Source organism: Anser anser (assembly GCF_964211835.1).
Source record: "Anser anser genome assembly, contig: HAP1_SCAFFOLD_182, whole genome shotgun sequence".
In the NCBI taxonomy this organism is placed as follows: Eukaryota; Metazoa; Chordata; class Aves; order Anseriformes; family Anatidae; genus Anser; species Anser anser.
The window spans coordinates 98,749-168,599 of NW_028153625.1; the positions used below are offsets into that span (position 1 = coordinate 98,749).

The window sequence follows — 69,851 nt, forward strand, 5'->3', positions numbered from 1 at the left end:
GTGGACCAAACATGCTGCCAGGAGTGGTGGTGGTGGGGTCAGCCCACCCGGCCTTACTTTCAATTATCAGGGATGATAAAATGGTGTGAAAAGCAGCAGCTCTGCGATACGGCTACGCTACCCCCACTCCCTTCTCTTGTGCTGTACCAAAGTTCCCCCAAGCTTTGGTTGGTGCTTTTTGTTGGTGACAGTAGGACTCCAGGGCGAGTAGTCGGGACTCTCCTGCAGTAACTGGGTCAATTAAGGGTTGGTTTAAGTGCCTCCTGGTTTTTAAAATTGCTCCCCTGAGCTGCTGGCTCTGCTGCCTGCTACAGCAAATGTTCGGGTGCCATCAGCGTCGCACTTGGGCGTGGGCACTGACCCTGCGGAGGAGAGCTGAGACTCGCGTGTATTGTGTACCCTGCCGCCAGTGATCGTTTTCCCCTAGCAGATCTATTTTGAATCATTTCCCTAAATTTTAGAGGAACTTTAGGCTCTTTGTGCTATGATTTGTGAAGCTGTAGGGGCCCTCAGGCATTTGCTGCTGGCAGAGGAAAACCGCTTGTCGAATTTGTTGTAAATACTTTCTGTTTGGACAACAACGCCTGTGTGTGTGTGTGTGTGTGTGTGTGTGCACGCGTGCGTGCTTTGACGACCCCCTGCGACGCCCCAGCTCCGCGAGGGAAGCTTTGAAGCGGCTCTGGGAAAACCTCTGCGGAAGAAACCGCTGCTAGTGACTTGCGGAAAAGGGACTCCACAATCAGTGAGATTGTAAAGTAGGTATGTTTATTCAGCGCTGGGCAGCACGGGAGGTCGTGGGCATGAAGATTGATGACTCTTCCTCGTCACCGCTAGTTGACCTCTTGTCTTTGCACAGACTCAGTTGCTCCTTGGCTCTTGTCCATCTGCAGGACCAGTTTCTCCCAGTTTCTTAAGACAGGCTCACTCTCTTATTAGGAGACTGACCTTGGTAAGGGGCCCAAGGCTTCTTGCTTTAGTTAATTGGCACAATGCACCATAGTTAGCAAAGACACTAAGTAGCATCCTAGTTTAACGCTGTCAGCGCTCTATCTCTACTTGATAAGATTCTCCTAACTCCCTCTCTCACTGGAGCCCACGCAGCCCTCCGTCCTGCCGAAGGACTTCACGGGGACTTCTGCCGGCTCCGGGTGCCCGCACACAGACAGAAATGGCTTTGAGAGAAAACAATCAGGAGGAGGAGAGCTCAGAGACTGCGGCCGGCTTCGGCCACCTTCCCCTCGCTTTCCCTCTCCGTGTTCAAACCGAGCACTGTTCTGCCGTCAACCTTCGCTGCCTCTGCCCGCGGCGCCGGGCTTTCGCGGGTGCCATTGCTCCTCTACATATTTTATCCTTCCTTTTGTAAGGAATGGTCCAGCAATTCGTGTCACTAAGGGATTTGAAGGGTTACCATCGAGGCCCGGGTCTAGGTGATAAGAGAACAAAGGGGTTTTTAGGGAAAAGTGCTGACTACTGCAGGGGATGTTGCTAGAGTTTCTGAAATCCGGCGCAGAGGCTCCCAAACGAGGAGGAAGGGGGAGCTGAAGGACAATTGAAGGACAAAAGCCTGAGAGGAAGACAACCAGCATTCAGCCCGAGCAAGCCCCGAGAGACCACCAGAGACTGGTACGCAGGCGCCCCTGGGAGGGGTTTCGGATTCCGGAAACCAATTCTAATAACCCTGCCTCTTCTCGAAGTAGTAATGAATATGTATTAGCCTGGGAGCATCAAAACCAGCCGCCTTACGTAACAGGCGTGCGTCCTGGGGGAGCAGAGACTCCCGGCGCACCCAGCGCTGCTTGCTTGCCTCTATTCGTTTAATAAATTGTAAACTTTGATTGTAATCCTATTTGGATTTATAACAGCCATTTATAACACTTTTTATATTTGTATTTTATTTAAGGCTGTCTTGCCCCCCTCCCCCCCCAGCCTCGCTGCTCGCCAATAAAGCTGGCGCAGGGGCTAAGGGATTTGAAGGGCCTGCTTGTACACCTAAGGGATTTGAGGGCCTGCTTGTACACCTTTGGGGACTGCCTCTTTTGGGGGGGGGGGGGGGGGGGGGGGTGTTAGGAGCTGCTTGTATACTTTTTTAGGCATTCCTCTGAGAGGGGGTTGGGAGCTTCGTGTATACTGGGGGGGGAGGGCCTCCCTCGAGGTGGAAGCGGGGGGGGTTGGAGCGTTTCTACACTGTAGGGGCCTGCCTGTACACTTTTGGGGCCTGCCTTGGAGGGGTTGGGAACTGCTTGTACACCTTTGGGGCCTGCGTCTGCGCGGGGCGGGGGGGGTTAGGGGGTTGGAGCTGGTTTTAACCTTTCGGGCTTGCATCTGGAGGGGCTTGGGGCCTGCCTTTGGGGGGGTGGTTGTGAGCTGCTTGTATACTGTAGGGGCCTGCTTGTACACCTTTGGGGCCTGCGTCTGGGGGGGGGTGGGAGCTGCTTGTACACTGTTAGGGCCTGCCTTGGGGGAGGGGTTGGGGCATGTGCCTTGGGGGCATGGGGTTGGGAGCTGCTTCTACGCTGTAGGGGTCTGGGTCTTGGGGGGTTGGGGCTGTTTGTACACCTTTGGGGCGTGCCTCTGGGGAGGATGGGGAGTTGCTTGTACACCTTTGGGGCCTGTGTCTGGGGGGGGGTTGGGGCCTGTGCCGGGGGGGTTGGGAGCTGCTTGTACGCTCTAGGGTCCTCTGGCAGGCTTTGGGGCCTCCCTTTGAGGGGGGCAGTTGGGAGCTGGTTGTACACCTTTGGGGCCTGAGTCTGGGGTGTGGGGGCTGGGGCTGAGGCCTGGGGCCTGGGGCATGCATCTGGGTGGTGGTGGGGGGGGGTCCAGTTCATGGGGGGGGTGGGTTGGGAGCTGCTTGTGGACAGTTGGGGTCTGCATCCGGGTGTGGCTGGGGCCTGCTTGTAGACTTCTGCAGCCTGTGTCTGGTGTTTGGGGGCTTTTCTGTAGTGTTTGGGGATTGCATTTTGGCTTTGGGATGTGTCTAGAGCTTCTGGGGCCTAGCTGTAGTGCTTGGGGCCTGCGTCTGGGGCTTTTCTGTAGCATTTTGGTAGCGTGTTTGTGATTTGGGGTCTGTATCCAGGGTTTTGCCTTTTTTGTAGTTTTCAGCTTTGTGTCTGTTTCTTTGTTGGTTGCCTGGGGTTTGGGGTTTGGATCATTAGTCAGTGTCATTAGCGTCGGGGGGTTGATATGAAGGGTTAGGGTTGTGGTTAGAGTTGTTACGGTTAAAGAGAATAAGGATTTTAGGGTAAGGGGATCAAGGTTGTGGGAATAAAAATGTTTTTGCACAGAGTTACATCGTTTAGAGGGAAGGAGGGTGGTATTGATATATGCTTGCAGTGATAAGAAAGCTTAACAGACAACCTTGTAAAATGCAGACAACCAGAATCCTTAGAGCAATTGGGTGGAAATCACGGTGTAAGAAACATTACCACCTCAAAGAGGAAAACAGTCAAGAAAAAAATAAAATTGACTAGTGACAGGCCAGCAGCTGTGTATTTTCTGTGAAGCACTGGATAGATTGTGAACATGGATTACCCAGTCAATGGGGAAACTGGGGATGGTCCTGGTCACCGAGAGGAAAAAAAAATTATATAAACTGTGTTATGGAACTAGTAGGTGGCTTGTGGGACGCCTGCCATTGCAATCGTGAATAAAAATGCTACCTCACTGAGATACTTGCCTGAGCCTATGGTATTGGTTACAGAGTGTTTCTAATAAGGTGTTAGGGTTTTAAGGTTTCAGGGCTAAGGCACTAGGGTTGGGTTTCAGGGTTAGGGTTTCCAGGGTTTAGGGTTAGGATTTTAAGGTTGTTAGGGTTGGAGTTATAAGGGTTAGGGTTTGGGGGTTAGTGTGTTAAGGTTTTAAAGTATTTTGTGGTTTTAGTGTTGATAGGGTTTTTAGGGTTAGGGTCTTAGGGTTTTAGTTATGGTCAGGTATTTAGGGTTAGGGTTTTAAGGTCTTATTTTTTTTTTTTTAAGGTTAGGGTCTCCAGCGTTAGGGCTTTGAGAATCTTTACGTTTTGGGTTAGGGTTTAGAGGGTCTTAATTTTTAGGGTTAGGGCTTTTAGGCGTAGGTCTAGTGTGGTAAATTTTATCGGGTTAGGACTGTAAGGGTTTTTAGGGTTAGGGTTTCTAGGGTTTTTTGGGGTAGGGGTTAGGGTTAGATCCGTGGGAGCCGTAGTGTTAGGGGTCAGGGTTCTTAGGGGTAAGGCCCAATATTAGGGTGGAAGGCCAAACTAAGGGGGGAGCCCCCCCCAAAATTGAAGGGTCGAAGCCCCAATTTAGGGGAAGAAACGTCAAAATTGTGGGGTCCCCCAAAATTGGGCGGAAGAGCTCTTAATATTGGGGGAAACCCAAAAAAGGAGGGTGGGGGACTCTAAAATTGGTTGTGTCCCCCCCAAAATTGGTTGTGTCCCCCCCAAAATTGGTTGTGTCCCCCCCAATTAGGGGAGGAACCCCCAAAATTGGGTGGGCGAACCCCCATATTGGGGGGGCAGAACACTTAAATGGAAGTGTGAAATTCCAGAATTGAATGTGGACCCCCCAGAACAGTCTTCAGGGGTTTAGTGTGGTAAATTTTATCGGGTTAGGGCTGTAAGGGTTTTTAGGGTTAGGGTTTCTAGGGTTTGTTGGGGTAGGGGTTAGGGTTAGATCTGTGGTTGCCATAGCATTAGGGGTCAAGGTTCTTAGGGGTTAGGCCTAATATTAGGGCGGAAGGCCAAAATAAGAGGGTGGGAGCCCCCCCCAAAATTGAAGGGTTGAAGCCCCAAGTTAGGGGAAGGAACGTCAAAATTGTGGGGTCCCCCAAAATTGGGCAGAAGAACTTTTAATATTAGGGGGGAACCCAAAAAAGGAGGGTGGGGGACTCTAAAATCGGTTGTGTCCCCCCCAAATTAGGGGAGGAACCCCCAAAATTGGGTGGGCGAACCCCCAAATTGGGGGGAAGAAGACTTAAATGGAAGTGTGAAATTCCAGAATTGGATGTGGACCCCCCAGAACAGTCTTCAGGGGTTTAGTGTGGTAAATTTTATCGGGTTAGGGCTGTAAGGGTTTTTAGGGTTAGGGTTTCTAGGGTTTGTTGGGGTAGGGGTTAGGGTTAGATCCGTGGTTGCCATAGGGTTAGGGGTCAAGGTTCTTAGGGGTTAGGCCTAATATTAGGGCGGAAGGCCAAAATAAGAGGGGAGGAGCCCACCCAAAATTGAAGGGTTGAAGCCCCAAGTTAGGGGAAGGAACGTCAAAATTGTGGGGTCCCCCAAAATTGAGCGGAAGAGCTCTTAATATTGGGGGAAACCCAAAAAAGGAGGGTGGGGGACTCTAAAATTGGTTGTGTCCCCCCCAAAATTGGTTGTGTCCCCCCCAAAATTGGTTGTGTCCCCCCCAATTAGGGGAGGAACCCCCAAAATTGGGTGGGCGAACCCCCATATTGGGGGGGCAGAACACTTAAATGGAAGTGTGAAATTCCAGAATTGAATGTGGACCCCCCAGAACAGTCTTCAGGGGTTTAGTGTGGTAAATTTTATCGGGTTAGGGCTGTAAGGGTTTTTAGGGTTAGGGTTTCTAGGGTTTGTTGGGGTAGGGGTTAGGGTTAGATCCGTGGTTGCCATAGGCTTAGGGGTCAAGGTTCTTAGGGGTTAGGCCTAATATTAGGGTGGAAGGCCAAAATAAGAGGGGGGGAGCCCCCCCCAAAATCGAAGGGTTGAAGCCCAAAGTTAGGGGAAGGAACGGCCAAATTGTGGGGTCCCCCAAAATTGGGCGGAAGAACTCTTTAAAATTAGGGGGGAACCCAAAAAAGGAGGGTGGGGGACTCTACAATTGGGGGGGACCCCCAAAATTGGTCGGGTCCCCCCAAATTAGGGGAGGAACCCCCAAAATTGGGTGGGTGAACCCCCAAATTGGGGGGAAGAAGACTTAAATGGAAGTGTGAAATTCCAGAATTGAATGTGGACCCCCCCCAGACCTGGGGAGGAATCCCCAAACTTGGGGGGGACCCCCAAAATTGGGGTTAAAGCCCCAGATCCCGGGGAGCTAAGCCCCAAATTAAGGGAAGGAACCTCAAACATGTGGTGAGAACCCCAACATTGGGGGAAAGAACCTTAATATTAGGGTGGCAGGCCAAGACAGGATGGTGGGGGCCTCCAAAATTGTGGGGGGCTTGGAATTGGGGGGAATCCCCAAAATGGAGGGGGAACCCCAAAAGTGGGGGGGGGGGCGAAGCACCAAATTAGGGGAAGGAACCCCAAAATTGCGGGGAAGAACTCTGAAATGGAGAGCTGAAAACCCGAAATTGAGGGGAAACCCCCCAAAACGGCGGGAAAACCCTCCATAAACACGAAACCGGTAATGTAACAGAGCAAAAAATGGCGTCCTACGGCAAGGTGCGAGGCTCAATTTTCTGGGGAGTGCTGGGAAATGTAGTTCTTGGCCACCGGGTTTCCGGGAGTCCATATTGTTTTCCCAGAGCATGCCGGGAGATGTAGTTCTCGGACACTGGGCTTCCGGGAGGCCATGTTGGTTTCCCATCTTTGCTAGACTCCGGGTGCTCTGGCTTCACAGAGAAACCCCCAAACTGAAAAATGTACCTGCTAATATATTGGGCTCTAAATGTAGCCCTGGGTTAATTGAATAACAATCCCTGGGTAAGATTGAAGTGCAGGAGGGGTTGGCTACGGTTTTAAGAGCCGGTTTGCAGAAAAGGGATTTCCCGTTAAGAAATGGCATATACTGATTGTTCTCTTCCTTGCTCTGCCAAGACCTGAAGCACATCTTGGAAGCCAGGCAGAATCCGTGGAGCCAATGGAGTTCTCAAGCTCGACTTCAGCTTCTTCCCAGCTAGAAGAAGCAAGGACACGCCGGCTGAGTTCCACAGGCAACGCGCCCGTATCTGTAGACGAGGATTTAGAGATGCTACTTTGGGAACTCTCAGACGGCATACTGGAAGCCGAGCTCGACTTGGACCCAGGGAAGGATGAGGATGACCTCCTCCTTGAGCTTTCCAAGATGATTGATGATTGAACTGCATAGTCCTATGGTATATTAAAAAAAAAAAAGAAAAAAAAGAAAACAACTCTTCTTCTTGTTGGATACCCCGAGGTGATCCTTTTTCTAACTGAGGCTTTGCAATGAGACTTAAAGCACAGTTGGAACTGGTAGAAATTGGCAGGATCTGCACTCAGTTGTCCTAAGTTTTCCTGCTGGTCAGAGTTAAGGTCTTGTGCATGGTTCCGTAACTATAGGTGGCTACCTTTGATATCAAGAGGACAAAGCACTTGTTTCTTTTGGCACAGAAAGATGTCCATCGGCACGCTGTGGTGGCTGTGAATTGACGTAGTGATGGAGCGATGCTCTGAAGGCTTAAACGGAAAGCTTCTTCCTTCCGCCCCCCTTGGCACAGCTCGATGTTGGGCACGTTGTGAAGCCTGGGTGTTCTGATTTCTCGGACAGTTGATACCCAAATCCCGGAGTTACTATGTCAACTCTTGACTTTTATTTGTGTATGCCATTGTTTTGACTGTAATCTTTTCAGATGATGAAGCTGTAAGGGCGGGAGGGAGCAAAATAATTATTCTAGCGTTGTGGACCAAACATGCTGCCAGGAGTGGTGGTGGTGGGGTCAGCCCACCCGGCCTTACTTTCAATTATCAGGGATGATAAAATGGTGTGAAAAGCAGCAGCTCTGCGATACGGCTACGCTACCCCCACTCCCTTCTCTTGTGCTGTACCAAAGTTCCCCCAAGCTTTGGTTGGTGCTTTTTGTTGGTGACAGTAGGACTCCAGGGCGAGTAGTCGGGACTCTCCTGCAGTAACTGGGTCAATTAAGGGTTGGTTTAAGTGCCTCCTGGTTTTTAAAATTGCTCCCCTGAGCTGCTGGCTCTGCTGCCTGCTACAGCAAATGTTCGGGTGCCATCAGCGTCGCACTTGGGCGTGGGCACTGACCCTGCGGAGGAGAGCTGAGACTCGCGTGTATTGTGTACCCTGCCGCCAGTGATCGTTTTCCCCTAGCAGATCTATTTTGAATCATTTCCCTAAATTTTAGAGGAACTTTAGGCTCTTTGTGCTATGATTTGTGAAGCTGTAGGGGCCCTCAGGCATTTGCTGCTGGCAGAGGAAAACCGCTTGTCGAATTTGTTGTAAATACTTTCTGTTTGGACAACAACGCCTGTGTGTGTGTGTGTGTGTGTGTGTGTGTGTGCACGCGTGCGTGCTTTGACGACCCCCTGCGACGCCCCAGCTCCGCGAGGGAAGCTTTGAAGCGGCTCTGGGAAAACCTCTGCGGAAGAAACCGCTGCTAGTGACTTGCGGAAAAGGGACTCCACAATCAGTGAGATTGTAAAGTAGGTATGTTTATTCAGCGCTGGGCAGCACGGGAGGTCGTGGGCATGAAGATTGATGACTCTTCCTCGTCACCGCTAGTTGACCTCTTGTCTTTGCACAGACTCAGTTGCTCCTTGGCTCTTGTCCATCTGCAGGACCAGTTTCTCCCAGTTTCTTAAGACAGGCTCACTCTCTTATTAGGAGACTGACCTTGGTAAGGGGCCCAAGGCTTCTTGCTTTAGTTAATTGGCACAATGCACCATAGTTAGCAAAGACACTAAGTAGCATCCTAGTTTAACGCTGTCAGCGCTCTATCTCTACTTGATAAGATTCTCCTAACTCCCTCTCTCACTGGAGCCCACGCAGCCCTCCGTCCTGCCGAAGGACTTCACAGGGACTTCTGCCGGCTCCGGGTGCCCGCACACAGACAGAAATGGCTTTGAGAGAAAACAATCAGGAGGAGGAGAGCTCAGAGACTGCGGCCGGCTTCGGCCACCTTCCCCTCGCTTTCCCTCTCCGTGTTCAAACCGAGCACTGTTCTGCCGTCAACCTTCGCTGCCTCTGCCCGCGGCGCCGGGCTTTCGCGGGTGCCATTGCTCCTCTACATATTTTATCCTTCCTTTTGTAAGGAATGGTCCAGCAATTCGTGTCACTAAGGGATTTGAAGGGTTACCATCGAGGCCCGGGTCTAGGTGATAAGAGAACAAAGGGGTTTTTAGGGAAAAGTGCTGACTACTGCAGGGGATGTTGCTAGAGTTTCTGAAATCCGGCGCAGAGGCTCCCAAACGAGGAGGAAGGGGGAGCTGAAGGACAATTGAAGGACAAAAGCCTGAGAGGAAGACAACCAGCATTCAGCCCGAGCAAGCCCCGAGAGACCACCAGAGACTGGTACGCAGGCGCCCCTGGGAGGGGTTTCGGATTCCGGAAACCAATTCTAATAACCCTTCCTCTTCTCGAAGTAGTAATGAATATGTATTAGCCTGGGAGCATCAAAACCAGCCGCCTTACGTAACAGGCGTGCGTCCTGGGGGAGCAGAGACTCCCGGCGCACCCAGCGCTGCTTGCTTGCCTCTATTCGTTTAATAAATTGTAAACTTTGATTGTAATCCTATTTGGATTTATAACAGCCATTTATAACACTTTTTATATTTGTATTTTATTTAAGGCTGTCTTGCCCCCCTCCCCCCCCAGCCTCGCTGCTCGCCAATAAAGCTGGCGCAGGGGCTAAGGGATTTGAAGGGCCTGCTTGTACACCTAAGGGATTTGAGGGCCTGCTTGTACACCTTTGGGGACTGCCTCTTTTGGGGGGGGGGGGGGGGGGGGGTGTTAGGAGCTGCTTGTATACTTTTTTAGGCATTCCTCTGAGAGGGGGTTGGGAGCTTCGTGTATACTGGGGGGGGAGGGCCTCCCTCGAGGTGGAAGCGGGGGGGGTTGGAGCGTTTCTGCACTGTAGGGGCCTGCCTGTACACTTTTGGGGCCTGCCTTGGAGGGGTTGGGAACTGCTTGTACACCTTTGGGGCCTGCGTCTGCGCGGGGCGGGGGGGGTTAGGGGGTTGGAGCTGGTTTTAACCTTTCGGGCTTGCATCTGGAGGGGGTTGGGGCCTGCCTTTGGGGGGGTGGTTGTGAGCTGCTTGTATACTGTAGGGGCCTGCTTGTACACCTTTGGGGCCTGCGTCTGGGGGGGGGTGGGAGCTGCTTGTACACTGTTAGGGCCTGCCTTGGGGGAGGGGTTGGGGCATGTGCCTTGGGGGCATGGGGTTGGGAGCTGCTTCTACGCTGTAGGGGTCTGGGTTTTGGGGGGTTGGGGCTGTTTGTACACCTTTGGGGCGTGCCTCTGGGGAGGATGGGGAGTTGCTTGTACACCTTTGGGGCCTGTGTCTGGGGGGGGGTTGGGGCCTGTGCCGGGGGGGTTGGGAGCTGCTTGTACGCTCTAGGGTCCTCTGGCAGGCTTTGGGGCCTCCCTTTGAGGGGGGCAGTTGGGAGCTGGTTGTACACCTTTGGGGCCTGAGTCTGGGGTGTGGGGGCTGGGGCTGAGGCCTGGGGCCTGGGGCATGCATCTGGGTGGTGGTGGGGGGGGGTCCAGTTCATGGGGGGGGTGGGTTGGGAGCTGCTTGTGGACAGTTGGGGTCTGCATCCGGGTGTGGCTGGGGCCTGCTTGTAGACTTCTGCAGCCTGTGTCTGGTGTTTGGGGGCTTTTCTGTAGTGTTTGGGGATTGCATTTTGGCTTTGGGATGTGTCTAGAGCTTCTGGGGCCTAGCTGTAGTGCTTGGGGCCTGCGTCTGGGGCTTTTCTGTAGCATTTTGGTAGCGTGTTTGTGATTTGGGGTCTGTATCCAGGGTTTTGCCTTTTTTGTAGTTTTCAGCTTTGTGTCTGTTTCTTTGTTGGTTGCCTGGGGTTTGGGGTTTGGATCATTAGTCAGTGTCATTAGCGTCGGGGGGTTGATATGAAGGGTTAGGGTTGTGGTTAGAGTTGTTACGGTTAAAGAGAATAAGGATTTTAGGGTAAGGGGATCAAGGTTGTGGGAATAAAAATGTTTTTGCACAGAGTTACATCGTTTAGAGGGAAGGAGGGTGGTATTGATATATGCTTGCAGTGATAAGAAAGCTTAACAGACAACCTTGTAAAATGCAGACAACCAGAATCCTTAGAGCAATTGGGTGGAAATCACGGTGTAAGAAACATTACCACCTCAAAGAGGAAAACAGTCAAGAAAAAAATAAAATTGACTAGTGACAGGCCAGCAGCTGTGTATTTTCTGTGAAGCACTGGATAGATTGTGAACATGGATTACCCAGTCAATGGGGAAACTGGGGATGGTCCTGGTCACCGAGAGGAAAAAAAAATTATATAAACTGTGTTATGGAACTAGTAGGTGGCTTGTGGGACGCCTGCCATTGCAATCGTGAATAAAAATGCTACCTCACTGAGATACTTGCCTGAGCCTATGGTATTGGTTACAGAGTGTTTCTAATAAGGTGTTAGGGTTTTAAGGTTTCAGGGCTAAGGCACTAGGGTTGGGTTTCAGGGTTAGGGTTTCCAGGGTTTAGGGTTAGGATTTTAAGGTTGTTAGGGTTGGAGTTATAAGGGTTAGGGTTTGGGGGTTAGTGTGTTAAGGTTTTAAAGTATTTTGTGGTTTTAGTGTTGATAGGGTTTTTAGGGTTAGGGTCTTAGGGTTTTAGTTATGGTCAGGTATTTAGGGTTAGGGTTTTAAGGTCTTATTTTTTTTTTTTTAAGGTTAGGGTCTCCAGCGTTAGGGCTTTGAGAATCTTTACGTTTTGGGTTAGGGTTTAGAGGGTCTTAATTTTTAGGGTTAGGGCTTTTAGGCGTAGGTCTAGTGTGGTAAATTTTATCGGGTTAGGACTGTAAGGGTTTTTAGGGTTAGGGTTTCTAGGGTTTTTTGGGGTAGGGGTTAGGGTTAGATCCGTGGGAGCCGTAGTGTTAGGGGTCAGGGTTCTTAGGGGTAAGGCCCAATATTAGGGTGGAAGGCCAAACTAAGGGGGGAGCCCCCCCCAAAATTGAAGGGTCGAAGCCCCAATTTAGGGGAAGAAACGTCAAAATTGTGGGGTCCCCCAAAATTGGGCGGAAGAGCTCTTAATATTGGGGGAAACCCAAAAAAGGAGGGTGGGGGACTCTAAAATTGGTTGTGTCCCCCCCAAAATTGGTTGTGTCCCCCCCAAAATTGGTTGTGTCCCCCCCAATTAGGGGAGGAACCCCCAAAATTGGGTGGGCGAACCCCCATATTGGGGGGGCAGAACACTTAAATGGAAGTGTGAAATTCCAGAATTGAATGTGGACCCCCCAGAACAGTCTTCAGGGGTTTAGTGTGGTAAATTTTATCGGGTTAGGGCTGTAAGGGTTTTTAGGGTTAGGGTTTCTAGGGTTTGTTGGGGTAGGGGTTAGGGTTAGATCTGTGGTTGCCATAGCATTAGGGGTCAAGGTTCTTAGGGGTTAGGCCTAATATTAGGGCGGAAGGCCAAAATAAGAGGGTGGGAGCCCCCCCCAAAATTGAAGGGTTGAAGCCCCAAGTTAGGGGAAGGAACGTCAAAATTGTGGGGTCCCCCAAAATTGGGCAGAAGAACTTTTAATATTAGGGGGGAACCCAAAAAAGGAGGGTGGGGGACTCTAAAATCGGTTGTGTCCCCCCCAAATTAGGGGAGGAACCCCCAAAATTGGGTGGGCGAACCCCCAAATTGGGGGGAAGAAGACTTAAATGGAAGTGTGAAATTCCAGAATTGGATGTGGACCCCCCAGAACAGTCTTCAGGGGTTTAGTGTGGTAAATTTTATCGGGTTAGGGCTGTAAGGGTTTTTAGGGTTAGGGTTTCTAGGGTTTGTTGGGGTAGGGGTTAGGGTTAGATCCGTGGTTGCCATAGGGTTAGGGGTCAAGGTTCTTAGGGGTTAGGCCTAATATTAGGGCGGAAGGCCAAAATAAGAGGGGAGGAGCCCACCCAAAATTGAAGGGTTGAAGCCCCAAGTTAGGGGAAGGAACGTCAAAATTGTGGGGTCCCCCAAAATTGAGCGGAAGAGCTCTTAATATTGGGGGAAACCCAAAAAAGGAGGGTGGGGGACTCTAAAATTGGTTGTGTCCCCCCCAAAATTGGTTGTGTCCCCCCCAAAATTGGTTGTGTCCCCCCCAATTAGGGGAGGAACCCCCAAAATTGGGTGGGCGAACCCCCATATTGGGGGGGCAGAACACTTAAATGGAAGTGTGAAATTCCAGAATTGAATGTGGACCCCCCAGAACAGTCTTCAGGGGTTTAGTGTGGTAAATTTTATCGGGTTAGGGCTGTAAGGGTTTTTAGGGTTAGGGTTTCTAGGGTTTGTTGGGGTAGGGGTTAGGGTTAGATCCGTGGTTGCCATAGGCTTAGGGGTCAAGGTTCTTAGGGGTTAGGCCTAATATTAGGGTGGAAGGCCAAAATAAGAGGGGGGGAGCCCCCCCCAAAATCGAAGGGTTGAAGCCCAAAGTTAGGGGAAGGAACGGCCAAATTGTGGGGTCCCCCAAAATTGGGCGGAAGAACTCTTTAAAATTAGGGGGGAACCCAAAAAAGGAGGGTGGGGGACTCTACAATTGGGGGGGACCCCCAAAATTGGTCGGGTCCCCCCAAATTAGGGGAGGAACCCCCAAAATTGGGTGGGTGAACCCCCAAATTGGGGGGAAGAAGACTTAAATGGAAGTGTGAAATTCCAGAATTGAATGTGGACCCCCCCCAGACCTGGGGAGGAATCCCCAAACTTGGGGGGGACCCCCAAAATTGGGGTTAAAGCCCCAGATCCCGGGGAGCTAAGCCCCAAATTAAGGGAAGGAACCTCAAACATGTGGTGAGAACCCCAACATTGGGGGAAAGAACCTTAATATTAGGGTGGCAGGCCAAGACAGGATGGTGGGGGCCTCCAAAATTGTGGGGGGCTTGGAATTGGGGGGAATCCCCAAAATGGAGGGGGAACCCCAAAAGTGGGGGGGGGGGCGAAGCACCAAATTAGGGGAAGGAACCCCAAAATTGCGGGGAAGAACTCTGAAATGGAGAGCTGAAAACCCGAAATTGAGGGGAAACCCGCCAAAACGGCGGGAAAACCCTCCATAAACACGAAACCGGTAATGTAACAGAGCAAAAAATGGCGTCCTACGGCAAGGTGCGAGGCTCAATTTTCTGGGGAGTGCTGGGAAATGTAGTTCTTGGCCACCGGGTTTCCGGGAGTCCATATTGTTTTCCCAGAGCATGCCGGGAGATGTAGTTCTCGGACACTGGGCTTCCGGGAGGCCATGTTGGTTTCCCATCTTTGCTAGACTCCGGGTGCTCTGGCTTCACAGAGAAACCCCCAAACTGAAAAATGTACCTGCTAATATATTGGGCTCTAAATGTAGCCCTGGGTTAATTGAATAACAATCCCTGGGTAAGATTGAAGTGCAGGAGGGGTTGGCTACGGTTTTAAGAGCCGGTTTGCAGAAAAGGGATTTCCCGTTAAGAAATGGCATATACTGATTGTTCTCTTCCTTGCTCTGCCAAGACCTGAAGCACATCTTGGAAGCCAGGCAGAATCCGTGGAGCCAATGGAGTTCTCAAGCTCGACTTCAGCTTCTTCCCAGCTAGAAGAAGCAAGGACACGCCGGCTGAGTTCCACAGGCAACGCGCCCGTATCTGTAGACGAGGATTTAGAGATGCTACTTTGGGAACTCTCAGACGGCATACTGGAAGCCGAGCTCGACTTGGACCCAGGGAAGGATGAGGATGACCTCCTCCTTGAGCTTTCCAAGATGATTGATGATTGAACTGCATAGTCCTATGGTATATTAAAAAAAAAAAAGAAAAAAAAGAAAACAACTCTTCTTCTTGTTGGATACCCCGAGGTGATCCTTTTTCTAACTGAGGCTTTGCAATGAGACTTAAAGCACAGTTGGAACTGGTAGAAATTGGCAGGATCTGCACTCAGTTGTCCTAAGTTTTCCTGCTGGTCAGAGTTAAGGTCTTGTGCATGGTTCCGTAACTATAGGTGGCTACCTTTGATATCAAGAGGACAAAGCACTTGTTTCTTTTGGCACAGAAAGATGTCCATCGGCACGCTGTGGTGGCTGTGAATTGACGTAGTGATGGAGCGATGCTCTGAAGGCTTAAACGGAAAGCTTCTTCCTTCCGCCCCCCTTGGCACAGCTCGATGTTGGGCACGTTGTGAAGCCTGGGTGTTCTGATTTCTCGGACAGTTGATACCCAAATCCCGGAGTTACTATGTCAACTCTTGACTTTTATTTGTGTATGCCATTGTTTTGACTGTAATCTTTTCAGATGATGAAGCTGTAAGGGCGGGAGGGAGCAAAATAATTATTCTAGCGTTGTGGACCAAACATGCTGCCAGGAGTGGTGGTGGTGGGGTCAGCCCACCCGGCCTTACTTTCAATTATCAGGGATGATAAAATGGTGTGAAAAGCAGCAGCTCTGCGATACGGCTACGCTACCCCCACTCCCTTCTCTTGTGCTGTACCAAAGTTCCCCCAAGCTTTGGTTGGTGCTTTTTGTTGGTGACAGTAGGACTCCAGGGCGAGTAGTCGGGACTCTCCTGCAGTAACTGGGTCAATTAAGGGTTGGTTTAAGTGCCTCCTGGTTTTTAAAATTGCTCCCCTGAGCTGCTGGCTCTGCTGCCTGCTACAGCAAATGTTCGGGTGCCATCAGCGTCGCACTTGGGCGTGGGCACTGACCCTGCGGAGGAGAGCTGAGACTCGCGTGTATTGTGTACCCTGCCGCCAGTGATCGTTTTCCCCTAGCAGATCTATTTTGAATCATTTCCCTAAATTTTAGAGGAACTTTAGGCTCTTTGTGCTATGATTTGTGAAGCTGTAGGGGCCCTCAGGCATTTGCTGCTGGCAGAGGAAAACCGCTTGTCGAATTTGTTGTAAATACTTTCTGTTTGGACAACAACGCCTGTGTGTGTGTGTGTGTGTGTGTGTGTGTGTGCACGCGTGCGTGCTTTGACGACCCCCTGCGACGCCCCAGCTCCGCGAGGGAAGCTTTGAAGCGGCTCTGGGAAAACCTCTGCGGAAGAAACCGCTGCTAGTGACTTGCGGAAAAGGGACTCCACAATCAGTGAGATTGTAAAGTAGGTATGTTTATTCAGCGCTGGGCAGCACGGGAGGTCGTGGGCATGAAGATTGATGACTCTTCCTCGTCACCGCTAGTTGACCTCTTGTCTTTGCACAGACTCAGTTGCTCCTTGGCTCTTGTCCATCTGCAGGACCAGTTTCTCCCAGTTTCTTAAGACAGGCTCACTCTCTTATTAGGAGACTGACCTTGGTAAGGGGCCCAAGGCTTCTTGCTTTAGTTAATTGGCACAATGCACCATAGTTAGCAAAGACACTAAGTAGCATCCTAGTTTAACGCTGTCAGCGCTCTATCTCTACTTGATAAGATTCTCCTAACTCCCTCTCTCACTGGAGCCCACGCAGCCCTCCGTCCTGCCGAAGGACTTCACAGGGACTTCTGCCGGCTCCGGGTGCCCGCACACAGACAGAAATGGCTTTGAGAGAAAACAATCAGGAGGAGGAGAGCTCAGAGACTGCGGCCGGCTTCGGCCACCTTCCCCTCGCTTTCCCTCTCCGTGTTCAAACCGAGCACTGTTCTGCCGTCAACCTTCGCTGCCTCTGCCCGCGGCGCCGGGCTTTCGCGGGTGCCATTGCTCCTCTACATATTTTATCCTTCCTTTTGTAAGGAATGGTCCAGCAATTCGTGTCACTAAGGGATTTGAAGGGTTACCATCGAGGCCCGGGTCTAGGTGATAAGAGAACAAAGGGGTTTTTAGGGAAAAGTGCTGACTACTGCAGGGGATGTTGCTAGAGTTTCTGAAATCCGGCGCAGAGGCTCCCAAACGAGGAGGAAGGGGGAGCTGAAGGACAATTGAAGGACAAAAGCCTGAGAGGAAGACAACCAGCATTCAGCCCGAGCAAGCCCCGAGAGACCACCAGAGACTGGTACGCAGGCGCCCCTGGGAGGGGTTTCGGATTCCGGAAACCAATTCTAATAACCCTTCCTCTTCTCGAAGTAGTAATGAATATGTATTAGCCTGGGAGCATCAAAACCAGCCGCCTTACGTAACAGGCGTGCGTCCTGGGGGAGCAGAGACTCCCGGCGCACCCAGCGCTGCTTGCTTGCCTCTATTCGTTTAATAAATTGTAAACTTTGATTGTAATCCTATTTGGATTTATAACAGCCATTTATAACACTTTTTATATTTGTATTTTATTTAAGGCTGTCTTGCCCCCCTCCCCCCCCAGCCTCGCTGCTCGCCAATAAAGCTGGCGCAGGGGCTAAGGGATTTGAAGGGCCTGCTTGTACACCTAAGGGATTTGAGGGCCTGCTTGTACACCTTTGGGGACTGCCTCTTTTGGGGGGGGGGGGGGGGGGGGTGTTAGGAGCTGCTTGTATACTTTTTTAGGCATTCCTCTGAGAGGGGGTTGGGAGCTTCGTGTATACTGGGGGGGGAGGGCCTCCCTCGAGGTGGAAGCGGGGGGGGTTGGAGCGTTTCTGCACTGTAGGGGCCTGCCTGTACACTTTTGGGGCCTGCCTTGGAGGGGTTGGGAACTGCTTGTACACCTTTGGGGCCTGCGTCTGCGCGGGGCGGGGGGGGTTAGGGGGTTGGAGCTGGTTTTAACCTTTCGGGCTTGCATCTGGAGGGGGTTGGGGCCTGCCTTTGGGGGGGTGGTTGTGAGCTGCTTGTATACTGTAGGGGCCTGCTTGTACACCTTTGGGGCCTGCGTCTGGGGGGGGGTGGGAGCTGCTTGTACACTGTTAGGGCCTGCCTTGGGGGAGGGGTTGGGGCATGTGCCTTGGGGGCATGGGGTTGGGAGCTGCTTCTACGCTGTAGGGGTCTGGGTTTTGGGGGGTTGGGGCTGTTTGTACACCTTTGGGGCGTGCCTCTGGGGAGGATGGGGAGTTGCTTGTACACCTTTGGGGCCTGTGTCTGGGGGGGGGTTGGGGCCTGTGCCGGGGGGGTTGGGAGCTGCTTGTACGCTCTAGGGTCCTCTGGCAGGCTTTGGGGCCTCCCTTTGAGGGGGGCAGTTGGGAGCTGGTTGTACACCTTTGGGGCCTGAGTCTGGGGTGTGGGGGCTGGGGCTGAGGCCTGGGGCCTGGGGCATGCATCTGGGTGGTGGTGGGGGGGGGTCCAGTTCATGGGGGGGGGGGGGGTTGGGAGCTGCTTGTGGACAGTTGGGGTCTGCATCCGGGTGTGGCTGGGGCCTGCTTGTAGACTTCTGCAGCCTGTGTCTGGTGTTTGGGGGCTTTTCTGTAGTGTTTGGGGATTGCATTTTGGCTTTGGGATGTGTCTAGAGCTTCTGGGGCCTAGCTGTAGTGCTTGGGGCCTGCGTCTGGGGCTTTTCTGTAGCATTTTGGTAGCGTGTTTGTGATTTGGGGTCTGTATCCAGGGTTTTGCCTTTTTTGTAGTTTTCAGCTTTGTGTCTGTTTCTTTGTTGGTTGCCTGGGGTTTGGGGTTTGGATCATTAGTCAGTGTCATTAGCGTCGGGGGGTTGATATGAAGGGTTAGGGTTGTGGTTAGAGTTGTTACGGTTAAAGAGAATAAGGATTTTAGGGTAAGGGGATCAAGGTTGTGGGAATAAAAATGTTTTTGCACAGAGTTACATCGTTTAGAGGGAAGGAGGGTGGTATTGATATATGCTTGCAGTGATAAGAAAGCTTAACAGACAACCTTGTAAAATGCAGACAACCAGAATCCTTAGAGCAATTGGGTGGAAATCACGGTGTAAGAAACATTACCACCTCAAAGAGGAAAACAGTCAAGAAAAAAATAAAATTGACTAGTGACAGGCCAGCAGCTGTGTATTTTCTGTGAAGCACTGGATAGATTGTGAACATGGATTACCCAGTCAATGGGGAAACTGGGGATGGTCCTGGTCACCGAGAGGAAAAAAAAATTATATAAACTGTGTTATGGAACTAGTAGGTGGCTTGTGGGACGCCTGCCATTGCAATCGTGAATAAAAATGCTACCTCACTGAGATACTTGCCTGAGCCTATGGTATTGGTTACAGAGTGTTTCTAATAAGGTGTTAGGGTTTTAAGGTTTCAGGGCTAAGGCACTAGGGTTGGGTTTCAGGGTTAGGGTTTCCAGGGTTTAGGGTTAGGATTTTAAGGTTGTTAGGGTTGGAGTTATAAGGGTTAGGGTTTGGGGGTTAGTGTGTTAAGGTTTTAAAGTATTTTGTGGTTTTAGTGTTGATAGGGTTTTTAGGGTTAGGGTCTTAGGGTTTTAGTTATGGTCAGGTATTTAGGGTTAGGGTTTTAAGGTCTTATTTTTTTTTTTTTAAGGTTAGGGTCTCCAGCGTTAGGGCTTTGAGAATCTTTACGTTTTGGGTTAGGGTTTAGAGGGTCTTAATTTTTAGGGTTAGGGCTTTTAGGCGTAGGTCTAGTGTGGTAAATTTTATCGGGTTAGGACTGTAAGGGTTTTTAGGGTTAGGGTTTCTAGGGTTTTTTGGGGTAGGGGTTAGGGTTAGATCCGTGGGAGCCGTAGTGTTAGGGGTCAGGGTTCTTAGGGGTAAGGCCCAATATTAGGGTGGAAGGCCAAACTAAGGGGGGAGCCCCCCCCAAAATTGAAGGGTCGAAGCCCCAATTTAGGGGAAGAAACGTCAAAATTGTGGGGTCCCCCAAAATTGGGCGGAAGAGCTCTTAATATTGGGGGAAACCCAAAAAAGGAGGGTGGGGGACTCTAAAATTGGTTGTGTCCCCCCCAAAATTGGTTGTGTCCCCCCCAAAATTGGTTGTGTCCCCCCCAATTAGGGGAGGAACCCCCAAAATTGGGTGGGCGAACCCCCATATTGGGGGGGCAGAACACTTAAATGGAAGTGTGAAATTCCAGAATTGAATGTGGACCCCCCAGAACAGTCTTCAGGGGTTTAGTGTGGTAAATTTTATCGGGTTAGGGCTGTAAGGGTTTTTAGGGTTAGGGTTTCTAGGGTTTGTTGGGGTAGGGGTTAGGGTTAGATCTGTGGTTGCCATAGCATTAGGGGTCAAGGTTCTTAGGGGTTAGGCCTAATATTAGGGCGGAAGGCCAAAATAAGAGGGTGGGAGCCCCCCCCAAAATTGAAGGGTTGAAGCCCCAAGTTAGGGGAAGGAACGTCAAAATTGTGGGGTCCCCCAAAATTGGGCAGAAGAACTTTTAATATTAGGGGGGAACCCAAAAAAGGAGGGTGGGGGACTCTAAAATCGGTTGTGTCCCCCCCAAATTAGGGGAGGAACCCCCAAAATTGGGTGGGCGAACCCCCAAATTGGGGGGAAGAAGACTTAAATGGAAGTGTGAAATTCCAGAATTGGATGTGGACCCCCCAGAACAGTCTTCAGGGGTTTAGTGTGGTAAATTTTATCGGGTTAGGGCTGTAAGGGTTTTTAGGGTTAGGGTTTCTAGGGTTTGTTGGGGTAGGGGTTAGGGTTAGATCCGTGGTTGCCATAGGGTTAGGGGTCAAGGTTCTTAGGGGTTAGGCCTAATATTAGGGCGGAAGGCCAAAATAAGAGGGGAGGAGCCCACCCAAAATTGAAGGGTTGAAGCCCCAAGTTAGGGGAAGGAACGTCAAAATTGTGGGGTCCCCCAAAATTGAGCGGAAGAGCTCTTAATATTGGGGGAAACCCAAAAAAGGAGGGTGGGGGACTCTAAAATTGGTTGTGTCCCCCCCAAAATTGGTTGTGTCCCCCCCAAAATTGGTTGTGTCCCCCCCAATTAGGGGAGGAACCCCCAAAATTGGGTGGGCGAACCCCCATATTGGGGGGGCAGAACACTTAAATGGAAGTGTGAAATTCCAGAATTGAATGTGGACCCCCCAGAACAGTCTTCAGGGGTTTAGTGTGGTAAATTTTATCGGGTTAGGGCTGTAAGGGTTTTTAGGGTTAGGGTTTCTAGGGTTTGTTGGGGTAGGGGTTAGGGTTAGATCCGTGGTTGCCATAGCGTTAGGGGTCAAGGTTCTTAGGGGTTAGGCCTAATATTAGGGTGGAAGGCCAAAATAAGAGGGGGGGAGCCCCCCCCAAAATCGAAGGGTTGAAGCCCAAAGTTAGGGGAAGGAACGGCCAAATTGTGGGGTCCCCCAAAATTGGGCGGAAGAACTCTTTAAAATTAGGGGGGAACCCAAAAAAGGAGGGTGGGGGACTCTACAATTGGGGGGGACCCCCAAAATTGGTCGGGTCCCCCCAAATTAGGGGAGGAACCCCCAAAATTGGGTGGGTGAACCCCCAAATTGGGGGGAAGAAGACTTAAATGGAAGTGTGAAATTCCAGAATTGAATGTGGACCCCCCCCAGACCTGGGGAGGAATCCCCAAACTTGGGGGGGACCCCCAAAATTGGGGTTAAAGCCCCAGATCCCGGGGAGCTAAGCCCCAAATTAAGGGAAGGAACCTCAAACATGTGGTGAGAACCCCAACATTGGGGGAAAGAACCTTAATATTAGGGTGGCAGGCCAAGAAAGGATGGTGGGGGCCTCCAAAATTGTGGGGGGCTTGGAATTGGGGGGAATCCCCAAAATGGAGGGGGAACCCCAAAAGTGGGGGGGGGGGCGAAGCACCAAATTAGGGGAAGGAACCCCAAAATTGCGGGGAAGAACTCTGAAATGGAGAGCTGAAAACCCGAAATTGAGGGGAAACCCCCCAAAACGGCGGGAAAACCCTCCATAAACACGAAACCGGTAATGTAACAGAGCAAAAAATGGCGTCCTACGGCAAGGTGCGAGGCTCAATTTTCTGGGGAGTGCTGGGAAATGTAGTTCTTGGCCACCGGGTTTCCGGGAGTCCATATTGTTTTCCCAGAGCATGCCGGGAGATGTAGTTCTCGGACACTGGGCTTCCGGGAGGCCATGTTGGTTTCCCATCTTTGCTAGACTCCGGGTGCTCTGGCTTCACAGAGAAACCCCCAAACTGAAAAATGTACCTGCTAATATATTGGGCTCTAAATGTAGCCCTGGGTTAATTGAATAACAATCCCTGGGTAAGATTGAAGTGCAGGAGGGGTTGGCTACGGTTTTAAGAGCCGGTTTGCAGAAAAGGGATTTCCCGTTAAGAAATGGCATATACTGATTGTTCTCTTCCTTGCTCTGCCAAGACCTGAAGCACATCTTGGAAGCCAGGCAGAATCCGTGGAGCCAATGGAGTTCTCAAGCTCGACTTCAGCTTCTTCCCAGCTAGAAGAAGCAAGGACACGCCGGCTGAGTTCCACAGGCAACGCGCCCGTATCTGTAGACGAGGATTTAGAGATGCTACTTTGGGAACTCTCAGACGGCATACTGGAAGCCGAGCTCGACTTGGACCCAGGGAAGGATGAGGATGACCTCCTCCTTGAGCTTTCCAAGATGATTGATGATTGAACTGCATAGTCCTATGGTATATTAAAAAAAAAAAAAAAAGAAAAGAAAACAACTCTTCTTCTTGTTGGATACCCCGAGGTGATCCTTTTTCTAACTGAGGCTTTGCAATGAGACTTAAAGCACAGTTGGAACTGGTAGAAATTGGCAGGATCTGCACTCAGTTGTCCTAAGTTTTCCTGCTGGTCAGAGTTAAGGTCTTGTGCATGGTTCCGTAACTATAGGTGGCTACCTTTGATATCAAGAGGACAAAGCACTTGTTTCTTTTGGCACAGAAAGATGTCCATCGGCACGCTGTGGTGGCTGTGAATTGACGTAGTGATGGAGCGATGCTCTGAAGGCTTAAACGGAAAGCTTCTTCCTTCCGCCCCCCCTTGGCACAGCTCGATGTTGGGCACATTGTGAAGCCTGGGTGTTCTGATTTCTCGGACAGTTGATACCCAAATCCCGGAGTTACTATGTCAACTCTTGACTTTTATTTGTGTATGCCATTGTTTTGACTGTAATCTTTTCAGATGATGAAGCTGTAAGGGCGGGAGGGAGCAAAATAATTATTCTAGCGTTGTGGACCAAACATGCTGCCAGGAGTGGTGGTGGTGGGGTCAGCCCACCCGGCCTTACTTTCAATTATCAGGGATGATAAAATGGTGTGAAAAGCAGCAGCTCTGCGATACGGCTACGCTACCCCCACTCCCTTCTCTTGTGCTGTACCAAAGTTCCCCCAAGCTTTGGTTGGTGCTTTTTGTGGGTGACAGTAGGACTCCAGGGCGAGTAGTCGGGACTCTCCTGCAGTAACTGGGTCAATTAAGGGTTGGTTTAAGTGCCTCCTGGTTTTTAAAATTGCTCCCCTGAGCTGCTGGCTCTGCTGCCTGCTACAGCAAATGTTCGGGTGCCATCAGCGTCGCACTTGGGCGTGGGCACTGACCCTGCGGAGGAGAGCTGAGACTCGCGTGTATTGTGTACCCTGCCGCCAGTGATCGTTTTCCCCTAGCAGATCTATTTTGAATCATTTCCCTAAATTTTAGAGGAACTTTAGGCTCTTTGTGCTATGATTTGTGAAGCTGTAGGGGCCCTCAGGCATTTGCTGCTGGCAGAGGAAAACCGCTTGTCGAATTTGTTGTAAATACTTTCTGTTTGGACAACAACGCCTGTGTGTGTGTGTGTGTGTGTGTGTGTGTGTGTGTGTGTGCGTGCGTGCTTTGACGACCCCCTGCGACGCCCCAGCTCCGCGAGGGAAGCTTTGAAGCGGCTCTGGGAAAACCTCTGCGGAAGAAACCGCTGCTAGTGACTTGCGGAAAAGGGACTCCACAATCAGTGAGATTGTAAAGTAGGTATGTTTATTCAGCGCTGGGCAACACGGGAGGTCGTGGGCATGAAGATTGATGACTCTTCCTCGTCACCGCTAGTTGACCTCTTGTCTTTGCACAGACTCAGTTGCTCCTTGGCTCTTGTCCACCTGCAGGACCAGTTTCTTCCAGTTTCTTAAGACAGGCTCACTCTCTTATTAGGAGACTGACCTTGGTAAGGGGCCCAAGGCTTCTTGCTTTAGTTAATTGGCACAATGCACCATAGTTAGCAAAGACACTAAGTAGCATCCTAGTTTAACGCTGTCAGCGCTCTATCTCTACTTGATAAGATTCTCCTAACTCCCTCTCTCACTGGAGCCCACGCAGCCCTCCGTCCTGCCGAAGGACTTCACGGGGACTTCTGCCGGCTCCGGGTGCCCGCACACAGACAGAAATGGCTTTGAGAGAAAACAATCAGGAGGAGGAGAGCTCAGAGACTGCGGCCGGCTTCGGCCACCTTCCCCTCGCTTTCCCTCTCCGTGTTCAAACCGAGCACTGTTCTGCCGTCAACCTTCGCTGCCTCTGCCCGCGGCGCTGGGCTTTCGCGTGTGCCATTGCTCCTCTACATATTTTATCCTTCCTTTTGTAAGGAATGGTCCAGCAATTCGTGTCACTAAGGGATTTGAAGGGTTACCATCGAGGCCCGGGTCTAGGTGATAAGAGAACAAAGGGGTTTTTAGGGAAAAGTGCTGACTACTGCAGGGGATGTTGCTAGAGTTTCTGAAATCCGGCGCAGAGGCTCCCAAACGAGGAGGAAGGGGGAGCTGAAGGACAATTGAAGGACAAAAGCCTGAGAGGAAGACAACCAGCATTCAGCCCGAGCAAGCCCCGAGAGACCACCAGAGACTGGTACGCAGGCGCCCCTGGGAGGGGTTTCGGATTCCGGAAACCAATTCTAATAACCCTGCCTCTTCTCGAAGTAGTAATGAATATGTATTAGCCTGGGAGCATCAAAACCAGCCGCCTTACGTAACAGGCGTGCGTCCTGGGGGAGCAGAGACTCCCGGCGCACCCAGCGCTGCTTGCTTGCCTCTATTCGTTTAATAAATTGTAAACTTTGATTGTAATCCTATTTGGGACTCAGCCATTTATAAAACTTTTTATATTCGTATTTTATTTAAGGCTGTCTTGCCCCCCTCCCCCCCCCAGCCTCGCTGCTCGCCAATAAAGCTAGCGCAGGGACCCCTGCCTGCAACCATAGAGACGCGGTCCTCCCGGCCTGCTAGAGCGGCCCCCCACGCTCCTCCAGCATCCCAGCGTCCCTTGCGCGCTCCCGCCCGGCCTCAGGGGCTTCCGGAGGCGGCCCAGCAGGGGCGGCGGGAGCAGCGAGGCGGCGGCAGCAATGGCGTACCGCGGGCAGGACCAGAAGGTGCAGAAGGTGATGGTGCAGCCCATCGTAGCCTTCCTGCGGCCGGGGAGCGACGGGGGAGCGTGTGGGGGGCGGCCCCGGCCTCAGGGGTCTCGGCCCGGGCCTTGAGGCCTTGTCCCGGGGCCCTGGGGCCTCGTTGCAGGGTTTGAGGCCTTGTCCTGAGGCCTTGTCCCGGGCCTGGAGCTCTTGTCCCCGTGCTGAGCCCTTCACGCAGCGCCCCGGAACCTCATCTTCTGCTACCTGCAGAGCGTGAGTAGCGCGGGGAGAGGACGGGGAGGGGATGGGGATGGGGATTTGGGGGGGGTGGGGGGAGCGGGGAGGGTCCGGGGATCTCCCTCGCTGAGTTTTCGGCTCCCACCCGTTGCTCGGGGCAGGTTTGTGGGGAATGGAGAGCTGTGCGGCGTGCTGGTGGGTACAAGGAGCTGCTGCGCAGCCCGGCGTTTCGCCCTCGTGTTAACGGGAGTGGGATCGTGCAGCCGGGCGTGCAGGAGTGTTCCCTTGTGACTGGAAACGTGTCCTTCAGCAAACGTGTAGTATTCACCCAGTCATATAAGACTCTAAAATGTCAGACTGTTAATTGAAACTGCCCCTGAGAGTTGCTCCTTGGAGTGTTTGGGAGCTCTAGCGGCTATGGTTAGCGGGTATTTCTGAACACACGAGAGAGAACAAAACTGCTCGCGGTGTTTGTGTTCCAATTTACTCTCCTCCTTCGTTCTGCAGAGCTCGAGGATCCAGGTGTGGCTGAGCAAGTGAACGTGCGGATAGAAGGCTGCATCATCGTGAGTGTCAGCACGACCCCACGTTACGTCGTTAGTTTGTTTTCCCTCATTCACAATCCTATTTTTTCTTGTCAAGAAAAACTAGCCCAAGGGAAAAAAGAAATCGTGCTTCTCTAACAATTAGTCTTCATTGTCCAGCCTGGCTCAGCAAAGCTGACGATGGTTCGTGTTGTTGCTGAACTAATTGCCACTGTTGCCGATTTCTAGGGCTTTGACGAGTACGTGAATTTGGCGCTGGACGACGCAGAGGAGATTCACTCCAAGACAAAATCAAGGAAACAGCTGGGTGTGTCGTGTGTCTGTGCAACCCGAGTGACGCGCGGTCTGAAACCTGCCCGGGTGAGCCTTCTAGGTAGCAGCACTGAGAGGTACCAACCGTGTGACGAGCCTTGCTGTTGAAGTTCAGTGAGCAATTCCTGGCTACATCTCTGTCCCTGATGATTTTTGAGCTGCTGATTTTGCTGAATGAAGGAGAATCTGTCCCTGCCTGAGACCAGTTCTGGTCTTTGGAACGTGTAATACCAGGCGGCCTGCACTCTGCATGATGGGCAAAACCCTGCTCAACCACACGAAACACTTTCTGAAAACACGAGATTATTCTCAGGTTCTGGGCTCTCTCTAATCCCCTCTTTCCCTTCTCTGTGCTGCAGGCCGGATCGTGTTAAAAGGGGACAGCATCACTCTTCTACAGAGCGTTTCTAAGTAGAATTTGCCATCCTTAGAACAAAGGTGGCTGCCGTGCTGCGGAGTGACTGAGTGCCAGGGGAACGCGGCCCGCTGGTAGATAGGAAGTTATTTGTAACTGGGGTTGCATGCTGAGGTCAAAAGTCCTTCCTTTGTGGGAGCGAGTTGTTTGTAGCTTGAAACAATACGTGATGTATTTCACAAATAGCCATTTTTCACATTAACTGTAAATGTAAACCACAAATCTGCTTGTTTTCAGTCTCTTCCTTCTGTGAATGGAGAAGGAGGAGAAATATAGAAGCGTGGGCTTTTCTTTTTGCTGTGGATCTGATAAGTTTCGATAACGCTATGTGCTTTCTTGACCATTACATCTGCATTACGTGGCCAGGGTGGACTCGTTCAGGGCACGGAAGCCCCACACAGTCCTTGAGCTAGCAGGGTGCTAAGGAGGGTGTTGGAGATTTTGCATGCAATTGCAGCCCTTTGTTGCTGCAGTGACAGGTTCCTCAGATTCTTTCTAAACAGGGTTTAACTTGTTGAGAATCTTTTTGGGAGTGCTTATTGTGGATCAGTCAGTAAAAGTATCTTAGTGGGCCCGTGAGGGATTTGGGGCTGTGGTGCAGTAACCCAGTGTTTACAAGTGTTACTGCTACGCATGCTTGTCCAATAACGTCTCCAGATCAGAGAGTGAGAGCGGGCAACTGGTTTGGATTAAATCTGTCACTTCTTGCTGCTTTGGACAGAGCCTGTAGATTAAACCCTTGTGCTGTTCAATAAGCTGGGGTATCAGATGTGTCGGTTGGGTTTTTACCATTTGATTTATTTTTTTTATCCGTTTGGAGATCTGTCTTTTCTATTTAAGTTTCCCCAAGAGAGCTGAGTTGCTTGATGCATCGACCAAAGAGAAGTTCCCCGGCTGACTTGGGACAGCCAGTCCCCTCGTTTTTCTGATCACAAAAAAAAAGAAAAAAGAAAAAAATCGAAGAAGAAAAATTTTGACTGTAACTGTAACTCAGAAACTAAGATTACCTAAATGGAGAGAAATGAATTTTGATGCACAGGCTGTGCTAGAAATCTGTTAATCAGCATTCAGTTTTTCAAAACTTCAATTTGTGTATCATCATCATGAAAATTAATAAATTCAAGGTGGGAGATCCTTTCCTGAAAGGGAAGGACAGAAATACGAGTCTTGCTGTGGGGCCTACCCAGCGCAGTTCTGCCATTCCGAGAAGTAATACGTCAGGAGTGTCACAGCAGACGTTCCCAGGAAGAAACCTTTGAGGGGCAGCACGACACACTTGATTGGCTAAAGCAGCTTCAGCTGGACAGCCTGCTGCCGGGATGGGTAATTCTAAGTTGTGTTCAAGTTGCTGAGTTCCTTTCAGCATGTAGTAAAGATGTAACGTGCCAATGTCGTTCGGGAACAGGAGGCATTACGTGTCACCAGCAGTGGGCACGTAGGGAACAAAACAGTATCTTACGAGGTCCTCCACATCTGCCTTTCATTTTGTCCTTGGTTTGCCAGCTGGAGCTTTCAGGAGGTGAGGAAGGAGGCTGTCCCAGTGAATAGTTCAGGTGTTGCAGGGTATTTGTGATGCAGTGCTTGTAAAATTTACCTGCCCGCATCTCCTGTTACAGGCAGCCCCCCGCGGGCCCTGTGAGACGGGGAGCTGCTGCCCGGGGTTAGGCCCAAGGTGCCCTGTCAGGCCCAGGGCCGCCCTTCCCCTCGCCCTGCCCTTCCCTCCCGCTCCTCAGCCCTTGCTCAGGCCTTTTGGGCCGTCTGGCCGTCCGTCTGGCCGTCTGTCCATCCATCCGGCCGTCTGGCCGTCCATCTGGCCCTGTGTCCCTCCATCCCACCTCCCTGCCCTGTCCCTGCCGTCTCCCTGGGGAAGCAAAGAGTCCCTGGGCTGTCTTCAGGGGGGAGGTTCTGCTCAGGAAATTAAAGCTTCCCCCTTAACCCGCCTTGCGAGTTATTTTGAGTTCCAACCTTCTGCCTTCCTTTCGTAGCAGTGCCTCTGAGGGGTGCGCTGTAAGGTAGCCGTCATCTGGCGCGCTGCTCCTGCGTTTCCCAAAGGAACTGCCTTCGGGATCTGACTAACTCTGGATGCACGCGGTTGTCACCTTAATTTCTCCGTTAGTTTGCTGAAAACAACCCGCTTGGGTTGTTCAAACCCGCTTGGGTTTGTTCAAACTTGGATCGAGGAGGTCTCTGTTTCCTTATGCTGATGTTCACGATGAAAGTGCAGAAGGGATGCTTACTGTTGCCCGGGTCAGTCCTGTTGCCAGGATGGGAATGTTTAGCCTACCGGCCCTCTGGTGCTGTTAGGCTGCACTCGGAGTGTGAGCTCTGGGCCTTATTTGGAAAAGACTGCGTTATTTGAGTGTACAAACCCGAGATATTCTGCGGATAGGTGATTCTCAAACCACGTCAGAACCACCGCTGTGGCGTGTGCTGGAGTCGGACGTGCGTTTGACTGATCAGGCGGAGCAGGTGAATTGAATTTGTTGCTGGATGGCGAGGTGTTCTGGGGGAAGAGCTAGTCTAAGGAAAACTTCCTCTTACTGCCCCTTCCCATCTCAAATGGCCACTGTCTGGGGAAATTGCTTCTTTATGACATTAACTACAACGTTACAGTGAGGATGAGGAATCATCATTACTCCCATAGTTATTTGCTGCCAGGCCGCAGCGTTGATTTCAGAGATTTAAAAAAAAAAAAAAGGAAAAAGAAAGGAAGTATGTATTCTTTCACATACTCTCTTTTCCCTGAGAGTAAATGTTGTAGCTTCAGCAGTACCCTTCCTCTGGAAACGATTCCCAGTGCCTGCTCAGACACTGGGGAGGAAAATGACAGAGAGAACAATGGAGGAGAGCCACCCGATACAAAGAAAGGAAAAAAGGGGTTATGGATGAAGGGAAAGCAACTACATAAAAAATTGGTGCTATCTAAAAATTGGTTAAGGGTTTGGGACCTGCAGGTGCTGCCTACACGTGCGTGTGTTGCAGTCGTGCCTGTTGCCACTGCGCAAAATGGAGAGAGCTTCTTTGTTGAATGCAGCATGTTAAAGCATGCGCCATTGCCTGGAAGAAAAGCACGGCCTTCCCTCGTGTGGGACTTCTTCCCCATTGATCTGTGGTTTACCTGAAGGTTTACCATAACCTGCATAAGTTTCAAAAGCAAGCAAACAACCAACCAAAAAACAACACCAACATTAAAGAGTGGCAAGGCAGATGCTCATCTGGGGACTCTGACTCATCGGTGACATCACCAAGCAAAGCACTGTGAGCGCTTCGGGTCGGGGCTGCTGCGGCGAGCCTCGCAGCCGGGAGGGAGAGCGGGTACGGTTCGCCTCTGGCGGGTCTGTGTCAGCCCTCTGCCCTGGTGGCTTCGTTAGCAGTGAGAGTTTGACTGCTGTGTTCCCAGCTTTCGCTTCTGCACCGACCGTGTGGCAGAGCCCGCAAGCTGCTTCCTCAGCTGGAAGAGGAAGAGGAGTGACCTCAACTGTGCCGAGGTAAAGCAGAACTGTTGAAAAGATTTGTCAAAGATGCGGGTTGTACCAGCGCAGCCGCTGCAGCTGCAGCAGGTCCTGGAGCATTGGAGAAGATAGAGAGGGGTTTCTTCGTGAAAAGAACGCTGTGAAAGTGTTTTCACGCGGGAAATTAGGAGAAGCGCCTCTGTTGTTTGGATATCCTCTATTGACCTGGCACACGGGCATTACAGCATACCTGGCACACTCTTTGTATTGTTTGTAAAAAAAAAAAAAAAAAGTGTTTTAGGGCAGGCCAAAAACCTGCCTTGGCACTTCCACATCGCAGCAGTGCTTGCAGGCCGTGCATCCTGGATGCCAGGCCAGGATCTAAATCCGATGGTGCTCTTGGTAACGTGAAGTTCAGGAAGCACTTCTGGGTTTTTCTGCTCTTCCATGTGAATTTTTGCCCTGTGAAGGTGGTGTACTGAGCTCTTTTCTTACCAACAAATAGGTTTAAAAGCAGTTACAGCAAGGATGAGCTGTGCTAGCAGGGGGCTGTTCTGTGCTTCGACCATGGGAAGATGAATGGTTTACCTATGCACCGTTAAATATAGTTTGACACCTAGCACACAACACTTGCAGCCTGTGGGGTGCTTTAACAAGCAGGTAAATCAGCGGAGACTGTTTTGCAGCCAGGCTGATGCTGGGTGATTAAAAAGCAGGGTCACAACAAGGAGTTTATGCTGTTCTTTCTTGCTTGTCATCCGACTGTCTGCTTACACTGTTCTAAAAAAAAAAAAAACCCACCAAAACGGGGTAAGCATCTTTAATACCTTTATTATAAATGGAACGCACAAAACAGGCCAGCAACAGAGACTGTCCAAGAGAAAGACTTTGTGCTTTATAAACAAACAAGAAATTACCCTTAGGTAGGTGTGATAATCCTTCCCTAATGCATTTTTTGGAGTGCAAAAATATTTTGTTCCCTTCTTGCTCTTCTCTCCAGGACAAAGGCAGAATAGCCAACTGGAAAGTTAGACCAGGGAGGTCAGTTTGTTCCATACTGAGAAAGACAAGCCTGTAAAACAAACTAGACAGGTTTTCTTTGGACTAGTTATCTTCCTTCAGCAAAGGCAAAGTTTATGACACTTGTTGGCATGTATTTCCAGACCCCCAGCTACCGTGACTGTAGTGCATCTGTAATTCTTTTGTACAAAAAGAGTTCAAAATCTCGTAACGCAAAAACTTTACTAGCACCCTGGAGAAAAAAGAAATCTAAAACTCTTGCCAACTTCTATTACAGACCTGCTGAGTGCACCAGAGTTACTCATTTTTATTCAGGCTTTCAGGGGCTAGTTCAGTTGGTTTCTGTTCAGCACTTGGATCGCCATATTGGCAGATGTCAGTTAAAAAAAAAAAAAAAAGCTTTGGAGATCTTTTTTAAAATGAGACTGCTTTTTATGGCATTTAGGGCTGTGAGGTATCCTTGGTTTTTGCTTTCTTCCCATTCCTTAGACCAGATCCATTCATACCCTGAACAGCGTTCTGGGTCTGTTCAGGAAAATGGAAGGCAACAAGCAAAATGATGAGCTCCTTGGGCATTCAAAAGAGCTCAATCTGGAAAAGATTTCAAGTCCAACTTCCATGCTAAGGAGCACCAGTAATTTTTAGAAGTAGATGCAGAGGAATCTGCATGGCACTAGGTGTGTTTCTGAAGGTGCTAAAGGTCGGAAGTGACGATTCCTCTCAATACTAAAGAAGAGAAGGAAACCTTGCACTTAACTACTGTTTTTATTCCCTTTGTCAAGCAGTCAAAACCAACAACTAATACGAGAACCCAACTTTTCCCCTCTTTACTTTAGATTTGGGAAAATTCCCTGCCAAAATAATACTTCCTGGAAAATTCACTAGTGTTTGTGTGAGTAAAAGGTTCCAACCTTTTATTATTAATTTGTAAGAACTATTTCATCCGCTTTTGTCCAGAAGAGTCAGAAATAATTTGCACAGAAATGTGCAGCATTTTAATGAAAGGATTCAGAATCACTCTAATTTGAACTTTATCTGGTCTGGTTGCAGGTTTTATGACATTTAGTGTCTTAAAAAAAAAATCAAAATATCTGACTTCACATCAGAAAAAAAAAACTGCTTGTGGCTAAATAAAATCTGTTGCAGCTCTGGTCATTGAAAAATCATTGGCTGTTAAATTGGACCTAAGTCATCTTTTCTAACCTTTCATGATCTTGCAGCAATGGATGATGATGGATATATGGATTAGGGAACAGCACGTGATGGCAAACCTGTGGTATTTGCTACAGCGCAGAAAGAAAACAAATTGCTTCCAAAAAATCAAACTAATTCAAAATTCTTGGTATCATGCAGCCATGCCACTGGCAAAGTGAGCATTGCCCTGCCTCTCAAAGCTTGCTGTATCCTTGATCTGCTGTCTTCCTGCTGTTAATTGATTGCAACTCTACGTGTCTGATCAGGGCTACGAGTTGTTCTCCATATGGATACCATACAACATATACTGTGCACGCTTGTGTGTATAGATATGTTTATCCTGTATGCATGTACATATGTATGCATATTTGTGTGCTGGCCCCCAGATCACTCATGGTATAAAGCATTGGCCTCGAAGGCATACTCATCAAAATATTTGGTAGATCCTCCATTTTTTTCTAGTTCCCTCAAAATGAGAGAGTTTTTACGCGCTCTCTGTGTCAAAAAGGCAAAACTTCTGATTTCCACTGTCGCTCTCGCTAACTTTCTATCACTCACTCCTCGTGTGTGTGTCTAAACACATATGTGTGTATGCGTATGCACATTTGTGTATTTGTATGCACTGGTGTGTTTTTTGCTGTACAGGTAATAAAGACGGGGAAAGGTTTTAGTGTTTTCTTAATAGGTGAAGAAATCTTGAAGACCAGAGATTGGAACATACTGAATTTTGAATAAAAAAAAAAAAAAAAAAGTCAAATTGTCTGGCTGTGGAAGATGGATCCTCATTTTTGCAGCCACTTTGAATCACGAGTTCATCTCTAAATGCACTGGTTTTTTTTTGTTTTTGTTTTGTTTTGTGGGGTTTTTTTTTTGGTTTTTATTTTTTGAAGAGCTAACTAACCCTGGCTGTCTCCAGTCTGAGAGAGTGTTCAGATGGACTTGCTTCCTCCATTAGTTATAAGCTGTTTAAAAGCACATCCTACGTTTGAATTGTGGATGAGAGGTTCCCTTGGCAAAGTGGAGAGGCAAATTCTTCCTACCCCTTTATCATTAATTCACGGATTCAGTGTTGGTTCGGCCTCCAGGAGAAGTTAACTGGAAGTCTTTGAAGATCAATAACTTTGCTGAGGTTGTCCAGGTAGGTGAACTCGAAGACCCACAGTGACTGGAACATGCTATTTAATGCGTCATACTGCATTCTGTAGAAGTTACTCGTAGCCATAGTTGATCATTGCCTTGCATGTATGATCAGGTGGTTTTTGAAGAAGTGACTCCATTTTCAGGCTTCCAGGTGTGCTCCAAGGCATATTATTGAGGACGTGGAAGAGAACACTTGCTGACAAAGCTCCTGGCAGCTTTACAGAACTTTAGTTTAATATTGTGTTAGTTCCCGTAACAGCTGATTTCAAGGCATTGCTCTCCCCAAGAGACTAATTTGATGAACAGAAGAAAGCTGGAAAAATGCTTGTTACTCATTATTTTTCACTTGTTGGTACTTTGTTTAGGGTTACTTTTAAAAAGAAGATTTCACTGATCACAAGCCAGTGGAAGACTTTCAGCCCAAGCAAGGGTGAAGACAGCTCTCTCCAAGAGCAGAGGAAGTCCCTGTGGAGAGAACCCGAGCTTGTTATCAGAACTTGTCGGCATGTCTAAACAAGGAGACGATTGCTACTTCTATTTCTATTCTACCTGTACCAAGGTATGGCTGGGTTTCTTTTGCTTTGCTTTGCTTTGTTTTTTTGTTGTTTTTTTTTTTTTTCATTTTTTTCAGGAAGGGGTAGAGTAGGAGGAGGAGGCACACTGGTCTTTGGTTAACGTGATAACCAGATAGATTCTGAATTCAATCGTAGCAACCTGAGGCAGCAGCATGGACGTTTTTGAGGCTGTACTATATTTTCCTTGTTGGTTTCCTTTTGGTTACAGGGAGACAACTGTTCCTTCCGCCACTGCGAAGCTGCTCTGGGGAACGAGACAGTCTGCACGCTGTGGCAGGAGGGTCGTTGTTTCAGGAATGTCTGCCGATTCAGACACATGGAAATTGACGTGAGTGCCTAAAGATGTGTTCTCAAAATAAATCAACAAAAGCATTTTTCAGTGCTGTAGGTGTGCTGATTGTGCTTTTGCAGGATAGAGTCATTTGCTTTGGAATTACACTGGTTTCTGTTAGCAGGGGAGGGGGTGGGAGGAAGGAGAGGGAAATAAAATCAATGCCTTAGGTATGTCTTAGCAAGATTTTCTTTTATTAGACGCCGACAGTATTGTCTCAACAGATGCAGAATAACCGCTAACTAGACTGCTAAAACCTGCTGGAGCAGGGGGGTAATAAACAGGCTGTACTAGCCTCCTGAGAGCAGGCTTGATAATGATCTATCAGGTCTCTTGTGTCCCGGAGTCCTTCAGATAATGCTGTTCTAGCTGCCTGGGCTAGGAAGCAGTGGGGAAAGTTAAAGGTGCAGAAGAACGAAGTCTCCAAGAAGTAGTTCTGGATAGAGTTAACGTAGGCAATTTAAGATGTTCTTTTTCCCTCTGAATAATCCTAGTATAATCCTAGGTGTATTAGTTTAACCCACCCTAAACTGATGTCTGAGAGTGCCTGTCTTCTCAAACTGAATGATGACAGGGCTAAACGTGCATAGTGGTTACAGCTTCTGCAAACTTTGTGAATATGCCCGGAAATACTATACTTCCGTGATAAACTGACCTTTGGAATGATGTTTCAGCACTGTATTGTGACAGCCCTATCGCTGTCGTGACCTGGAACTGTGCATCTCTTTGCAAACCTTAGGTGCATGTTATCACGAGCTTGTCTTTCTTTCTGTCTTCAGAAGAAGCGCGGTGAGATTCCCTGCTACTGGGAGAAGCAGCCAGTAGGCTGTCAGAAAGCCAACTGTGCTTTTCATCACGCAAAGGGACGTTACATCGATGGAGTCTTCTTACCACCAAGCAAGAGTGAGTTTAGGTCCTTTTTCTTTAAGTATTGAAGAATTAATTTTGCATATTACTTAGTGGGTGCCAATAGTGTAGGAGACATCAGGTAACCGTCCATTTGTGAGTGCAGGAAAAGGTCTGCAGTCCTAGGTGGTCAGCTAAACCGAGTGTACTGCTGCTGTACTGCTGGTATTTGTTTTCTGCTTTCATGCTCAGCTTCTCTCTGCTTTGTGTGATATTTGCCTTGCAGTTTGCTTTCTGTTGTTTCGTCCTCTGCTGGGTGGTAGGGAGATGTGTTGTTGTTTGAAGGCAAGTCATTGTTCACGGTGTAAACAGTGGCGGGATGGGCAAAAGGAGATGCTGAATTCATTGTCTGTGCAGGTTATCTGCCTTAGCTACCATCTTCGTGCATTGTGGTCAAAGTTTTAAACTGCCATATTACTGATGATCCTCCTCTTCCTCTAGCTACACTGCCAAGTCCGCCTGAGTCCGCGGACGATGATTTGAAAGTGGCTCAGATGTCACTGCAGCAAAACAAACTTTCTGTCCAGTCCAATCCCTCTCCATAGCTAAGGTGGGTGATGAAAGTGGAAAACTCGGAAAATGTCCCAAGCCCTACACACCCTCCAGTTGTAATCAATGCTGCAGATGATGATGAAGATGATGATGGTGAGCATGGTTTGGTTCTTGGAAGGAATTTGTGCTGTAAATGATTGTGTAAGTCTTTGGTTCTTGGAAGGAATTTGTGCTGTAAATCAATGTATAAATCACAGATGACCTGAGGTCTGACTAGCGATAGGGCAGGCAGTCTGGTCAGGTCACTGGTGGCTTTGTCTGGCAGTCAGTGGACAGAACCTGAAATGTTGGAGGAAAGCTTAGAACCACTCTTGGCTTTAGTTGGTCTGTTGTGTAAAGCTCTATGTGAAACTAGGAAGGAAATTCCTTTTTTTTTGTCTGAAGAGTAATATGTTGTGTAGTAGTTAAAGCTGCAGAGAGAATCTAGAGTCCTAGATGTTTTGTCCTATGGTAGTCTACTTACGAGTTCATCAGGTCAGTGTAGCTGTATTAAAAAAAAAAAAAAAAAAAAAAAAAAGCTTTTTTATAGGAACCATGGACTGAAGTGTCATTGCATGAGCTACATAATCACGAACAATCTGGCCTATGCATAACTGAATAGATTTTTCCCCTTCAGACCAGCTTTCTGCGGAAGGAGAAGAAACTAAAACTCCCGTCCAGCAACCAGCTGAGGAAGGCCAAAATGGATTACGGATGATTTCCACTCCGAAAGCCAGTGCTACTACTGCTAAACAAGGTATTCCAGCACCTGTAGTAGGATAAATCGGAAGGAGAACTTGACAATTAACTCAAAAGCAATGTGGCGTAAAAACACAACAGAATGTAGGGGTGCTGAATGGACTCGGTTATTTCCATGATCTCATTTCTCCCTGATACCATCATGTGCCCATTGGGTCAGAAAGTTGAACTCCTTTTCTTTCCTTTTGGAGAACAAAACAGGGTCACAGCATGGAGTTTAAATGGCTGCACGTGCAGCCTGGCAACCACTGTTGAAAGCCATATCTAACGATAGAGGGATCTAATATCACGTAAATGGATTAAAATTAAAACTACAGTTTTTACCCTGAAGGGTGAAAGGAGGGGCAAAATGCCATTGATTCTATGGTTGTTTCACTTGTGAGGAGTGTTGACAGGGTTTATTCTAAATACTTCTGAAAGTTCCTGAGCACTAAGAAGCCTGAGGATCTGTGGTCCTCAGTGAGTGCCTCTAAGCCTTAGTCTCATTAACTGTTTTCTGTTTTCAGAGGACGGTCTGAATTTTGGAATAAAAACACTTGAAGAAATCAAATTGCAGAAAATGAAGGAAAAAACTAAGAGACACGGTGGTGAGTTAATATTCCCTACTTTCTTACCCTCTTCACCTTCATCCTGTGTGATGATTTTTCTTTCAAAAAAAAATTCTTCCAGTAATACCGGGCAGCTGGCTATGCTTTGGTGAATCCAACTATTTGCCAAAGAAGTGAAATTTGATTGGCTTCAGAATGGCAGGTGATGGTGGCTGGGAGCTGCTTGAGGGATAGACTTCCATGTTTAGCTGGGGGCATCGAGCAACCTGATTCTCAGCCAGCTGGTATTCTAGATGGGAATTCCAAGGGCAACCAGAGGCAAATTAGTCACCTCTCTTATTTGCATGCTCTGGTCACTGTATGTTTGACAGTAATGAATAATTACAGTTTTTTGTTCTTCGTGATAGTTTTTTCTGTTTGGTAAACTTCCTTATGTTTTGCTTGCTCTGAGCAGAAGGTCCTTCAAGATCTTCTCTTCCTCCCGTCGATTCTATGATTTTTCCTGCTCCGGAAAAGGAAAATGTCCGGACAGTGGTGAGAACTGTGACACTGTCTACAGAGGAAGGTAATAATTAATGCTTTTGTTTTGATTTCATTACTCCTCAACTGGAAGGTTAAGCAAGAAGGAAGGCAATTCACCCCTGTTAGCCTCCTGGTGCTGCCGCCTTCTGTTCAAAACATGCTTTTATGCTGAAAGTCCCTGGTTGTACTGGAAAGCTTTGGTGCTCAGGTTAAGTGCAGTAGCAGGAGAAAGAAAAAAATGTGTCAGTATGCAAATAGGGGGATAACTGAAAAACAGGAGAGTAACGAGAAGAAAGAGCTCTAGAGGACAGTGCTATGTAAGAAGCAATTTCTGAAGCTTTAAAGAGGCTGACAGTGGCACGTGTGGACAGTAGTGCGATAGGAGTCTGTGTATAAATTATATTGTTTAGAGTTGTGCAAATTCCTTTGAAAGGGAAAGAAGTGAAGAAGTACTTTTACTCATAGACATTCACCTTAGAAAGGAATATTTCTCAGCATTTGTACCTAATAATATTCTGCTTGCTTATGCAGCTCTGTTCTGCACAAAGTATAGCTGTCAAGCAGACTCAGATTCATTCTCGACTACATTCAGCTGGAATTTGAGGCAAACACTGAGACTATGGATACTTTTTCTAAGTTAATTATAGTTGTAATATGAGTTTGTGTGGTTTAGCTGTCAAAACAGTGTCTTGCTGGGTTTTTTTGGACATGGGCTAACAGTATACTATTTCTATTGGCTACTGGTCTCTATGAAATAGAAAAATTTTACTTTTGTTTTAGGGGAGGAACCTGTGGTTCGACTAGATCTTGCTGAGAAACAAGGAAAACGGAAAGCCTCCGTGGGTAAGAACTTTTTATGAGCTGTTATTTAGGTGCCGCCTTCTCTATATGACTGCATCGAAGAGTATTTTTGACGTGTGAGAGGAAAATGCGTTGCAGTGGAGATCTGTGTTGACTGCAGAAATGGCAAAAAAACCATTTAGCAGCTGAAAGGCAATTTTATGAAAATATGCTTGAAAAATAGAAGCTTGTGGTTGACTGTTCTCAAATCTTCCTGCAAAGAAATGTTCTTAAAATATTCCTTGTTTTCTCTGTCTGAAGCTGATGTAAGCGCCCTTCCCGTGAAGCGCAGCCTTGCTGAAAGGCTGGGGAAGAAGGTGGAGGTTCCGGGAAATGCTGACAAAGCACCAAAGAGAGGTACAGCTACTAAACAGGCATCTGGATGTGATTCACGGGTTTTGTATTTAGGCTCTCTGTTTGTCCTTTTCCTGCGATGTTTCTTTTTGCATGTTGGCTGAGGTCTTAATCACCGGGATTCAAAGTTACCTTTCCTGCCTTGTTTTCGAATGTGAACACAAAGTTGACGTTTATGCAGCCTCCCTAATTTGGTCTTTTTCTGTTTTGCAGTTCAAGTTCCCAAGTCTGTGAAGGAGAGACTAGGATTACCTTCTCAACGGACTAGTACTGCGAAAGGTAACAACTGGCTATTAAATATACTTTCTCCTTCTTCCTTTCCGTGAACTTAGACCGTTTTCATACAGCCCTAAAAAGGAATTCAAATGAAAACAAAGAACTGGTTCCTCTTGCTCGAGTGCTGAAGCTCTTCTGACAGCCACTATCAGAAATCTGCCTCTAGGTGTGTGTTTATTTTCCGCTTGTGCCTTGTCAAGGTTTTAAGCTGCTTCTGTGAACCATCATATACAATTAGAATAGAGCCACTGCCGGGAGCAGGAATTTGAAATGCAGTCTGAAAAAGTAATCAAGTAAACTAGCATTTCTGTGTAGCAACTCTCTCTGGATAGGGCTGGTCTTCAAAATACAACAAGTGGCTCAGAGGAGGAGGAGAATGTTAGGCTATTGTCCTAAGATGGGTTATTGGGAACGCTCAGGCTTAGTTTTCCTTAGTACTGTGACAAATTTTGGAGACTTAAACTATTGTTGGACTCTCTTTAAATGCTGGTGCTTCTCATTTCTTGATGATGACAGGGAAGGCTGCTAAGCCAAAGGGAGAGATCCATGTGAAAACACTGGAGGAAATCCATCGTGAGAGAGCTCTTCGAGAAAGTCAAGCCAAAGCCCAGGCTGAATGGCATGGTAAAACCAAAGATCCCAGCGCAGGGGCAAAAATTGAGGGTGAGCCCAAGAAGCAGAGTGTGCTCACTCTTTCCGGGCCCAGCAAAGTGCAGTCGAAGGAGCCGGCAGGTAAAGCCAAGCCAGAAGGAGAAGTGCGTGTTAAAACCCTGGAAGAAATAAAGCGCGAGAAAGCTCTGCGGATGCAGCAGAGTGGAGGAAATGTGCCAGCTCCCCCAGCACAACCTGGACCTGCCCCAGCCGGGCAGAAATCGTTATGGAACACAAAGCTATCAGGTAATAAGATGCTTTAATACCTGCCCCGGTGAGGTGCTTCCCATATTGAGCAAGTTCCATTTGCTCAGGATCTGCTTTGCTTTTTCCTTCAATGCGGAGGATAAAAGAGTTTAAGGCTACAAAGTTCAAAGGCAAAGAAGGGCCAGAACGTGCAACCATGTCTGTTTTCGTTAATTACGTGATGGTATTCTGTATTTCCCACTAGAAAATTAACACATTGAGGGGCTTTTTAGTCTAATTTTGGTATTCTGTTTTTTTCTGCCATCTGTTTATGGTATGAAGTCCTCCCTGTGTTGAGTTCAAGTTCACCTTCCTCTTTGGCATGTGTTGCTTAGCTTGACACATGTATGTGTTTGTAAAGCATGCATCAGCATCTTAATGTGGGGGGCCAGTTTCTGTCAAAAATGACAGAGGATCAAAGGCCTCGTTGTTAAGATTATATCAACTTTGTAAAATGAGATTGTGTGAGGGAGATAAGGAGGGCTTAAAGGCTGCATGCACTGCACATTGTAGCCTTTCTCTCTGTCTCACGGGACACGAGGAAATAAACACACAAAGAAAACAAGTACCCAGCTTTCTTTCGTTTCTTCTCCTGCCAGCCAGACGTTAGGTCAGGAATGGGAGACTAGAATATGACTCTACAAATTTGGATTTTGTAGAACAACTTAATAAATTTTGTGGGACATCACTGCAGGGGAGAGGAAGCTGGTACAACAGTTGCATACACTCTCTTGTCTTACTATACCTGCTGCTTTTCCTTTCCTAGAGGGAGCAAGACTTTAAATACAAAAGCTGTCAACATTTGTGAATCTTACTAGACTTCATACAACGTCTTAGAGTATTGCTTGCACTTGGGATCGCTCTGTGTCTGAGTTTCCCTCGTCCTGGATTATGATTTACTGTAGCCATTCACTTTCTTTGTTCCTTTGTATGGATTGTTGGTAGACGGAGTTTACTATGTGGAAGATATTGCTGAGAATCCAGGCAATGGCAGTGTAATTCTGCTGGCCAAATACAGTTAACTGTGTAGAAGGGCCGTGGAAATGAGGAAGAGAACGTGGATTTTTCATGAGGCAGAGCAAGACTGTATCAGTTCTCTCTTCCTTTTACTCTAGCCAACTTTAACATGTTTGCGAAGCCTTGGGATGGGAAAGTCGCTTCCCCCAAGAAGAAGGCACTGAAACGTAAGGCACCTGGCAGTTTTCCCTCTGCTGTAGCAGCTGTGAAACCACGGACTGCCTCCGATGCTGACACAATGGGACCTCCAGCCAAAAAAGCAGCTATGGTAAGGACAGGGGCTAATGCAGAAATGGATCCCTTGTAAAATTTATACCCTCCTCTAGGAGAAAAGATGGAAAACTCAAATGTTCTACAGGCCTTCTGTTTCCTTTTAAATCCAGTAGCTGCCTACAGAATTCTTGTAGTACCCTTCCATATTTATTAGATTAATGGCACTATTTACTTAGTCCTCTGTGATTCTGTGATTTCTCTGGTGTGGAGGATTTTGTCCATTAATGCTGTGTTCTTAAAAGACACAAGATCATTAGTAACCTCCAAGTGAATATTAACTTTCTTCAGGAGCACCTTGGTTTTGTATTTTGGCTAAGGCTCCGCAATGCCAGAGGAGAAGCAGCATGGAGGAAAAAGCTAGTAAGGAATCTTTTACCCATGAGTCCTAAACACTGTTTTGCTGCTTTCTAGGCTGTTCCAGCCACGCTGGAGCACGTCCCAGCCACCAGACTTGAAGAAAATCCCCAAAACAGGTGATGACCACAACTTGTTCTTTTTCTCAATCGGTGTATATCCCCAGTGAAACATAAGTTCTGTCACAGGTGGGGAAAAAAGGAGGGTTCTGAGATAATTAAAGCCCAAATCCATCAGAGGATAAGTCACTTATTTATCTTATAAGATAAATAAGTCACGTGAAATGACTTTCTAGCAGCTAGCAGGAATGCTTAATTAGACTTACTTTCTTTAAATGCTGCAAGTCGGTACAGCTTTCCAGTGACTTCTTGCTCTGTCTGAATACCTAAATGAGGATGAGGTGAAGTTCTTCTACTTCCTCGTGAGGTGATAAATGATGAGTAGTGTCCTCTGCCTTTTGGTCCTCAAGAATGCCACCCGAACAAACATACAAGGTGACAAGAGTGCAGGGAGAGCAGAGGGAAGTGATGGCTGCAGATCAGCTTCCTGTAGTGGGGAGCAAACTCTGCTGAGTGTGCCGTGGGAAAAATGACTAACTTAGTAAACAGATATTTGCAGATGGAGACTTCTTAACATTTTTACAGGAAAATTAAGCAAGGTGGCAAAGTGCCTCTTGCTACAAAAATTGAACCATCTCTGCTAGACTCCGGGTGCTCTGGCTTCACAGAGAAACCCCCAAACTGAAAAATGTACCTGCTAATATATTGGGCTCTAAATGTAGCCCTGGGTTAATTGAATAACAATCCCTGGGTAAGATTGAAGTGCAGGAGGGGTTGGCTACGGTTTTAAGAGCCGGTTTGCAGAAAAGGGATTTCCCGTTAAGAAATGGCATATACTGATTGTTCTCTTCCTTGCTCTGCCAAGACCTGAAGCACATCTTGGAAGCCAGGCAGAATCCGTGGAGCCAATGGAGTTCTCAAGCTCGACTTCAGCTTCTTCCCAGCTAGAAGAAGCAAGGACACGCCGGCTGAGTTCCACAGGCAACGCGCCCGTATCTGTAGACGAGGATTTAGAGATGCTACTTTGGGAACTCTCAGACGGCATACTGGAAGCCGAGCTCGACTTGGACCCAGGGAAGGATGAGGATGACCTCCTCCTTGAGCTTTCCAAGATGATTGATGATTGAACTGCATAGTCCTATGGTATATTAAAAAAAAAAAAAAAAAAGAAAAAAAAGAAAACAACTCTTCTTCTTGTTGGATACCCCGAGGTGATCCTTTTTCTAACTGAGGCTTTGCAATGAGACTTAAAGCACAGTTGGATCTGGTAGAAATTGGCAGGATCTGCACTCAGTTGTCCTAAGTTTTCCTGCTGGTCAGAGTTAAGGTCTTGTGCATGGTTCCGTAACTATAGGTGGCTACCTTTGATATCAAGAGGACAAAGCACTTGTTTCTTTTGGCACAGAAAGATGTCCATCGGCACGCTGTGGTGGCTGTGAATTGACGTAGTGATGGAGCGATGCTCTGAAGGCTTAAACGGAAAGCTTCTTCCTTCCGCCCCCCCTTGGCACAGCTCGATGTTGGGCACATTGTGAAGCCTGAGTGTTCTGATTTCTCGGACAGTTGATACCCAAATCCCGGAGTTACTATGTCAACTCTTGACTTTTATTTGTGTATGCCATTGTTTTGACTGTAATCTTTTCAGATAATGAAGCTGTAGGGGCGGGAGGGAGCAAAATAATTATTCTAGCATTGTGGACCAAACATGCTGCCAGGAGTGGTGGTGGTGGGGTCAGCCCACCCGGCCTTACTTTCAATTATCAGGGATGATAAAATGGTGTGAAAAGCAGCAGCTCTGCGATACGGCTACGCTACCCCCACTCCCTTCTCTTGTGCTGTACCAAAGTTCCCCCAAGCTTTGGTTGGTGCTTTTTGCTGGTGACAGTAGGACTCCAGGGCGAGTAGTCGGGACTCTCCTGCAGTAACTGGGTCAATTAAGGGTTGGATTAAGTGCCTCCTGGTTTTTAAAATTGCTCCCCTGAGCTGCTGGCTCTGCTGCCTGCTACAGCAAATGTTCGGGTGCCATCAGCGTCGCACTTGGGCGTGGGCACTGACCCTGCGGAGGAGAGCTGAGACTCGCGTGTATTGTGTACCCTGCCGCCAGTGATCGTTTTCCCCTAGCAGATCTATTTTGAATCATTTCCCTAAATTTTAGAGGAACTTTAGGCTCTTTGTGCTATGATTTGTGAAGCTGTAGGGGCCCTCAGGCATTTGCTGCTGGCAGAGGAAAACCGCTTGTCGAATTTGTTGTAAATACTTTCTGTTTGGACAACAACGCCTGTGTGTGTGTGTGTGTGTGTGTGTGTGTGTGTGTGTGCGTGCTTTGACGACCCCCTGCGACGCCCCAGCTCCGCGAGGGAAGCTTTGAAGCGGCTCTGGGAAAACCTCTGCGGAAGAAACCGCTGCTAGTGACTTGCGGAAAAGGGACTCCACAATCAGTGAGATTGTAAAGTAGGTATGTTTATTCAGCGCTGGGCAGCACGGGAGGTCGTGGGCATGAAGATTGATGACTCTTCCTCGTCACCGCTAGTTGACCTCTTGTCTTTGCACAGACTCAGTTGCTCCTTGGCTCTTGTCCATCTGCAGGACCAGTTTCTCCCAGTTTCTTAAGACAGGCTCACTCTCTTATTAGGAGACTGACCTTGGTAAGGGGCCCAAGGCTTCTTGCTTTAGTTAATTGGCACAATGCACCATAGTTAGCAAAGACACTAAGTAGCATCCTAGTTTAACGCTGTCAGCGCTCTATCTCTACTTGATAAGATTCTCCTAACTCCCTCTCTCACTGGAGCCCACGCAGCCCTCCGTCCTGCCGAAGGACTTCACAGGGACTTCTGCCGGCTCCGGGTGCCCGCACACAGACAGAAATGGCTTTGAGAGAAAACAATCAGGAGGAGGAGAGCTCAGAGACTGCGGCCGGCTTCGGCCACCTTCCCCTCGCTTTCCCTCTCCGTGTTCAAACCGAGCACTGTTCTGCCGTCAACCTTCGCTGCCTCTGCCCGCGGCGCCGGGCTTTCGCGGGTGCCATTGCTCCTCTACATATTTTATCCTTCCTTTTGTAAGGAATGGTCCAGCAATTCGTGTCACTAAGGGATTTGAAGGGTTACCATCGAGGCCCGGGTCTAGGTGATAAGAGAACAAAGGGGTTTTTAGGGAAAAGTGCTGACTACTGCAGGGGATGTTGCTAGAGTTTCTGAAATCCGGCGCAGAGGCTCCCAAACGAGGAGGAAGGGGGAGCTGAAGGACAATTGAAGGACAAAAGCCTGAGAGGAAGACAACCAGCATTCAGCCCGAGCAAGCCCCGAGAGACCACCAGAGACTGGTACGCAGGCGCCCCTGGGAGGGGTTTCGGATTCCGGAAACCAATTCTAATAACCCTTCCTCTTCTCGAAGTAGTAATGAATATGTATTAGCCTGGGAGCATCAAAACCAGCCGCCTTACGTAACAGGCGTGCGTCCTGGGGGAGCAGAGACTCCCGGCGCACCCAGCGCTGCTTGCTTGCCTCTATTCGTTTAATAAATTGTAAACTTTGATTGTAATCCTATTTGGATTTATAACAGCCATTTATAACACTTTTTATATTTGTATTTTATTTAAGGCTGTCTTGCCCCCCTCCCCCCCCAGCCTCGCTGCTCGCCAATAAAGCTGGCGCAGGGGCTAAGGGATTTGAAGGGCCTGCTTGTACACCTAAGGGATTTGAGGGCCTGCTTGTACACCTTTGGGGACTGCCTCTTTTGGGGGGGGGGGGGGTGTTAGGAGCTGCTTGTATACTTTTTTAGGCATTCCTCTGAGAGGGGGTTGGGAGCTTCGTGTATACTGGGGGGGGAGGGCCTCCCTCGAGGTGGAAGCGGGGGGGCTTGGAGCGTTTCTACACTGTAGGGGCCTGCCTGTACACTTTTGGGGCCTGCCTTGGAGGGGTTGGGAACTGCTTGTACACCTTTGGGGCCTGCGTCTGCGCGGGGCGGGGGGGGTTAGGGGGTTGGAGCTGGTTTTAACCTTTCGGGCTTGCATCTGGAGGGGGTTGGGGCCTGCCTTTGGGGGGGTGGTTGTGAGCTGCTTGTATACTGTAGGGGCCTGCTTGTACACCTTTGGGGCCTGCGTCTGGGGGGGGGTGGGAGCTGCTTGTACACTGTTAGGGCCTGCCTTGGGGGAGGGGTTGGGGCATGTGCCTTGGGGGCATGGGGTTGGGAGCTGCTTCTACGCTGTAGGGGTCTGGGTCTTGGGGGGTTGGGGCTGTTTGTACACCTTTGGGGCGTGCCTCTGGGGAGGATGGGGAGTTGCTTGTACACCTTTGGGGCCTGTGTCTGGGGGGGGGTTGGGGCCTGTGCCGGGGGGGTTGGGAGCTGCTTGTACGCTCTAGGGTCCTCTGGCAGGCTTTGGGGCCTCCCTTTGAGGGGGGCAGTTGGGAGCTGGTTGTACACCTTTGGGGCCTGAGTCTGGGGTGTGGGGGCTGGGGCTGAGGCCTGGGGCCTGGGGCATGCATCTGGGTGGTGGTGGGGGGGGGTCCAGTTCATGGGGGGGGTGGGTTGGGAGCTGCTTGTGGACAGTTGGGGTCTGCATCCGGGTGTGGCTGGGGCCTGCTTGTAGACTTCTGCAGCCTGTGTCTGGTGTTTGGGGGCTTTTCTGTAGTGTTTGGGGATTGCATTTTGGCTTTGGGATGTGTCTAGAGCTTCTGGGGCCTAGCTGTAGTGCTCGGGGCCTGCGTCTGGGGCTTTTCTGTAGCATTTTGGTAGCGTGTTTGTGATTTGGGGTCTGTATCCAGGGTTTTGCCTTTTTTGTAGTTTTCAGCTTTGTGTCTGTTTCTTTGTTGGTTGCCTGGGGTTTGGGGTTTGGATCATTAGTCAGTGTCATTAGCGTCGGGGGGTTGATATGAAGGGTTAGGGTTGTGGTTAGAGTTGTTAGGGTTAAAGAGAATAAGGATTTTAGGGTAAGGGGATCAAGGTTGTGGGAATAAAAATGTTTTTGCACAGAGTTACATCGTTTAGAGGGAAGGAGGGTGGTATTGATATATGCTTGCAGTGATAAGAAAGCTTAACAGACAACCTTGTAAAATGCAGACAACCAGAATCCTTAGAGCAATTGGGTGGAAATCACGGTGTAAGAAACATTACCACCTCAAAGAGGAAAACAGTCAAGAAAAAAATAAAATTGACTAGTAACAGGCCAGCAGCTGTGTATTTTCTGTGAAGCACTGGATAGATTGTGAACATGGATTACCCAGTCAATGGGGAAACTGGGGAGGGTCCTGGTCACCGAGAGGAAAAAAAAAATATATAAACTGTGTTATGGAACTAGTAGGTGGCTTGTGGGACGCCTGCCATTGCAATCGTGAATAAAAATGCTACCTCACTGAGATACTTGCCTGAGCCTATGGTATTGGTTACGGAGTGTTTCTAATAAGGTGTTAGGGTTTTAAGGTTTCAGGGCTAAGGCACTAGGGTTGGGTTTCAGGGTTAGGGTTTCCAGGGTTTAGGGTTAGGATTTTAAGGTTGTTAGGGTTGGAGTTATAAGGGTTAGGGTTTGGGGGTTAGTGTGTTAAGGTTTTAAAGTATTTTGTGGTTTTAGTGTTGATAGGGTTTTTAGGGTTAGGGTCTTAGGGTTTTAGTTATGGTCAGGTATTTAGGGTTAGGGTTTTAAGGTCTTATTTTTTTTTTTTTAAGGTTAGGGTCTCCAGCGTTAGGGCTTTGAGAATCTTTACGTTTTGGGTTAGGGTTTAGAGGGTCTTAATTTTTAGGGTTAGGGCTTTTAGGCGTAGGTCTAGTGTGGTAAATTTTATCGGGTTAGGACTGTAAGGGTTTTTAGGGTTAGGGTTTCTACGGTTTTTTGGGGTAGGGGTTAGGGTTAGATCCGTGGGAGCCGTAGTGTTAGGGGTCAGGGTTCTTAGGGGTAAGACCCAATATTAGGGTGGAAGGCCAAACTAAGGGGGGAGCCCCCCCCAAAATTGAAGGGTCGAAGCCCCAATTTAGGGGAAGAAATGTCAAAATTGTGGGGTCCCCCAAAATTGGGCGGAAGAGCTCTTAATATTGGGGGAAACCCAAAAAAGGAGGGTGGGGGACTCTAAAATTGGTTGTGTCCCCCCCAAAATTGGTTGTGTCCCCCCCAAAATTGGTTGTGTCCCCCCCAATTAGGGGAGGAACCCCCAAAATTGGGTGGGCGAACCCCCATATTGGGGGGGCAGAACACTTAAATGGAAGTGTGAAATTCCAGAATTGAATGTGGACCCCCCAGAACAGTCTTCAGGGGTTTAGTGTGGTAAATTTTATCGGGTTAGGGCTGTAAGGGTTTTTAGGGTTAGGGTTTCTAGGGTTTGTTGGGGTAGGGGTTAGGGTTAGATCTGTGGTTGCCATAGCGTTAGGGGTCAAGGTTCTTAGGGGTTAGGCCTAATATTAGGGTGGAAGGCCAAAATAAGAGGGTGGGAGCCCCCCCCAAAATTGAAGGGTTGAAGCCCCAAGTTAGGGGAAGGAACGTCAAAATTGTGGGGTCCCCCAAAATTGGGCAGAAGAACTTTTAATATTAGGGGGGAACCCAAAAAAGGAGGGTGGGGGACTCTAAAATCGGTTGTGCCCCCCCCTAATTAGGGGAGGAACCCCCAAAATTGGGTGGGCGAACCCCCAAATTGGGGGGAAGAAGACTTAAATGGAAGTGTGAAATTCCAGAATTGGATGTGGACCCCCCAGAACAGTCTTCAGGGGTTTAGTGTGGTAAATTTTATCGGGTTAGGGCTGTAAGGGTTTTTAGGGTTAGGGTTTCTAGGGTTTGTTGGGGTAGGGGTTAGGGTTAGATCCGTGGTTGCCATAGGGTTAGGGGTCAAGGTTCTTAGGGGTTAGGCCTAATATTAGGGCGGAAGGCCAAAATAAGAGGGGAGGAGCCCACCCAAAATTGAAGGGTTGAAGCCCAAAGTTAGGGGAAGGAACGTCAAAATTGTGGGGTCCCCCAAAATTGAGCGGAAGAGCTCTTAATATTGGGGGAAACCCAAAAAAGGAGGGTGGGGGACTCTAAAATTGGTTGTGTCCCCCCCAAAATTGGTTGTGTCCCCCCCAAAATTGGTTGTGTCCCCCCCAATTAGGGGAGGAACCCCCAAAATTGGGTGGGCGAACCCCCATATTGGGGGGGAAGAACACTTAAATGGAAGTGTGAAATTCCAGAATTGAATGTGGACCCCCCAGAACAGTCTTCAGGGGTTTAGTGTGGTAAATTTTATCGGGTTAGGGCTGCAAGGGTTTTTAGGGTTAGGGTTTCTAGGGTTTGTTGGGGTAGGGGTTAGGGTTAGATCCGTGGTTGCCATAGGCTTAGGGGTCAAGGTTCTTAGGGGTTAGGCCTAATATTAGGGCGGAAGGCCAAAATAAGAGGGGGGGAGCCCCCCCCAAAATCGAAGGGTTGAAGCCCAAAGTTAGGGGAAGGAACGGCCAAATTGTGGGGTCCCCCAAAATTGGGCGGAAGAACTCTTTAAAATTAGGGGGGAACCCAAAAAAGGAGGGTGGGGGACTCTACAATTGGGGGGGACCCCCAAAATTGGTCGGGTCCCCTCAAATTAGGGGAGGAACCCCCAAAATTGGGTGGGTGAACCCCCAAATTGGGGGGAAGAAGACTTAAATGGAAGTGTGAAATTCCAGAATTGAATGTGGACCCCCCCCAGACCTGGGGAGGAATCCCCAAACTTGGGGGGGACCCCCAAAATTGGGGTTAAAGCCCCAGATCCCGGGGAGCTAAGCCCCAAATTAAGGGAAGGAACCTCAAACATGTGGTGAGAACCCCAACATTGGGGGAAAGAACCTTAATATTAGGGTGGCAGGCCAAGAAAGGATGGTGGGGGCCTCCAAAATTGTGGGGGGCTTGGAATTGGGGGGAATCCCCAAAATGGAGGGGGAACCCCAAAAGTGGGGGGGGGGGCGAAGCACCAAATTAGGGGAAGGAACCCCAAAATTGCGGGGAAGAACTCTGAAATGGAGAGCTGAAAACCCGAAATTGAGGGGAAACCCCCCAAAACGGCGGGAAAACCCTCCATAAACACGAAACCGGTAATGTAACAGAGCAAAAAATGGCGTCCTACGGCAAGGTGCGAGGCTCAATTTTCTGGGGAGTGCTGGGAAATGTAGTTCTTGGCCACCGGGTTTCCGGGAGTCCATATTGTTTTCCCAGAGCATGCCGGGAGATGTAGTTCTCGGACACTGGGCTTCCGGGAGGCCATGTTGGTTTCCCATCTTTGCTAGACTCCGGGTGCTCTGGCTTCACAGAGAAACCCCCAAACTGAAAAATGTACCTGCTAATATATTGGGCTCTAAATGTAGCCCTGGGTTAATTGAATAACAATCCCTGGGTAAGATTGAAGTGCAGGAGGGGTTGGCTACGGTTTTAAGAGCCGGTTTGCAGAAAAGGGATTTCCCGTTAAGAAATGGCATATACTGATTGTTCTCTTCCTTGCTCTGCCAAGACCTGAAGCACATCTTGGAAGCCAGGCAGAATCCGTGGAGCCAATGGAGTTCTCAAGCTCGACTTCAGCTTCTTCCCAGCTAGAAGAAGCAAGGACACGCCGGCTGAGTTCCACAGGCAACGCGCCCGTATCTGTAGACGAGGATTTAGAGATGCTACTTTGGGAACTCTCAGACGGCATACTGGAAGCCGAGCTCGACTTGGACCCAGGGAAGGATGAGGATGACCTCCTCCTTGAGCTTTCCAAGATGATTGATGATTGAACTGCATAGTCCTATGGTATATTAAAAAAAAAAAAAAAAAAAGAAAAAAAAGAAAACAACTCTTCTTCTTGTTGGATACCCCGAGGTGATCCTTTTTCTAACTGAGGCTTTGCAATGAGACTTAAAGCACAGTTGGAACTGGTAGAAATTGGCAGGATCTGCACTCAGTTGTCCTAAGTTTTCCTGCTGGTCAGAGTTAAGGTCTTGTGCATGGTTCCGTAACTATAGGTGGCTACCTTTGATATCAAGAGGACAAAGCACTTGTTTCTTTTGGCACAGAAAGATGTCCATCGGCACGCTGTGGTGGCTGTGAATTGACGTAGTGATGGAGCGATGCTCTGAAGGCTTAAACGGAAAGCTTCTTCCTTCCGCCCCCCTTGGCACAGCTCGATGTTGGGCACATTGTGAAGCCTGGGTGTTCTGATTTCTCGGACAGTTGATACCCAAATCCCGGAGTTACTATGTCAACTCTTGACTTTTATTTGTGTATGCCATTGTTTTGACTGTAATCTTTTCAGATGATGAAGCTGTAGGGGCGGGAGGGAGCAAAATAATTATTCTAGCGTTGTGGACCAAACATGCTGCCAGGAGTGGTGGTGGTGGGGTCAGCCCACCCGGCCTTACTTTCAATTATCAGGGATGATAAAATGGTGTGAAAAGCAGCAGCTCTGCGATACGGCTACGCTACCCCCACTCCCTTCTCTTGTGCTGTACCAAAGTTCCCCCAAGCTTTGGTTGGTGCTTTTTGTTGGTGACAGTAGGACTCCAGGGCGAGTAGTCGGGACTCTCCTGCAGTAACTGGGTCAATTAAGGGTTGGTTTAAGTGCCTCCTGGTTTTTAAAATTGCTCCCCTGAGCTGCTGGCTCTGCTGCCTGCTACAGCAAATGTTCGGGTGCCATCAGCGTCGCACTTGGGCGTGGGCACTGACCCTGCGGAGGAGAGCTGAGACTCGCGTGTATTGTGTACCCTGCCGCCAGTGATCGTTTTCCCCTAGCAGATCTATTTTGAATCATTTCCCTAAATTTTAGAGGAACTTTAGGCTCTTTGTGCTATGATTTGTGAAGCTGTAGGGGCCCTCAGGCATTTGCTGCTGGCAGAGGAAAACCGCTTGTCGAATTTGTTGTAAATACTTTCTGTTTGGACAACAACGCCTGTGTGTGTGTGTGTGTGTGTGTGTGTGTGTGCACGCGTGCGTGCTTTGACGACCCCCTGCGACGCCCCAGCTCCGCGAGGGAAGCTTTGAAGCGGCTCTGGGAAAACCTCTGCGGAAGAAACCGCTGCTAGTGACTTGCGGAAAAGGGACTCCACAATCAGTGAGATTGTAAAGTAGGTATGTTTATTCAGCGCTGGGCAGCACGGGAGGTCGTGGGCATGAAGATTGATGACTCTTCCTCGTCACCGCTAGTTGACCTCTTGTCTTTGCACAGACTCAGTTGCTCCTTGGCTCTTGTCCATCTGCAGGACCAGTTTCTCCCAGTTTCTTAAGACAGGCTCACTCTCTTATTAGGAGACTGACCTTGGTAAGGGGCCCAAGGCTTCTTGCTTTAGTTAATTGGCACAATGCACCATAGTTAGCAAAGACACTAAGTAGCATCCTAGTTTAACGCTGTCAGCGCTCTATCTCTACTTGATAAGATTCTCCTAACTCCCTCTCTCACTGGAGCCCACGCAGCCCTCCGTCCTGCCGAAGGACTTCACGGGGACTTCTGCCGGCTCCGGGTGCCCGCACACAGACAGAAATGGCTTTGAGAGAAAACAATCAGGAGGAGGAGAGCTCAGAGACTGCGGCCGGCTTCGGCCACCTTCCCCTCGCTTTCCCTCTCCGTGTTCAAACCGAGCACTGTTCTGCCGTCAACCTTCGCTGCCTCTGCCCGCGGCGCCGGGCTTTCGCGGGTGCCATTGCTCCTCTACATATTTTATCCTTCCTTTTGTAAGGAATGGTCCAGCAATTCGTGTCACTAAGGGATTTGAAGGGTTACCATCGAGGCCCGGGTCTAGGTGATAAGAGAACAAAGGGGTTTTTAGGGAAAAGTGCTGACTACTGCAGGGGATGTTGCTAGAGTTTCTGAAATCCGGCGCAGAGGCTCCCAAACGAGGAGGAAGGGGGAGCTGAAGGACAATTGAAGGACAAAAGCCTGAGAGGAAGACAACCAGCATTCAGCCCGAGCAAGCCCCGAGAGACCACCAGAGACTGGTACGCAGGCGCCCCTGGGAGGGGTTTCGGATTCCGGAAACCAATTCTAATAACCCTTCCTCTTCTCGAAGTAGTAATGAATATGTATTAGCCTGGGAGCATCAAAACCAGCCGCCTTACGTAACAGGCGTGCGTCCTGGGGGAGCAGAGACTCCCGGCGCACCCAGCGCTGCTTGCTTGCCTCTATTCGTTTAATAAATTGTAAACTTTGATTGTAATCCTATTTGGATTTATAACAGCCATTTATAACACTTTTTATATTTGTATTTTATTTAAGGCTGTCTTGCCCCCCTCCCCCCCCAGCCTCGCTGCTCGCCAATAAAGCTGGCGCAGGGGCTAAGGGATTTGAAGGGCCTGCTTGTACACCTAAGGGATTTGAGGGCCTGCTTGTACACCTTTGGGGACTGCCTCTTTTGGGGGGGGGGGGGGGGGGTGTTAGGAGCTGCTTGTATACTTTTTTAGGCATTCCTCTGAGAGGGGGTTGGGAGCTTCGTGTATACTGGGGGGGGAGGGCCTCCCTCGAGGTGGAAGCGGGGGGGTTGGAGCGTTTCTGCACTGTAGGGGCCTGCCTGTACACTTTTGGGGCCTGCCTTGGAGGGGTTGGGAACTGCTTGTACACCTTTGGGGCCTGCGTCTGCGCGGGGCGGGGGGGGTTAGGGGGTTGGAGCTGGTTTTAACCTTTCGGGCTTGCATCTGGAGGGGGTTGGGGCCTGCCTTTGGGGGGGTGGTTGTGAGCTGCTTGTATACTGTAGGGGCCTGCTTGTACACCTTTGGGGCCTGCGTCTGGGGGGGGGTGGGAGCTGCTTGTACACTGTTAGGGCCTGCCTTGGGGGAGGGGTTGGGGCATGTGCCTTGGGGGCATGGGGTTGGGAGCTGCTTCTACGCTGTAGGGGTCTGGGTTTTGGGGGGTTGGGGCTGTTTGTACACCTTTGGGGCGTGCCTCTGGGGAGGATGGGGAGTTGCTTGTACACCTTTGGGGCCTGTGTCTGGGGGGGGGTTGGGGCCTGTGCCGGGGGGGTTGGGAGCTGCTTGTACGCTCTAGGGTCCTCTGGCAGGCTTTGGGGCCTCCCTTTGAGGGGGGCAGTTGGGAGCTGGTTGTACACCTTTGGGGCCTGAGTCTGGGGTGTGGGGGCTGGGGCTGAGGCCTGGGGCCTGGGGCATGCATCTGGGTGGTGGTGGTGGGGGGTCCAGTTCATGGGGGGGGGTGGGTTGGGAGCTGCTTGTGGACAGTTGGGGTCTGCATCCGGGTGTGGCTGGGGCCTGCTTGTAGACTTCTGCAGCCTGTGTCTGGTGTTTGGGGGCTTTTCTGTAGTGTTTGGGGATTGCATTTTGGCTTTGGGATGTGTCTAGAGCTTCTGGGGCCTAGCTGTAGTGCTTGGGGCCTGCGTCTGGGGCTTTTCTGTAGCATTTTGGTAGCGTGTTTGTGATTTGGGGTCTGTATCCAGGGTTTTGCCTTTTTTGTAGTTTTCAGCTTTGTGTCTGTTTCTTTGTTGGTTGCCTGGGGTTTGGGGTTTGGATCATTAGTCAGTGTCATTAGCGTCGGGGGGTTGATATGAAGGGTTAGGGTTGTGGTTAGAGTTGTTACGGTTAAAGAGAATAAGGATTTTAGGGTAAGGGGATCAAGGTTGTGGGAATAAAAATGTTTTTGCACAGAGTTACATCGTTTAGAGGGAAGGAGGGTGGTATTGATATATGCTTGCAGTGATAAGAAAGCTTAACAGACAACCTTGTAAAATGCAGACAACCAGAATCCTTAGAGCAATTGGGTGGAAATCACGGTGTAAGAAACATTACCACCTCAAAGAGGAAAACAGTCAAGAAAAAAATAAAATTGACTAGTGACAGGCCAGCAGCTGTGTATTTTCTGTGAAGCACTGGATAGATTGTGAACATGGATTACCCAGTCAATGGGGAAACTGGGGATGGTCCTGGTCACCGAGAGGAAAAAAAAATTATATAAACTGTGTTATGGAACTAGTAGGTGGCTTGTGGGACGCCTGCCATTGCAATCGTGAATAAAAATGCTACCTCACTGAGATACTTGCCTGAGCCTATGGTATTGGTTACAGAGTGTTTCTAATAAGGTGTTAGGGTTTTAAGGTTTCAGGGCTAAGGCACTAGGGTTGGGTTTCAGGGTTAGGGTTTCCAGGGTTTAGGGTTAGGATTTTAAGGTTGTTAGGGTTGGAGTTATAAGGGTTAGGGTTTGGGGGTTAGTGTGTTAAGGTTTTAAAGTATTTTGTGGTTTTAGTGTTGATAGGGTTTTTAGGGTTAGGGTCTTAGGGTTTTAGTTATGGTCAGGTATTTAGGGTTAGGGTTTTAAGGTCTTATTTTTTTTTTTTTAAGGTTAGGGTCTCCAGCGTTAGGGCTTTGAGAATCTTTACGTTTTGGGTTAGGGTTTAGAGGGTCTTAATTTTTAGGGTTAGGGCTTTTAGGCGTAGGTCTAGTGTGGTAAATTTTATCGGGTTAGGACTGTAAGGGTTTTTAGGGTTAGGGTTTCTAGGGTTTTTTTGGGGTAGGGGTTAGGGTTAGATCCGTGGGAGCCGTAGTGTTAGGGGTCAGGGTTCTTAGGGGTAAGGCCCAATATTAGGGTGGAAGGCCAAACTAAGGGGGGAGCCCCCCCCCAAAATTGAAGGGTCGAAGCCCCAATTTAGGGGAAGAAACGTCAAAATTGTGGGGTCCCCCAAAATTGGGCGGAAGAGCTCTTAATATTGGGGGAAACCCAAAAAAGGAGGGTGGGGGACTCTAAAATTGGTTGTGTCCCCCCCAAAATTGGTTGTGTCCCCCCCAAAATTGGTTGTGTCCCCCCCAATTAGGGGAGGAACCCCCAAAATTGGGTGGGCGAACCCCCATATTGGGGGGGCAGAACACTTAAATGGAAGTGTGAAATTCCAGAATTGAATGTGGACCCCCCAGAACAGTCTTCAGGGGTTTAGTGTGGTAAATTTTATCGGGTTAGGGCTGTAAGGGTTTTTAGGGTTAGGGTTTCTAGGGTTTGTTGGGGTAGGGGTTAGGGTTAGATCCGTGGTTGCCATAGGGTTAGGGGTCAAGGTTCTTAGGGGTTAGGCCTAATATTAGGGCGGAAGGCCAAAATAAGAGGGGAGGAGCCCACCCAAAATTGAAGGGTTGAAGCCCAAAGTTAGGGGAAGGAACGTCAAAATTGTGGGGTCCCCCAAAATTGAGCGGAAGAGCTCTTAATATTGGGGGAAACCCAAAAAAGGAGGGTGGGGGACTCTAAAATTGGTTGTGTCCCCCCCAAAATTGGTTGTGTCCCCCCCAAAATTGGTTGTGTCCCCCCCAATTAGGGGAGGAACCCCCAAAATTGGGTGGGCGAACCCCCATATTGGGGGGGAAGAACACTTAAATGGAAGTGTGAAATTCCAGAATTGAATGTGGACCCCCCAGAACAGTCTTCAGGGGTTTAGTGTGGTAAATTTTATCGGGTTAGGGCTGCAAGGGTTTTTAGGGTTAGGGTTTCTAGGGTTTGTTGGGGTAGGGGTTAGGGTTAGATCCGTGGTTGCCATAGGCTTAGGGGTCAAGGTTCTTAGGGGTTAGGCCTAATATTAGGGCGGAAGGCCAAAATAAGAGGGGGGGAGCCCCCCCCAAAATCGAAGGGTTGAAGCCCAAAGTTAGGGGAAGGAACGGCCAAATTGTGGGGTCCCCCAAAATTGGGCGGAAGAACTCTTTAAAATTAGGGGGGAACCCAAAAAAGGAGGGTGGGGGACTCTACAATTGGGGGGGACCCCCAAAACTGGTCGGGTCCCCCCAAATTAGGGGAGGAACCCCCAAAATTGGGTGGGTGAACCCCCAAATTGGGGGGAAGAAGACTTAAATGGAAGTGTGAAATTCCAGAATTGAATGTGGACCCCCCCCAGACCTGGGGAGGAATCCCCAAACTTGGGGGGGACCCCCAAAATTGGGGTTAAAGCCCCAGATCCCGGGGAGCTAAGCCCCAAATTAAGGGAAGGAACCTCAAACATGTGGTGAGAACCCCAACATTGGGGGAAAGAACCTTAATATTAGGGTGGCAGGCCAAGAAAGGATGGTGGGGGCCTCCAAAATTGTGGGGGGCTTGGAATTGGGGGGAATCCCCAAAATGGAGGGGGAACCCCAAAAGTGGGGGGGGGGGGCGAAGCACCAAATTAGGGGAAGGAACCCCAAAATTGCGGGGAAGAACTCTGAAATGGAGAGCTGAAAACCCGAAATTGAGGGGAAACCCCCCAAAACGGCGGGAAAACCCTCCATAAACACGAAACCGGTAATGTAACAGAGCAAAAAATGGCGTCCTACGGCAAGGTGCGAGGCTCAATTTTCTGGGGAGTGCTGGGAAATGTAGTTCTTGGCCACCGGGTTTCCGGGAGTCCATATTGTTTTCCCAGAGCATGCCGGGAGATGTAGTTCTCGGACACTGGGCTTCCGGGAGGCCATGTTGGTTTCCCATCTTTGCTAGACTCCGGGTGCTCTGGCTTCACAGAGAAACCCCCAAACTGAAAAATGTACCTGCTAATATATTGGGCTCTAAATGTAGCCCTGGGTTAATTGAATAACAATCCCTGGGTAAGATTGAAGTGCAGGAGGGGTTGGCTACGGTTTTAAGAGCCGGTTTGCAGAAAAGGGATTTCCCGTTAAGAAATGGCATATACTGATTGTTCTCTTCCTTGCTCTGCCAAGACCTGAAGCACATCTTGGAAGCCAGGCAGAATCCGTGGAGCCAATGGAGTTCTCAAGCTCGACTTCAGCTTCTTCCCAGCTAGAAGAAGCAAGGACACGCCGGCTGAGTTCCACAGGCAACGCGCCCGTATCTGTAGACGAGGATTTAGAGATGCTACTTTGGGAACTCTCAGACGGCATACTGGAAGCCGAGCTCGACTTGGACCCAGGGAAGGATGAGGATGACCTCCTCCTTGAGCTTTCCAAGATGATTGATGATTGAACTGCATAGTCCTATGGTATATTAAAAAAAAAAAAAAAAAAAGAAAAAAAAGAAAACAACTCTTCTTCTTGTTGGATACCCCGAGGTGATCCTTTTTCTAACTGAGGCTTTGCAATGAGACTTAAAGCACAGTTGGAACTGGTAGAAATTGGCAGGATCTGCACTCAGTTGTCCTAAGTTTTCCTGCTGGTCAGAGTTAAGGTCTTGTGCATGGTTCCGTAACTATAGGTGGCTACCTTTGATATCAAGAGGACAAAGCACTTGTTTCTTTTGGCACAGAAAGATGTCCATCGGCACGCTGTGGTGGCTGTGAATTGACGTAGTGATGGAGCGATGCTCTGAAGGCTTAAACGGAAAGCTTCTTCCTTCCGCCCCCCTTGGCACAGCTCGATGTTGGGCACATTGTGAAGCCTGGGTGTTCTGATTTCTCGGACAGTTGATACCCAAATCCCGGAGTTACTATGTCAACTCTTGACTTTTATTTGTGTATGCCATTGTTTTGACTGTAATCTTTTCAGATGATGAAGCTGTAGGGGCGGGAGGGAGCAAAATAATTATTCTAGCGTTGTGGACCAAACATGCTGCCAGGAGTGGTGGTGGTGGGGTCAGCCCACCCGGCCTTACTTTCAATTATCAGGGATGATAAAATGGTGTGAAAAGCAGCAGCTCTGCGATACGGCTACGCTACCCCCACTCCCTTCTCTTGTGCTGTACCAAAGTTCCCCCAAGCTTTGGTTGGTGCTTTTTGTTGGTGACAGTAGGACTCCAGGGCGAGTAGTCGGGACTCTCCTGCAGTAACTGGGTCAATTAAGGGTTGGTTTAAGTGCCTCCTGGTTTTTAAAATTGCTCCCCTGAGCTGCTGGCTCTGCTGCCTGCTACAGCAAATGTTCGGGTGCCATCAGCGTCGCACTTGGGCGTGGGCACTGACCCTGCGGAGGAGAGCTGAGACTCGCGTGTATTGTGTACCCTGCCGCCAGTGATCGTTTTCCCCTAGCAGATCTATTTTGAATCATTTCCCTAAATTTTAGAGGAACTTTAGGCTCTTTGTGCTATGATTTGTGAAGCTGTAGGGGCCCTCAGGCATTTGCTGCTGGCAGAGGAAAACCGCTTGTCGAATTTGTTGTAAATACTTTCTGTTTGGACAACAACGCCTGTGTGTGTGTGTGTGTGTGTGTGTGTGTGTGCACGCGTGCGTGCTTTGACGACCCCCTGCGACGCCCCAGCTCCGCGAGGGAAGCTTTGAAGCGGCTCTGGGAAAACCTCTGCGGAAGAAACCGCTGCTAGTGACTTGCGGAAAAGGGACTCCACAATCAGTGAGATTGTAAAGTAGGTATGTTTATTCAGCGCTGGGCAGCACGGGAGGTCGTGGGCATGAAGATTGATGACTCTTCCTCGTCACCGCTAGTTGACCTCTTGTCTTTGCACAGACTCAGTTGCTCCTTGGCTCTTGTCCATCTGCAGGACCAGTTTCTCCCAGTTTCTTAAGACAGGCTCACTCTCTTATTAGGAGACTGACCTTGGTAAGGGGCCCAAGGCTTCTTGCTTTAGTTAATTGGCACAATGCACCATAGTTAGCAAAGACACTAAGTAGCATCCTAGTTTAACGCTGTCAGCGCTCTATCTCTACTTGATAAGATTCTCCTAACTCCCTCTCTCACTGGAGCCCACGCAGCCCTCCGTCCTGCCGAAGGACTTCACGGGGACTTCTGCCGGCTCCGGGTGCCCGCACACAGACAGAAATGGCTTTGAGAGAAAACAATCAGGAGGAGGAGAGCTCAGAGACTGCGGCCGGCTTCGGCCACCTTCCCCTCGCTTTCCCTCTCCGTGTTCAAACCGAGCACTGTTCTGCCGTCAACCTTCGCTGCCTCTGCCCGCGGCGCCGGGCTTTCGCGGGTGCCATTGCTCCTCTACATATTTTATCCTTCCTTTTGTAAGGAATGGTCCAGCAATTCGTGTCACTAAGGGATTTGAAGGGTTACCATCGAGGCCCGGGTCTAGGTGATAAGAGAACAAAGGGGTTTTTAGGGAAAAGTGCTGACTACTGCAGGGGATGTTGCTAGAGTTTCTGAAATCCGGCGCAGAGGCTCCCAAACGAGGAGGAAGGGGGAGCTGAAGGACAATTGAAGGACAAAAGCCTGAGAGGAAGACAACCAGCATTCAGCCCGAGCAAGCCCCGAGAGACCACCAGAGACTGGTACGCAGGCGCCCCTGGGAGGGGTTTCGGATTCCGGAAACCAATTCTAATAACCCTGCCTCTTCTCGAAGTAGTAATGAATATGTATTAGCCTGGGAGCATCAAAACCAGCCGCCTTACGTAACAGGCGTGCGTCCTGGGGGAGCAGAGACTCCCGGCGCACCCAGCGCTGCTTGCTTGCCTCTATTCGTTTAATAAATTGTAAACTTTGATTGTAATCCTATTTGGATTTATAACAGCCATTTATAACACTTTTTATATTTGTATTTTATTTAAGGCTGTCTTGCCCCCCTCCCCCCCCAGCCTCGCTGCTCGCCAATAAAGCTGGCGCAGGGGCTAAGGGATTTGAAGGGCCTGCTTGTACACCTAAGGGATTTGAGGTCCTGCTTGTACACCTTTGGGGACTGCCTCTTTTGAGGGGGGGGGGGGGGGGGTGTTAGGAGCTGCTTGTATACTTTTTTAGGCATTCCTCTGAGAGGGGGTTGGGAGCTTCGTGTATACTGGGGGGGGAGGGCCTCCCTCGAGGTGGAAGCGGGGGGGGTTGGAGCATTTCTACACTGTAGGGGCCTGCCTGTACACTTTTGGGGCCTGCCTTGGAGGGGTTGGGAACTGCTTGTACACCTTTGGGGCCTGTGTCTGCGCGGGGCGGGGGGGGTTAGGGGGTTGGAGCTGGTTTTAACCTTTCGGGCTTGCATCTGGAGGGGCTTGGGGCCTGCCTTTGGGGGGGTGGTTGTGAGCTGCTTGTATACTGTAGGGGCCTGCTTGTACACCTTTGGGGCCTGCGTCTGGGGGGGGGTGGGAGCTGCTTGTACACTGTTAGGGCCTGCCTTGGGGGAGGGGTTGGGGCATGTGCCTTGGGGGCATGGGGTTGGGAGCTGCTTCTACGCTGTAGGGGTCTGGGTTTTGGGGGGTTGGGGCTGTTTGTACACCTTTGGGGCGTGCCTCTGGGGAGGATGGGGAGTTGCTTGTACACCTTTGGGGCCTGTGTCTGGGGGGGGGTTGGGGCCTGTGCCGGGGGGGTTGGGAGCTGCTTGTACGCTCTAGGGTCCTCTGGCAGGCTTTGGGGCCTCCCTTTGAGGGGGGCAGTTGGGAGCTGGTTGTACACCTTTGGGGCCTGAGTCTGGGGTGTGGGGGCTGGGGCTGAGGCCTGGGGCCTGGGGCATGCATCTGGGTGGTGGTGGGGGGGGGTCCAGTTCATGGGGGGGGGTGGGTTGGGAGCTGCTTGTGGACAGTTGGGGTCTGCATCCGGGTGTGGCTGGGGCCTGCTTGTAGACTTCTGCAGCCTGTGTCTGGTGTTTGGGGGCTTTTCTGTAGTGTTTGGGGATTGCATTTTGGCTTTGGGATGTGTCTAGAGCTTCTGGGGCCTAGCTGTAGTGCTTGGGGCCTGCGTCTGGGGCTTTTCTGTAGCATTTTGGTAGCGTGTTTGTGATTTGGGGTCTGTATCCAGGGTTTTGCCTTTTTTGTAGTTTTCAGCTTTGTGTCTGTTTCTTTGTTGGTTGCCTGGGGTTTGGGGTTTGGATCATTAGTCAGTGTCATTAGCGTCGGGGGGTTGATATGAAGGGTTAGGGTTGTGGTTAGAGTTGTTACGGTTAAAGAGAATAAGGATTTTAGGGTAAGGGGATCAAGGTTGTGGGAATAAAAATGTTTTTGCACAGAGTTACATCGTTTAGAGGGAAGGAGGGTGGTATTGATATATGCTTGCAGTGATAAGAAAGCTTAACAGACAACCTTGTAAAATGCAGACAACCAGAATCCTTAGAGCAATTGGGTGGAAATCACGGTGTAAGAAACATTACCACCTCAAAGAGGAAAACAGTCAAGAAAAAAATAAAATTGACTAGTGACAGGCCAGCAGCTGTGTATTTTCTGTGAAGCACTGGATAGATTGTGAACATGGATTACCCAGTCAATGGGGAAACTGGGGAGGGTCCTGGTCACCGAGAGGAAAAAAAAAATTATATAAACTGTGTTATGGAACTAGTAGGTGGCTTGTGGGACGCCTGCCATTGCAATCGTGAATAAAAATGCTACCTCACTGAGATACTTGTCTGAGCCTATGGTATTGGTTACAGAGTGTTTCTAATAAGGTGTTAGGGTTTTAAGGTTTCAGGGCTAAGGCACTAGGGTTGGGTTTCAGGGTTAGGGTTTCCAGGGTTTAGGGTTAGGATTTTAAGGTTGTTAGGGTTGGAGTTATAAGGGTTAGGGTTTGGGGGTTAGTGTGTTAAGGTTTTAAAGTATTTTGTGGTTTTAGTGTTGATAGGGTTTTTAGGGTTAGGGTCTTAGGGTTTTAGTTATGGTCAGGTATTTAGGGTTAGGGTTTTAAGGTCTTTTTTTTTTTTTTTTAAGGTTAGGGTCTCCAGCGTTAGGGCTTTGAGAATCTTTACGTTTTGGGTTAGGGTTTAGAGGGTCTTAATTTTTAGGGTTAGGGCTTTTAGGCGTAGGTCTAGTGTGGTAAATTTTATCGGGTTAGGACTGTAAGGGTTTTTAGGGTTAGGGTTTCTAGGGTTTTTTGGGGTAGGGGTTAGGGTTAGATCCGTGGGAGCCGTAGTGTTAGGGGTCAGGGTTCTTAGGGGTAAGGCCCAATATTAGGGTGGAAGGCCAAACTAAGGGGGGAGCCCCCCCCCAAAATTGAAGGGTCGAAGCCCCAATTTAGGGGAAGAAACGTCAAAATTGTGGGGTCCCCCAAAATTGGGCGGAAGAGCTCTTAATATTGGGGGAAACCCAAAAAAGGAGGGTGGGGGACTCTAAAATTGGTTGTGTCCCCCCCAAAATTGGTTGTGTCCCCCCCAAAATTGGTTGTGTCCCCCCCAATTAGGGGAGGAACCCCCAAAATTGGGTGGGCGAACCCCCATATTGGGGGGGCAGAACACTTAAATGGAAGTGTGAAATTCCAGAATTGAATGTGGACCCCCCAGAACAGTCTTCAGGGGTTTAGTGTGGTAAATTTTATCGGGTTAGGGCTGTAAGGGTTTTTAGGGTTAGGGTTTCTAGGGTTTGTTGGGGTAGGGGTTAGGGTTAGATCTGTGGTTGCCATAGCGTTAGGGGTCAAGGTTCTTAGGGGTTAGGCCTAATATTAGGGCGGAAGGCCAAAATAAGAGGGTGGGAGCCCCCCCCAAAATTGAAGGGTTGAAGCCCCAAGTTAGGGGAAGGAACGTCAAAATTGTGGGGTCCCCCAAAATTGGGCAGAAGAACTTTTAATATTAGGGGGGAACCCAAAAAAGGAGGGTGGGGGACTCTAAAATCGGTTGTGCCCCCCCCTAATTAGGGGAGGAACCCCCAAAATTGGGTGGGCGAACCCCCAAATTGGGGGGAAGAAGACTTAAATGGAAGTGTGAAATTCCAGAATTGGATGTGGACCCCCCAGAACAGTCTTCAGGGGTTTAGTGTGGTAAATTTTATCGGGTTAGGGCTGTAAGGGTTTTTAGGGTTAGGGTTTCTAGGGTTTGTTGGGGTAGGGGTTAGGGTTAGATCCGTGGTTGCCATAGGGTTAGGGGTCAAGGTTCTTAGGGGTTAGGCCTAATATTAGGGCGGAAGGCCAAAATAAGAGGGGAGGAGCCCACCCAAAATTGAAGGGTTGAAGCCCAAAGTTAGGGGAAGGAACGTCAAAATTGTGGGGTCCCCCAAAATTGAGCGGAAGAGCTCTTAATATTGGGGGAAACCCAAAAAAGGAGGGTGGGGGACTCTAAAATTGGTTGTGTCCCCCCCAAAATTGGTTGTGTCCCCCCAAAATTGGTTGTGTCCCCCCCAATTAGGGGAGGAACCCCCAAAATTGGGTGGGCGAACCCCCATATTGGGGGGGAAGAACACTTAAATGGAAGTGTGAAATTCCAGAATTGAATGTGGACCCCCCAGAACAGTCTTCAGGGGTTTAGTGTGGTAAATTTTATCGGGTTAGGGCTGCAAGGGTTTTTAGGGTTAGGGTTTCTAGGGTTTGTTGGGGTAGGGGTTAGGGTTAGATCCGTGGTTGCCATAGGCTTAGGGGTCAAGGTTCTTAGGGGTTAGGCCTAATATTAGGGCGGAAGGCTAAAATAAGAGGGGGGGAGCCCCCCCCAAAATCGAAGGGTTGAAGCCCAAAGTTAGGGGAAGGAACGGCCAAATTGTGGGGTCCCCCAAAATTGGGCGGAAGAACTCTTTAAAATTAGGGGGGAACCCAAAAAAGGAGGGTGGGGGACTCTACAATTGGGGGGGACCCCCAAAATTGGTCGGGTCCCCCCAAATTAGGGGAGGAACCCCCAAAATTGGGTGGGTGAACCCCCAAATTGGGGGGAAGAAGACTTAAATGGAAGTGTGAAATTCCAGAATTGAATGTGGACCCCCCCCCAGACCTGGGGAGGAATCCCCAAACTTAGGGGGGACCCCCAAAATTGGGGTTAAAGCCCCAGATCCCGGGGAGCTAAGCCCCAAATTAAGGGAAGGAACCTCAAACATGTGGTGAGAACCCCAACATTGGGGGAAAGAACCTTAATATTAGGGTGGCAGGCCAAGAAAGGATGGTGGGGGCCTCCAAAATTGTGGGGGGCTTGGAATTGGGGGGAATCCCCAAAATGGAGGGGGAACCCCAAAAGTGGGGGGGGGGGCGAAGCACCAAATTAGGGGAAGGAACCCCAAAATTGCGGGGAAGAACTCTGAAATGGAGAGCTGAAAACCCGAAATTGAGGGGAAACCCCCCAAAACGGCGGGAAAACCCTCCATAAACACGAAACCGGTAATGTAACAGAGCAAAAAATGGCGTCCTACGGCAAGGTGCGAGGCTCAATTTTCTGGGGAGTGCTGGGAAATGTAGTTCTTGGCCACCGGGTTTCCGGGAGTCCATATTGTTTTCCCAGAGCATGCCGGGAGATGTAGTTCTCGGACACTGGGCTTCCGGGAGGCCATGTTGGTTTCCCATCTTTGCTAGACTCCGGGTGCTCTGGCTTCACAGAGAAACCCCCAAACTGAAAAATGTACCTGCTAATATATTGGGCTCTAAATGTAGCCCTGGGTTAATTGAATAACAATCCCTGGGTAAGATTGAAGTGCAGGAGGGGTTGGCTACGGTTTTAAGAGCCGGTTTGCAGAAAAGGGATTTCCCGTTAAGAAATGGCATATACTGATTGTTCTCTTCCTTGCTCTGCCAAGACCTGAAGCACATCTTGGAAGCCAGGCAGAATCCGTGGAGCCAATGGAGTTCTCAAGCTCGACTTCAGCTTCTTCCCAGCTAGAAGAAGCAAGGACACGCCGGCTGAGTTCCACAGGCAACGCGCCCGTATCTGTAGACGAGGATTTAGAGATGCTACTTTGGGAACTCTCAGACGGCATACTGGAAGCCGAGCTCGACTTGGACCCAGGGAAGGATGAGGATGACCTCCTCCTTGAGCTTTCCAAGATGATTGATGATTGAACTGCATAGTCCTATGGTATATTAAAAAAAAAAAAAAAAAAAGAAAAAAAAGAAAACAACTCTTCTTCTTGTTGGATACCCCGAGGTGATCCTTTTTCTAACTGAGGCTTTGCAATGAGACTTAAAGCACAGTTGGATCTGGTAGAAATTGGCAGGATCTGCACTCAGTTGTCCTAAGTTTTCCTGCTGGTCAGAGTTAAGGTCTTGTGCATGGTTCCGTAACTATAGGTGGCTACCTTTGATATCAAGAGGACAAAGCACTTGTTTCTTTTGGCACAGAAAGATGTCCATCGGCACGCTGTGGTGGCTGTGAATTGACGTAGTGATGGAGCGATGCTCTGAAGGCTTAAACGGAAAGCTTCTTCCTTCCGCCCCCCTTGGCACAGCTCGATGTTGGGCACGTTGTGAAGCCTGGGTGTTCTGATTTCTCGGACAGTTGATACCCAAATCCCGGAGTTACTATGTCAACTCTTGACTTTTATTTGTGTATGCCATTGTTTTGACTGTAATCTTTTCAGATGATGAAGCTGTAGGGGCGGGAGGGAGCAAAATAATTATTCTAGCGTTGTGGACCAAACATGCTGCCAGGAGTGGTGGTGGTGGGGTCAGCCCACCCGGCCTTACTTTCAATTATCAGGGATGATAAAATGGTGTGAAAAGCAGCAGCTCTGCGATACGGCTACGCTACCCCCACTCCCTTCTCTTGTGCTGTACCAAAGTTCCCCCAAGCTTTGGTTGGTGCTTTTTGTTGGTGACAGTAGGACTCCAGGGCGAGTAGTCGGGACTCTCCTGCAGTAACTGGGTCAATTAAGGGTTGGTTTAAGTGCCTCCTGGTTTTTAAAATTGCTCCCCTGAGCTGCTGGCTCTGCTGCCTGCTACAGCAAATGTTCGGGTGCCATCAGCGTCGCACTTGGGCGTGGGCACTGACCCTGCGGAGGAGAGCTGAGACTCGTGTGTATTGTGTACCCTGCCGCCAGTGATCGTTTTCCCCTAGCAGATCTATTTTGAATCATTTCCCTAAATTTTAGAGGAACTTTAGGCTCTTTGTGCTATGATTTGTGAAGCTGTAGGGGCCCTCAGGCATTTGCTGCTGGCAGAGGAAAACCGCTTGTCGAATTTGTTGTAAATACTTTCTGTTTGGACAACAACGCCTGTGTGTGTGTGTGTGTGTGTGTGTGTGTGTGCACGCGTGCGTGCTTTGACGACCCCCTGCGACGCCCCAGCTCCGCGAGGGAAGCTTTGAAGCGGCTCTGGGAAAACCTCTGCGGAAGAAACCGCTGCTAGTGACTTGCGGAAAAGGGACTCCACAATCAGTGAGATTGTAAAGTAGGTATGTTTATTCAGCGCTGGGCAGCACGGGAGGTCGTGGGCATGAAGATTGATGACTCTTCCTCGTCACCGCTAGTTGACCTCTTGTCTTTGCACAGACTCAGTTGCTCCTTGGCTCTTGTCCATCTGCAGGACCAGTTTCTCCCAGTTTCTTAAGACAGGCTCACTCTCTTATTAGGAGACTGACCTTGGTAAGGGGCCCAAGGCTTCTTGCTTTAGTTAATTGGCACAATGCACCATAGTTAGCAAAGACACTAAGTAGCATCCTAGTTTAACGCTGTCAGCGCTCTATCTCTACTTGATAAGATTCTCCTAACTCCCTCTCTCACTGGAGCCCACGCAGCCCTCCGTCCTGCCGAAGGACTTCACAGGGACTTCTGCCGGCTCCGGGTGCCCGCACACAGACAGAAATGGCTTTGAGAGAAAACAATCAGGAGGAGGAGAGCTCAGAGACTGCGGCCGGCTTCGGCCACCTTCCCCTCGCTTTCCCTCTCCGTGTTCAAACCGAGCACTGTTCTGCCGTCAACCTTCGCTGCCTCTGCCCGCGGCGCCGGGCTTTCGCGGGTGCCATTGCTCCTCTACATATTTTATCCTTCCTTTTGTAAGGAATGGTCCAGCAATTCGTGTCACTAAGGGATTTGAAGGGTTACCATCGAGGCCCGGGTCTAGGTGATAAGAGAACAAAGGGGTTTTTAGGGAAAAGTGCTGACTACTGCAGGGGATGTTGCTAGAGTTTCTGAAATCCGGCGCAGAGGCTCCCAAACGAGGAGGAAGGGGGAGCTGAAGGACAACTGAAGGACAAAAGCCTGAGAGGAAGACAACCAGCATTCAGCCCGAGCAAGCCCCGAGAGACCACCAGAGACTGGTACGCAGGCGCCCCTGGGAGGGGTTTCGGATTCCGGAAACCAATTCTAATAACCCTGCCTCTTCTCGAAGTAGTAATGAATATGTATTAGCCTGGGAGCATCAAAACCAGCCGCCTTACGTAACAGGCGTGCGTCCTGGGGGAGCAGAGACTCCCGGCGCACCCAGCGCTGCTTGCTTGCCTCTATTCGTTTAATAAATTGTAAACTTTGATTGTAATCCTATTTGGATTTATAACAGCCATTTATAACACTTTTTATATTTGTATTTTATTTAAGGCTGTCTTGCCCCCCTCCCCCCCCAGCCTCGCTGCTCGCCAATAAAGCTGGCGCAGGGGCTAAGGGATTTGAAGGGCCTGCTTGTACACCTAAGGGATTTGAGGGCCTGCTTGTACACCTTTGGGGACTGCCTCTTTTGAGGGGGGGGGGGGGGGGTGTTAGGAGCTGCTTGTATACTTTTTTAGGCATTCCTCTGAGAGGGGGTTGGGAGCTTCGTGTATACTGGGGGGGGAGGGCCTCCCTCGAGGTGGAAGCGGGGGGGGTTGGAGCGTTTCTACACTGTAGGGGCCTGCCTGTACACTTTTGGGGCCTGCCTTGGAGGGGTTGGGAACTGCTTGTACACCTTTGGGGCCTGCGTCTGCGCGGGGCGGGGGGGGTTAGGGGGTTGGAGCTGGTTTTAACCTTTCGGGCTTGCATCTGGAGGGGCTTGGGGCCTGCCTTTGGGGGGGTGGTTGTGAGCTGCTTGTATACTGTAGGGGCCTGCTTGTACACCTTTGGGGCCTGCGTCTGGGGGGGGGTGGGAGCTGCTTGTACACTGTTAGGGCCTGCCTTGGGGGAGGGGTTGGGGCATGTGCCTTGGGGGTATGGGGTTGGGAGCTGCTTCTACGCTGTAGGGGTCTGGGTTTTGGGGGGTTGGGGCTGTTTGTACACCTTTGGGGCGTGCCTCTGGGGAGGATGGGGAGTTGCTTGTACACCTTTGGGGCCTGTGTCTGGGGGGGGGTTGGGGCCTGTGCCGGGGGGGTTGGGAGCTGCTTGTACGCTCTAGGGTCCTCTGGCAGGCTTTGGGGCCTCCCTTTGAGGGGGGCAGTTGGGAGCTGGTTGTACACCTTTGGGGCCTGAGTCTGGGGTGTGGGGGCTGGGGCTGAGGCCTGGGGCCTGGGGCATGCATCTGGGTGGTGGTGGGGGGGGGTCCAGTTCATGGGGGGGGGTGGGTTGGGAGCTGCTTGTGGACAGTTGGGGTCTGCATCCGGGTGTGGCTGGGGCCTGCTTGTAGACTTCTGCAGCCTGTGTCTGGTGTTTGGGGGCTTTTCTGTAGTGTTTGGGGATTGCATTTTGGCTTTGGGATGTGTCTAGAGCTTCTGGGGCCTAGCTGTAGTGCTTGGGGCCTGCGTCTGGGGCTTTTCTGTAGCATTTTGGTAGCGTGTTTGTGATTTGGGGTCTGTATCCAGGGTTTTGCCTTTTTTGTAGTTTTCAGCTTTGTGTCTGTTTCTTTGTTGGTTGCCTGGGGTTTGGGGTTTGGATCATTAGTCAGTGTCATTAGCGTCGGGGGGTTGATATGAAGGGTTAGGGTTGTGGTTAGAGTTGTTACGGTTAAAGAGAATAAGGATTTTAGGGTAAGGGGATCAAGGTTGTGGGAATAAAAATGTTTTTGCACAGAGTTACATCGTTTAGAGGGAAGGAGGGTGGTATTGATATATGCTTGCAGTGATAAGAAAGCTTAACAGACAACCTTGTAAAATGCAGACAACCAGAATCCTTAGAGCAATTGGGTGGAAATCACGGTGTAAGAAACATTACCACCTCAAAGAGGAAAACAGTCAAGAAAAAAATAAAATTGACTAGTAACAGGCCAGCAGCTGTGTATTTTCTGTGAAGCACTGGATAGATTGTGAACATGGATTACCCAGTCAATGGGGAAACTGGGGAGGGTCCTGGTCACCGAGAGGAAAAAAAAATTATATAAACTGTGTTATGGAACTAGTAGGTGGCTTGTGGGACGCCTGCCATTGCAATCGTGAATAAAAATGCTACCTCACTGAGATACTTGCCTGAGCCTATGGTATTGGTTACAGAGTGTTTCTAATAAGGTGTTAGGGTTTTAAGGTTTCAGGGCTAAGGCACTAGGGTTGGGTTTCAGGGTTAGGGTTTCCAGGGTTTAGGGTTAGGATTTTAAGGTTGTTAGGGTTGGAGTTATAAGGGTTAGGGTTTGGGGGTTAGTGTGTTAAGGTTTTAAAGTATTTTGTGGTTTTAGTGTTGATAGGGTTTTTAGGGTTAGGGTCTTAGGGTTTTAGTTATGGTCAGGTATTTAGGGTTAGGGTTTTAAGGTCTTATTTTTTTTTTTTTAAGGTTAGGGTCTCCAGCGTTAGGGCTTTGAGAATCTTTACGTTTTGGGTTAGGGTTTAGAGGGTCTTAATTTTTAGGGTTAGGGCTTTTAGGCGTAGGTCTAGTGTGGTAAATTTTATCGGGTTAGGACTGTAAGGGTTTTTAGGGTTAGGGTTTCTAGGGTTTTTTGGGGTAGGGGTTAGGGTTAGATCCGTGGGAGCCGTAGTGTTAGGGGTCAGGGTTCTTAGGGGTAAGGCCCAATATTAGGGTGGAAGGCCAAACTAAGGGGGGAGCCCCCCCCAAAATTGAAGGGTCGAAGCCCCAGTTTAGGGGAAGAAACGTCAAAATTGTGGGGTCCCCCAAAATTGGGCAGAAGAGCTCTTAATATTGGGGGAAACCCAAAAAAGGAGGGTGGGGGACTCTAAAATTGGTTGTGTCCCCCCCAAAATTGGTTGTGTCCCCCCCAATTAGGGGAGGAACCCCCAAAATTGGGTGGGCGAACCCCCATATTGGGGGGGAAGAAAACTTAAATGGAAGTGTGAAATTCCAGAATTGAATGTGGACCC

At 49.4% G+C, this 69,851-nt stretch overlaps 1 pseudogene across 1 annotated transcript; it reads left to right on the plus strand.

Annotated features, from left to right (window-relative positions):
* The first annotated feature begins 21,632 nt into the window (after window positions 1-21,632).
* LOC310891783 (zinc finger CCCH domain-containing protein 11A-like) lies at window positions 21,633-42,655 on the plus strand (annotated as a pseudogene). The gene is made up of 13 exons: window positions 21,633-25,098; window positions 25,570-33,138; window positions 33,506-33,699; window positions 33,924-34,043; window positions 34,826-34,949; window positions 35,394-35,597; window positions 36,121-36,240; window positions 36,749-36,822; window positions 38,680-38,785; window positions 39,299-39,679; window positions 40,795-40,964; window positions 41,381-41,442; window positions 42,248-42,655. The product of its transcript is annotated as a zinc finger CCCH domain-containing protein 11A-like (transcript).
* The last annotated feature ends 27,196 nt before the right edge of the window (window positions 42,656-69,851 follow it).